Source organism: Anthonomus grandis, chromosome 23 (genome assembly GCF_022605725.1).
Source record: "Anthonomus grandis grandis chromosome 23, icAntGran1.3, whole genome shotgun sequence".
Lineage (NCBI taxonomy): Eukaryota > Metazoa > Arthropoda > Insecta > Coleoptera > Curculionidae > Anthonomus > Anthonomus grandis.
Window position 1 is genome coordinate 82,303 of NC_065568.1, and position 72,089 is coordinate 154,391.

Consider the following 72,089-nt stretch of genomic DNA (forward strand, 5'->3'; position numbering starts at 1 on the left):
CTACGTAGAGCAGTTTTTGCTCTACACCTTTTTTTAACTTTGACGCTTTATACCGGCATACCTATGACACCTACGGAAACCATTTTTTTTCTGAAATCACCGGACACTATCTGGCTATAATCCACTAAAAACCGTTTTTCCTCAAATGTTACCGTTGTTCCGCAATGCGCTGTTATTTAAGAAAAACCCCCAAAAATAAGCCGTTCCAATCAACCAGTCATACCGTCGACACCACGGGAGCCAACGCATGGTACAAAATAGTTGGCGGTCCAGCACCAAATTGACCCAATGTAAAGGCATACGGACGACGTCACTATCGAGTTGCACATGGTCAGATGACGTAAGCGCGGGGTTTTCGGGGTATTGTGGCGGCAAATTCGGCCCGTTTGCGCTACGAGTTAGAGTAGGAAAAGCGGTTTGAGAGAAGGATGGAGGATGTCTCGCAACAATTATAAACGCGTCGTGTTCATCTCGTGACGTCATGAGTTATTTTATTAATGAATATTATTAGTATTATGGGGACAATTTTACGCGGTTTCTTGATAAATTACTAGGATAAATAAAATGAATATAAATATTAAGAAATATATATTTGAAATATACAGAGGGTATTGATATTACGGAACATTTATGAGAATAATAATAGTATGGAAATAGAATTATACGGGGGGTTTTAAGGTTTTAAGGCATTTATAAGGAAAATATTACTTATAATTATATTAATCATATTATAAAGGGTGTTTTAAGGTTTAAGGACATTGACAAGAAAGATAATATTTATAATAATAGTAATAGCAGCATAAAGGTTAGGACAAGGTATAAATATCTGGAAAAAAAATAATAGTAATAATAGTTTTATTTTAGTTAGGGTTCTTTTAGTGGGGGTTGCTAAATTGGTAATAAATTTATATTAATAGTTTATCAATTTAGAAAAAAAAGACATTAATGCGGTGTCAAAAAAAGGTGTATTTTTATATTTTTTTTACTATATTATTGAGATCACGGCTTTCATAGCTTCAATTCAATAAGTTAATAAATTTTTTTATTCGTTTTTTTTTTCTTTAAATTTTTTTTATTTTATTATAATTGCCTTTTAAAATAAAAATTAAAAAAAAAAAACAAGAAACAAACCACTTTTTCCTATCCTAATACATTGCTTCTTATGGGACCTGATCTTCCTCTTTAGATTGTGACACTCGTATGAATCGTGGAAAAATTTGTCATAAAGCTTTTTTACTAGTTTTTGAATGGTCTTTAACCAGAAAAAAGAAATTTTGAATTCGGAGCATATTTTGAAAAAATGGTCATTTTGACCCGGATTTTGTTCGAAAATCGAAAAATGCAAAGAAATAGGTTTTCCGTTCATTTTAGAGTCAAATCGGTAATAATCTTTTTTAAAGGTACTCTAAAGTAGTACAGGATAGGAAAATAAAAAATTAAAATTTTGCCATAGGGCTCTTGATAATTCGATATTTATGTTTTACAGTTTTTTTCAATTTTCTCCGATTCTATATTAGCTAGAACCAATTCGTTTTGACAGGCGAATACCTCTTAATATACCCAAGAACTTTTATTTAATACAAAAAGTTATCAGAGTTATAGTTTATTTATAAAAAAATAAAAACCATTTTTTCGAAATTTTTCGTGGGTATACCCCTTTCGATTTTCGACCAAAAAAAAAATTATTTTTTTATTGGGCTTTTTTACTGGAAATTGTTAGTTTAGGGCTTACTTTAAAATTTGCCAATAATCGTTTTAGGAAAAAAAATTGTACGGTGGGAAAAAACCAGTTTTCTTTTGTTTTTCCCACATTTTTACTATAGTATCGCGGGTTCTGTAGCTTTGATTCAATTCGTTTATGGTTTCTTTTATTCCTTATTCTTCTCCTGTCAATTCTTTTTATATCCAGTTACTATTGGTTCTCAAAAATAAAACTGAAAAATCAAAAAAATCCACGAAAAAACCCGGTTTTCTTATCCCCAAACATGAATTCTTATGGGACCTAATCTTTCTATTTATATTGTGGCACTCGTATGGATCGTGGAAAAATTTGTCATTAAGCTTTTTTACTAGTTTTTGAATGGTCTTTAACCAGAAAAAAGAAATTTTGAATTCGGAGCATATTTTGAAAAAATGGTCATTTTGACCCGGATTTTGTTCGAAAATCGAAAAATGCAAAGAAATAGGTTTTCCGTTCATTTTAGAGTCAAATCGGTAATAATCTTTTTTAAAGGTACTCTAAAGTAGTACAGGATAGGAAAATAAAAAGTTAAAATTTTGCCATAGGGCTCTTGATAATTCGATATTTATGTTTTACAGTTTTTTTCAATTTTCTCCGATTCTATGATAGCTAGAACCGATTCGTTTTGACATACGGATATCTCGTAATATTCCCGAGAACTTTTGTTTGAAACAAAAAGTTCTCAGACTCACAGTTAATTCAGAAAAAAATAAAAATCATTTTTTCGAAATTTTTCGTGGGTATACCCCTTTCGATTTTCGACCAAAAAAAAAATTTTTTTTTATTGAGTTTTTTTACTGGAAATTGTTAGTTTACGGTTTACTTTAAAATTTGCCATTAATCATTTTAGGAAAAAAAAATTGTACGGTGGGAAAAAGGAAGTTTTCTTTTGTTTTTCCCACATTTTTACTTATATCTCGGCTTCTATAGCTTCGATTCAATTCGTTTATGGTTTCTTTTATTTCTTATTCTTCTCCTGTCAATTCTTTTAATACTTTATTACTATTGGCTCTCAAAAATAAAACTGAAAAATCAAAAAAATCCACGAAAAAACCCGGTTTTCTTATCCCCAAACATGAATTCTTATGGGACCTAATCTTTCTATTTATATTGTGGCACTCGTATGGATCGTGGAAAAATTTGTCATAAAGCTTTTTTACTAGTTTTTGAATGGTCTTTAACCAGAAAAACGAAATTTTAAATTCAGAGCATATTTTGAAAAAATGGTCATTTTGACCCCGGATTTTGTTCGAAAATCGAAAATTGCAAAGAAATAGGGTTTCTGTTCATTTTAGAGTCAAATTGGTAATAACCTTTTTTAAAGGTACTCTGAAGTAGTGCAGGATAGAAAAATAAAAAATTGATATTTTTCCATAGGGCTCTTGATAATTCGATATTTATGTTTTACAGTTTTTTGCAATTTTCTCCGATTCTATAATAGCTAGAACCGATTCGTTTTGACATACGGATACCTCGTAATATTCCCGAGAACTTTTGTTTGAAACAAAAAGTTCTCAGACTTACAGTTAATTCAGAAAAAAATAAAAATCATTTTTTCGAAATTTTTCGTGGGTATACCCCTTTCGATTTTCGACCAAAAAAAAAATTTTTTTTTTATTGAGTTTTTTTACTGGAAATTGTTAGTTTAGGGCTTACTTTAAAATTTGTCAATAATCATTTAAAAAAAAAAAAATTGTACCGTGGGAAAAAACCAGTTTTCTTTTGTTTTTCCCACATTTTTACTAATATCTCGGCTTCTATAGCTTCGATTCAATTCGTTAATAGTTTCTTTTATTACCGATTCTTTTCCTGTCAATTCCTTTTATATTTTATTACAATTGCTTTTCAAAATAAAAATGGAAAATAAAAAAAATCGACATAAAAACCTAGTTGTCTTATCCCAATACCCTAATAAATGGGACCCTCTTTTCCCTTTATCTTGTGGCACGTATAAATCGTGGAAAATTTACTTAATAAACTTTTCTACTAAGTTTTGCATGGCCTTTAAGGTAAAAAAAGAAGTTTTGAATTTTAAGCATAATTTAATAACGCAAATAAAATTATTTTGAATTCAGCGATTATCTGCATACTTTGGTGAATACGCCATAACTTTCATCAGTACGACAGTGAATTAATTGATGAGTTGATTCAGCATATCCACCCTAGATGTCGCTAAAGAATTAACATTAATATTTTTAGTATATTTTTTTTTATCTTGGATGGCCTTTTTAATAGAAAGGTTTACTTTACTTACACTCATGAGACCTAAACTTTTTTGCTCTTGGTTTAACCTGGCTTTTTAGGGCAGAGCCTATTCCCTTCACCAAAAATGTAGGAAATAGAGAAAATAATATTGTCATTTGCCAATAACGACCTTTATTCTCCTTAATGTTTTTAGGCTCTAATGCTACATAACATACAATCATAATTTTTAATGAAGATATTACGTGTGTGTCTATATTATGTGTTATGCTTTAATACATGTTGTCCTTATCTTAATAAAAAAAATTATATATGTACATATAATTTCTGCATATTCTATGTGAAGTATACAATTATTATTTAAATAATGTATAAAACTAATTAACTTAATAAGATTACAAAAATATTTATTACATGTCAAACCTGTATACAACTGAACTTTGTCATGATTATTTTTTATGTGCTCATATGAAAAACTTAATTTTAACTTCTACACTTTTTTCTTTCACATCCTCCAGTTTTTTGCGGCAAAATGAATTTTAGCTCTGCTGTTGGTGCAAAATTGAATTGAAATCATGACCCTTACTGGAATTTGACACCGGCTCACCTTCTACAAAATTGTTGACAGTGTTTCTGTTTGAAGTACCATGCTTCAAAGAAGTGGACGAACTTGTACTGGGTATAGATATGTTTGTACTAAGCAATTCTGTATTTACCTTGAAAAAAATCAAGCTTTGAAATAAATAAAAATAAGTTGGAAGTATATACTTACCTAGGTTTTTGACAATTTCTTTAATTTCTCCTTGGTTAACCTCTTTGCATGTGGAAAAGTAGTGAGGCCATTCATTGTATTTTTGTCAACAATTACATACCAATGCATGGACTGAAGGTTTTTTATCCATTTGCCTACAAGGAACAAAATTTATAAATTACCTCATTTAGGTATTAAAAAAAATGAAAGATTTAGTAAAAATACCTTAGTACCTATTCCTTGGCAAAGATATTCATTTTTCTTTTTCCAGGGGCTCTTTTGAAAATTTAAAGATATGACAGGTCCGTTTTTCGCTATGATGCTTTCAATCTGGTGCAAAACACATAACCTTTGTTGGTGTAGTCCACTAAAATAACAAAAACAAAATCAAATATAACAATCAAAACATTATGACATAACCTTAAAATGTATGTATTTTCATAAATTTCAGGATTATTCACTAAAAATTGGTAATTATGAAACTGAATTAAAAAAAAAAACTTGTATGTGTGTAATTGTGATACTTACATTTTATTTTCATATAGGAAAGTAAGAAAGATGCGGAGACTTAAAAATATCTTCCAACATTTGTTTGGATTTTGGGAACTTCCGTTGCCGGTGGCGTTTATGCTTGTGGGCCGGAAAGTGACATTGAAATGACAAGTGAAAGTCTCTTCGTCTTCTTCTTTTTTTCTTCGATTTTTATGGCTTAAGCCCGATAGCAACCAACGTGAGTCAGAATTATGCAAAAACATGTTAAGGTGGCTTTACATAAAGGAATTAAGCTGTTTACCTTCCAAACAATACCAAAGTTGTTAATTCGTTTTTTTAGGCATAATTAACAATTAAATTGTAAATAATGGCTAAGAGTTAAACGATACACTTTATAATATTAAAATTAATAATAGACAGAATTTTATAACTTTTATTGCTACAGAATAGATGTAACTATTTGGTAGTATAGTACTTTTTTCAATCGGACCAAAGCAAATTTTTTAAATTATTTCCAATGTTGATCTGGTTTACGATTTTATTACCGATTCATTTTAGAACCCTGACATAATTTTGATATATGCAGGTTTTGAGAATATTTTCTACTAAACTAAAATTAAAGAGCGGAGCGTATTGTAACACATCATGGTTCTCTGAAGCATGATACCCAGAAATAAGTTAGTAATATTTCAATGAAATTTATTTTTGATTATAATATATAATAAGACCTTTCCTTTTCTCTCTGTATTTACTATAGATTGACGAAAAACAAAGAAAAACACAAAGTCACGGTCTCACAACATGTAATTAAACGGGCTACACGTGTTTCGCTCTAGTTAGAGCATCATCAGTTACAGCATAAGTGTGTGGATGGCTTCTAAAGGCCTGATGATGCTCTAACTAGAGCGAAACACGTGTAGCCCGTTTAATTACATGTTGTGAGACCGTGACTTTGTGTTTCGTCAATTTTGTATGTTGGTCTCTTAGAGAATAATGGATGAGATTTTTGGATTTATTATAGATGTTAATGTTTTCCAAGTACTAAAAAAAGATAAAGTTGGGTAGAGCACCATGCCGAGGCTAAGGTTTGAACTCAGAGCCTTATGAGGATACGGCAGGTCTCTTCCCCACTGCGTGTTTAGGGCACTCCTTGGATAATTTTGGAGATTTTTTTTTTGTAGTACTGACAAAAATTTTTAAAATTTCTACTGGTCCCCACGGACTAAAGTAGACGCGAAGCGTCTACTTGTTACAATACGCTTCGCGTATTGTAAGAACGCACCGACAAAAATTGGCGGAGGTTCCGACTTTCGACACAAAAACGCTAATAACTTTTTTTCTATGGCGAATTTTTCTTTCGGGTTTTTACCGTTATATGTAGGAAGGATGAGAGTATATAACGGTGAAAAAAATTTTTCGCCACGCCCACCCCGAAGGGGTGGGCGTGGCAAAAAACGGTTTTTTGACGAAAAAAATTTGATTAAGTCGTTGTGGAAAACTGACCGGGCCGATTTTTCTGAAACTCATTGACGTTAAAGGCCTTTATATAAAGCAGCTCCTAAAGGGCGCTTTTTAAGATAAACCCTTTAGAAGTCGGATTTTTCTGTGAATGAATTTTGAACTTTTTGCGCGGTACCTCGCGGACTTAAACGGCCGTGGGGCCTAAACGGTAATGTTCCCGATAATGCGAATAAAACAGCCCTTTTCTACGTAAATGTAGCTTTCTTTTTGATCTTAACTATTTTTTTCCAAAAGAAACTCCTTCCGAGATAAACGAGCTCAAACTTAAAATTTTTTTTTTCGAAAAAAAAAAAAGTGAATTTTTCGAGAAATAAATTTTTTTCTACTTCTAAAAAATTTTTTTAATTTTTTTTGTTTACACCGTTTGAAAGCTTAATCCTTTAGGATTAAATAGAGGTATTATTCATGGTGCTACGTATTATACGGGGTGAGCTGTGTTAACAAATATAAACCCCTTTTTGAGCCTTTTTTTGACCGTTTTTTTCTACTTTTCTTAATAACTCTTTATTGGCGGCACCTAGAAATTTCAAACTTTCAGCATTTTAAGAACTTTTTAAATCCTATTTTTCGACATAGTCTACAGTCTTCTACGTAGAGCAGTTTTTGCTCTACACCTTTTTTTAACTTTGACGCTTTATACCGGCATACCTATGACACCTACGGAAACCATTTTTTTTCTGAAATCACCGGACACTATCTGGCTATAATCCACTAAAAACCGTTTTTCTTCAAATGTTACCGTTGTTCCGCAATGCGCTGTTATTTAAGAAAAACCCCCAAAAATAAGCCGTTCCAATCAACCAGTCATACCGTCGACACCACGGGAGCCAACGCATGGTACAAAATAGTTGGCGGTCCAGCACCAAATTGACCCAATGTAAAGGCATACGGACGACGTCACTATCGAGTTGCACATGGTCAGATGACGTAAGCGCGGGGTTTTCGGGGTATTGTGGCGGCAAATTCGGCCCGTTTGCGCTACGAGTTAGAGTAGGAAAAGCGGTTTGAGAGAAGGATGGAGGATGTCTCGCAACAATTATAAACGCGTCGTGTTCATCTCGTGACGTCATGAGTTATTTTATTAATGAATATTATTAGTATTATGGGGACAATTTTACGCGGTTTCTTGATAAATTACTAGGATAAATAAAATGAATATAAATATTAAGAAATATATATTTGAAATATACAGAGGGTATTGATATTACGGAACATTTATGAGAATAATAATAGTATGGAAATAGAATTATACGGGGGGTTTTAAGGTTTTAAGGCATTTATAAGGAAAATATTACTTATAATTATATTAATCATATTATAAAGGGTGTTTTAAGGTTTAAGGACATTGACAAGAAAGATAATATTTATAATAATAGTAATAGCAGCATAAAGGTTAGGACAAGGTATAAATATCTGGAAAAAAAATAATAGTAATAATAGTTTTATTTTAGTTAGGGTTCTTTTAGTGGGGGTTGCTAAATTGGTAATAAATTTATATTAATAGTTTATCAATTTAGAAAAAAAAGACATTAATGCGGTGTCAAAAAAAGGTGTATTTTTATATTTTTTTTACTATATTATTGAGATCACGGCTTTCATAGCTTCAATTCAATAAGTTAATAAATTTTTTTATTCGTTTTTTTTTTCTTTAAATTTTTTTTATTTTATTATAATTGCCTTTTAAAATAAAAATTAAAAAAAAAAACAAGAAACAAACCACTTTTTCCTATCCTAATACATTGCTTCTTATGGGACCTGATCTTCCTCTTTAGATTGTGACACTCGTATGAATCGTGGAAAAATTTGTCATAAAGCTTTTTTACTAGTTTTTGAATGGTCTTTAACCAGAAAAAAGAAATTTTGAATTCGGAGCATATTTTGAAAAAATGGTCATTTTGACCCGGATTTTGTTCGAAAATCGAAAAATGCAAAGAAATAGGTTTTCCGTTCATTTTAGAGTCAAATCGGTAATAATCTTTTTTAAAGGTACTCTAAAGTAGTACAGGATAGGAAAATAAAAAATTAAAATTTTGCCATAGGGCTCTTGATAATTCGATATTTATGTTTTACAGTTTTTTTCAATTTTCTCCGATTCTATATTAGCTAGAACCAATTCGTTTTGACAGGCGAATACCTCTTAATATACCCAAGAACTTTTATTTAATACAAAAAGTTATCAGAGTTATAGTTTATTTATAAAAAAATAAAAACCATTTTTTCGAAATTTTTCGTAGGTATACCCCTTTCGATTTTCGACCAAAAAAAAAAATATTTTTTTATTGGGCTTTTTTACTGGAAATTGTTAGTTTAGGGCTTACTTTAAAATTTGCCAATAATCGTTTTAGGAAAAAAAATTGTACGGTGGGAAAAAACCAGTTTTCTTTTGTTTTTCCCACATTTTTACTATAGTATCGCGGGTTCTGTAGCTTTGATTCAATTCGTTTATGGTTTCTTTTATTCCTTATTCTTCTCCTGTCAATTCTTTTTATATCCAGTTACTATTGGTTCTCAAAAATAAAACTGAAAAATCAAAAAAATCCACGAAAAAACCCGGTTTTCTTATCCCCAAACATGAATTCTTATGGGACCTAATCTTTCTATTTATATTGTGGCACTCGTATGGATCGTGGAAAAATTTGTCATTAAGCTTTTTTACTAGTTTTTGAATGGTCTTTAACCAGAAAAAAGAAATTTTGAATTCGGAGCATATTTTGAAAAAATGGTCATTTTGACCCGGATTTTGTTCGAAAATCGAAAAATGCAAAGAAATAGGTTTTCCGTTCATTTTAGAGTCAAATCGGTAATAATCTTTTTTAAAGGTACTCTAAAGTAGTACAGGATAGGAAAATAAAAAGTTAAAATTTTGCCATAGGGCTCTTGATAATTCGATATTTATGTTTTACAGTTTTTTTCAATTTTCTCCGATTCTATGATAGCTAGAACCGATTCGTTTTGACATACGGATATCTCGTAATATTCCCGAGAACTTTTGTTTGAAACAAAAAGTTCTCAGACTCACAGTTAATTCAGAAAAAAATAAAAATCATTTTTTCGAAATTTTTCGTGGGTATACCCCTTTCGATTTTCGACCAAAAAAAAAATTTTTTTTTATTGAGTTTTTTTACTGGAAATTGTTAGTTTACGGTTTACTTTAAAATTTGCCATTAATCATTTTAGGAAAAAAAAATTGTACGGTGGGAAAAAGGAAGTTTTCTTTTGTTTTTCCCACATTTTTACTTATATCTCGGCTTCTATAGCTTCGATTCAATTCGTTTATGGTTTCTTTTATTTCTTATTCTTCTCCTGTCAATTCTTTTAATACTTTATTACTATTGGCTCTCAAAAATAAAACTGAAAAATCAAAAAAATCCACGAAAAAACCCGGTTTTCTTATCCCCAAACATGAATTCTTATGGGACCTAATCTTTCTATTTATATTGTGGCACTCGTATGGATCGTGGAAAAATTTGTCATAAAGCTTTTTTACTAGTTTTTGAATGGTCTTTAACCAGAAAAAAGAAATTTTAAATTCAGAGCATATTTTGAAAAAACGGTCATTTTGACCCCGGATTTTGTTCGAAAATCGAAAATTGCAAAGAAATAGGGTTTCTGTTCATTTTAGAGTCAAATTGATAATAACCTTTTTTAAAGGTACTCTGAAGTAGTGCAGGATAAAAAAATAAAAAATTGATATTTTTCCATAGGGCTCTTGATAATTCGATATTTATGTTTTACAGTTTTTTGCAATTTTCTCCGATTCTATAATAGCTAGAACCGATTCGTTTTGACATACGGATACCTCGTAATATTCCCGAGAACTTTTGTTTGAAACAAAAAGTTCTCAGACTGACAGTTAATTCAGAAAAAAATAAAAATCATTTTTTCGAAATTTTTCGTGGGTCCTTTCGATTTTCGACCAAAAAAAAAATTTTTTTTTATTGAGTTTTTTTACTGGAAATTGTTAGTTTAGGGCTTACTTTAAAATTTGTCAATAATCATTTAAAAAAAAAAAAATTGTACCGTGGGAAAAAACCAGTTTTCTTTTGTTTTTCCCACATTTTTACTAATATCTCGGCTTCTATAGCTTCGATTCAATTCGTTAATAGTTTCTTTTATTACCGATTCTTTTCCTGTTAATTCTTTTTATATTTTATTACAATTGCTTTTCAAAATAAAAATGGAAAATAAAAAAAATCGACATAAAAACCTAGTTGTCTTATCCCAATACCCTAATAAATGGGACCCTCTTTTCCCTTTATCTTGTGGCACGTATAAATCGTGGAAAATTTACTTAATAAACTTTTCTACTAAGTTTTGCATGGCCTTTAAGGTAAAAAAAGAAGTTTTGAATTTTAAGCATAATTTGAAAACGCAAATAAAATTATTTTGAAATCAGCGATTATCTGCATACTTTGGTGAATACGCCATAACTTTCATCAGTACGACAGTGAATTAATTGATGAGTTGATTCAGCATATCCACCCTAGATGTCGCGAAAGAATTAACATTAATATTTTTAGTATATTTTTTTTTATCTTGGATGGCCTTTTTAATAGAAAGGTTTACTTTACTTACACTCATGAGACCTAAACTTTTTTGCTCTTGGTTTAACCTGGCTTTTTAGGGCAGAGCCTATTCCCTTCACCAAAAATGTAGGAAATAGAGAAAATAATATTGTCATTTGCCAATAACGACCTTTATTCTCCTTAATGTTTTTAGGCTCTAATGCTACATAACATACAATCATAATTTTTAATGAAGATATTACGTGTGTGTTTATATTATGTGTTATGCTTTAATACATGTTGTCCTTATCTTAATAAAAAAATTTATATATGTACATATAATTTCTGCATATTCTATGTGAAGTATACAATTATTATTTAAATAATATATAAAACTAATTAACTTAATAAGATTACAAAAATATTTATTACATGTCAAACCTGTATACAACTGAACTTTGTCATGATTATTTTTTATGTGCTCATATGAAAAACTTAATTTTAACTTCTGCACTTTTTTCTTTCACATCCTCCAGTTTTTTGCGGCAAAATGAATTTTAGCTCTGCTGTTGGTGCAAAATTGAAATCATGTCCCTTACTGGAATTTGACACCGGCTCACCTTCTACAAAATTGTTGACAGTGTTTCTGTTTGAAGTACCATGCTTCAAAGAAGTGGACGAACTTGTACTGGGTATAGATATGTTTGTACTAAGCAATTCTGTATTTACCTTGAAAAAAATCAAGCTTTGAAATAAATAAAAATAAGTTGGAAGTATATACTTACCTAGGTTTTTGACAATTTCTTTAATTTCTCCTTGGTTAACCTCTTTGCATGTGGAAAAGTAGTGAGGCCATTCATTGTATTTTTGTCAACAATTACATACCAATGCATGGACTGAAGGTTTTTTATCCATTTGCCTACAAGGAACAAAATTTATAAATTACCTCATTTAGGTATTAAAAAAAATGAAAGATTTAGTAAAAATACCTTAGTACCTATTCCTTGGCAAAGATATTCATTTTTCTTTTTCCAGGGGCTCTTTTGAAAATTTAAAGATATGACAGGTCCGTTTTTCGCTATGATGCTTTCAATCTGGTGCAAAACACATAACCTTTGTTGGTGTAGTCCACTAAAATAACAAAAACAAAATCAAATATAACAATCAAAACATTATGACATAACCTTAAAATGTATGTATTTTCATAAATTTCAGGATTATTCACTAAAAATTGGTAATTATGAAACTGAATTAAAAAAAAAAACTTGTATGTGTGTAATTGTGATACTTACATTTTATTTTCATATAGGAAAGTAAGAAAGATGCGGAGACTTAAAAATATCTTCCAACATTTGTTTGGATTTTGGGAACTTCCGTTGCCGGTGGCGTTTATGCTTGTGGGCCGGAAAGTGACATTGAAATGACAAGTGAAAGTCTCTTCGTCTTCTTCTTTTTTTCTTCGATTTTTATGGCTTAAGCCCGATAGCAACCAACGTGAGTCAGAATTATGCAAAAACATGTTAAGGTGGCTTTACATAAAGGAATTAAGCTGTTTACCTTCCAAACAATACCAAAGTTGTTAATTCGTTTTTTTAGGCATAATTAACAATTAAATTATAAATAATGGCTAAGAGTTAAACGATACACTTTATAATATTAAAATTAATAATAGACAGAATTTTATAACTTTTATTGCTACAGAATAGATGTAACTATTTGGTAGTATAGTACTTTTTTCAATCGGACCAAAGCAAATTTTTTAAATTATTTCCAATGTTGATCTGGTTTACGATTTTATTACCGATTCATTTTAGAACCCTGACATAATTTTGATATATGTAGGTTTTGAGAATATTTTCTACTAAACTAAAATTAAAGAGCGGAGCGTATTGTAACACATCATGGTTCTCTGAAGCATGATACCCAGAAATAAGTTAGTAATATTTCAATGAAATTTATTTTTGATTATAATATATAATAAGACCTTTCCTTTTCTCTCTGTATTTACTATAGATTGACGAAAAACAAAGAAAAACACAAAGTCACGGTCTCACAACATGTAATTAAACGGGCTACACGTGTTTCGCTCTAGTTAGAGCATCATCAGTTACAGCATAAGTGTGTGGATGGCTTCTAAAGGCCTGATGATGCTCTAACTAGAGCGAAACACGTGTAGCCCGTTTAATTACATGTTGTGAGACCGTGACTTTGTGTTTCGTCAATTTTGTATGTTGGTCTCTTACAGAATAATGGATGAGATTTTTGGATTTATTATAGATGTTAATGTTTTCCAAGTACTAAAAAAAGAAAAAGTTGGGTAGAGCACCATGCCGAGGCTAAGGTTTGAACTCAGAGCCTTATGAGGATACGGCAGGTCTCTTCCCCACTGCGTGTTTAGGGCACTCCTTGGATAATTTTGGAGATTTTTTTTTTGTAGTACTGACAAAAATTTTTAAAATTTCTACTGGTCCCCACGGACTAAAGTAGACGCGAAGCGTCTACTTGTTACAATACGCTTCGCGTATTGTAAGAACGCACCGACAAAAATTGGCGGAGGTTCCGACTTTCGACACAAAAACGCTAATAACTTTTTTTCTATGGCGAATTTTTCTTTCGGGTTTTTACCGTTATATGTAGGAAGGATGAGAGTATATAACGGTGAAAAAAATTTTTCGCCACGCCCACCCCGAAGGGGTGGGCGTGGCAAAAAACGGTTTTTTGACGAAAAAAATTTGATTAAGTCGTTGTGGAAAACTGACCGGGCCGATTTTTCTGAAACTCATTGACGTTAAAGGCCTTTATATAAAGCAGCTCCTAAAGGGCGCTTTTTAAGATAAACCCTTTAGAAGTCGGATTTTTCTGTGAATGAATTTTGAACTTTTTGCGCGGTACCTCGCGGACTTAAACGGCCGTGGGGCCTAAACGGTAATGTTCCCGATAATGCGAATAAAACAGCCCTTTTCTACGTAAATGTAGCTTTCTTTTTGATCTTAACTATTTTTTTCCAAAAGAAACTCCTTCCGAGATAAACGAGCTCAAACTTAAAATTTTTTTTTTCGAAAAAAAAAAAAGTGAATTTTTCGAGAAATAAATTTTTTTCTACTTCTAAAAAATTTTTTTAATTTTTTTTGTTTACACCGTTTGAAAGCTTAATCCTTTAGGATTAAATAGAGGTATTATTCATGGTGCTACGTATTATACGGGGTGAGCTGTGTTAACAAATATAAACCCCTTTTTGAGCCTTTTTTTGACCGTTTTTTTCTACTTTTCTTAATAACTCTTTATTGGCGGCACCTAGAAATTTCAAACTTTCAGCATTTTAAGAACTTTTTAAATCCTATTTTTCGACATAGTCTACAGTCTTCTACGTAGAGCAGTTTTTGCTCTACACCTTTTTTTAACTTTGACGCTTTATACCGGCATACCTATGACACCTACGGAAACCATTTTTTTTCTGAAATCACCGGACACTATCTGGCTATAATCCACTAAAAACCGTTTTTCTTCAAATGTTACCGTTGTTCCGCAATGCGCTGTTATTTAAGAAAAACCCCCAAAAATAAGCCGTTCCAATCAACCAGTCATACCGTCGACACCACGGGAGCCAACGCATGGTACAAAATAGTTGGCGGTCCAGCACCAAATTGACCCAATGTAAAGGCATACGGACGACGTCACTATCGAGTTGCACATGGTCAGATGACGTAAGCGCGGGGTTTTCGGGGTATTGTGGCGGCAAATTCGGCCCGTTTGCGCTACGAGTTAGAGTAGGAAAAGCGGTTTGAGAGAAGGATGGAGGATGTCTCGCAACAATTATAAACGCGTCGTGTTCATCTCGTGACGTCATGAGTTATTTTATTAATGAATATTATTAGTATTATGGGGACAATTTTACGCGGTTTCTTGATAAATTACTAGGATAAATAAAATGAATATAAATATTAAGAAATATATATTTGAAATATACAGAGGGTATTGATATTACGGAACATTTATGAGAATAATAATAGTATGGAAATAGAATTATACGGGGGGTTTTAAGGTTTTAAGGCATTTATAAGGAAAATATTACTTATAATTATATTAATCATATTATAAAGGGTGTTTTAAGGTTTAAGGACATTGACAAGAAAGATAATATTTATAATAATAGTAATAGCAGCATAAAGGTTAGGACAAGGTATAAATATCTGGAAAAAAAATAATAGTAATAATAGTTTTATTTTAGTTAGGGTTCTTTTAGTGGGGGTTGCTAAATTGGTAATAAATTTATATTAATAGTTTATCAATTTAGAAAAAAAAGACATTAATGCGGTGTCAAAAAAAGGTGTATTTTTATATTTTTTTTACTATATTATTGAGATCACGGCTTTCATAGCTTCAATTCAATAAGTTAATAAATTTTTTTATTCGTTTTTTTTTTCTTTAAATTTTTTTTATTTTATTATAATTGCCTTTTAAAATAAAAATTAAAAAAAAAAACAAGAAACAAACCACTTTTTCCTATCCTAATACATTGCTTCTTATGGGACCTGATCTTCCTCTTTAGATTGTGACACTCGTATGAATCGTGGAAAAATTTGTCATAAAGCTTTTTTACTAGTTTTTGAATGGTCTTTAACCAGAAAAAAGAAATTTTGAATTCGGAGCATATTTTGAAAAAATGGTCATTTTGACCCGGATTTTGTTCGAAAATCGAAAAATGCAAAGAAATAGGTTTTCCGTTCATTTTAGAGTCAAATCGGTAATAATCTTTTTTAAAGGTACTCTAAAGTAGTACAGGATAGGAAAATAAAAAATTAAAATTTTGCCATAGGGCTCTTGATAATTCGATATTTATGTTTTACAGTTTTTTTCAATTTTCTCCGATTCTATATTAGCTAGAACCAATTCGTTTTGACAGGCGAATACCTCTTAATATACCCAAGAACTTTTATTTAATACAAAAAGTTATCAGAGTTATAGTTTATTTATAAAAAAATAAAAACCATTTTTTCGAAATTTTTCGTAGGTATACCCCTTTCGATTTTCGACCAAAAAAAAAAATATTTTTTTATTGGGCTTTTTTACTGGAAATTGTTAGTTTAGGGCTTACTTTAAAATTTGCCAATAATCGTTTTAGGAAAAAAAATTGTACGGTGGGAAAAAACCAGTTTTCTTTTGTTTTTCCCACATTTTTACTATAGTATCGCGGGTTCTGTAGCTTTGATTCAATTCGTTTATGGTTTCTTTTATTCCTTATTCTTCTCCTGTCAATTCTTTTTATATCCAGTTACTATTGGTTCTCAAAAATAAAACTGAAAAATCAAAAAAATCCACGAAAAAACCCGGTTTTCTTATCCCCAAACATGAATTCTTATGGGACCTAATCTTTCTATTTATATTGTGGCACTCGTATGGATCGTGGAAAAATTTGTCATTAAGCTTTTTTACTAGTTTTTGAATGGTCTTTAACCAGAAAAAAGAAATTTTGAATTCGGAGCATATTTTGAAAAAATGGTCATTTTGACCCGGATTTTGTTCGAAAATCGAAAAATGCAAAGAAATAGGTTTTCCGTTCATTTTAGAGTCAAATCGGTAATAATCTTTTTTAAAGGTACTCTAAAGTAGTACAGGATAGGAAAATAAAAAGTTAAAATTTTGCCATAGGGCTCTTGATAATTCGATATTTATGTTTTACAGTTTTTTTCAATTTTCTCCGATTCTATGATAGCTAGAACCGATTCGTTTTGACATACGGATATCTCGTAATATTCCCGAGAACTTTTGTTTGAAACAAAAAGTTCTCAGACTCACAGTTAATTCAGAAAAAAATAAAAATCATTTTTTCGAAATTTTTCGTGGGTATACCCCTTTCGATTTTCGACCAAAAAAAAAATTTTTTTTTATTGAGTTTTTTTACTGGAAATTGTTAGTTTACGGTTTACTTTAAAATTTGCCATTAATCATTTTAGGAAAAAAAAATTGTACGGTGGGAAAAAGGAAGTTTTCTTTTGTTTTTCCCACATTTTTACTTATATCTCGGCTTCTATAGCTTCGATTCAATTCGTTTATGGTTTCTTTTATTTCTTATTCTTCTCCTGTCAATTCTTTTAATACTTTATTACTATTGGCTCTCAAAAATAAAACTGAAAAATCAAAAAAATCCACGAAAAAACCCGGTTTTCTTATCCCCAAACATGAATTCTTATGGGACCTAATCTTTCTATTTATATTGTGGCACTCGTATGGATCGTGGAAAAATTTGTCATAAAGCTTTTTTACTAGTTTTTGAATGGTCTTTAACCAGAAAAAAGAAATTTTAAATTCAGAGCATATTTTGAAAAAACGGTCATTTTGACCCCGGATTTTGTTCGAAAATCGAAAATTGCAAAGAAATAGGGTTTCTGTTCATTTTAGAGTCAAATTGATAATAACCTTTTTTAAAGGTACTCTGAAGTAGTGCAGGATAAAAAAATAAAAAATTGATATTTTTCCATAGGGCTCTTGATAATTCGATATTTATGTTTTACAGTTTTTTGCAATTTTCTCCGATTCTATAATAGCTAGAACCGATTCGTTTTGACATACGGATACCTCGTAATATTCCCGAGAACTTTTGTTTGAAACAAAAAGTTCTCAGACTGACAGTTAATTCAGAAAAAAATAAAAATCATTTTTTCGAAATTTTTCGTGGGTCCTTTCGATTTTCGACCAAAAAAAAAATTTTTTTTTATTGAGTTTTTTTACTGGAAATTGTTAGTTTAGGGCTTACTTTAAAATTTGTCAATAATCATTTAAAAAAAAAAAAATTGTACCGTGGGAAAAAACCAGTTTTCTTTTGTTTTTCCCACATTTTTACTAATATCTCGGCTTCTATAGCTTCGATTCAATTCGTTAATAGTTTCTTTTATTACCGATTCTTTTCCTGTTAATTCTTTTTATATTTTATTACAATTGCTTTTCAAAATAAAAATGGAAAATAAAAAAAATCGACATAAAAACCTAGTTGTCTTATCCCAATACCCTAATAAATGGGACCCTCTTTTCCCTTTATCTTGTGGCACGTATAAATCGTGGAAAATTTACTTAATAAACTTTTCTACTAAGTTTTGCATGGCCTTTAAGGTAAAAAAAGAAGTTTTGAATTTTAAGCATAATTTGAAAACGCAAATAAAATTATTTTGAAATCAGCGATTATCTGCATACTTTGGTGAATACGCCATAACTTTCATCAGTACGACAGTGAATTAATTGATGAGTTGATTCAGCATATCCACCCTAGATGTCGCGAAAGAATTAACATTAATATTTTTAGTATATTTTTTTTTATCTTGGATGGCCTTTTTAATAGAAAGGTTTACTTTACTTACACTCATGAGACCTAAACTTTTTTGCTCTTGGTTTAACCTGGCTTTTTAGGGCAGAGCCTATTCCCTTCACCAAAAATGTAGGAAATAGAGAAAATAATATTGTCATTTGCCAATAACGACCTTTATTCTCCTTAATGTTTTTAGGCTCTAATGCTACATAACATACAATCATAATTTTTAATGAAGATATTACGTGTGTGTTTATATTATGTGTTATGCTTTAATACATGTTGTCCTTATCTTAATAAAAAAATTTATATATGTACATATAATTTCTGCATATTCTATGTGAAGTATACAATTATTATTTAAATAATATATAAAACTAATTAACTTAATAAGATTACAAAAATATTTATTACATGTCAAACCTGTATACAACTGAACTTTGTCATGATTATTTTTTATGTGCTCATATGAAAAACTTAATTTTAACTTCTGCACTTTTTTCTTTCACATCCTCCAGTTTTTTGCGGCAAAATGAATTTTAGCTCTGCTGTTGGTGCAAAATTGAAATCATGTCCCTTACTGGAATTTGACACCGGCTCACCTTCTACAAAATTGTTGACAGTGTTTCTGTTTGAAGTACCATGCTTCAAAGAAGTGGACGAACTTGTACTGGGTATAGATATGTTTGTACTAAGCAATTCTGTATTTACCTTGAAAAAAATCAAGCTTTGAAATAAATAAAAATAAGTTGGAAGTATATACTTACCTAGGTTTTTGACAATTTCTTTAATTTCTCCTTGGTTAACCTCTTTGCATGTGGAAAAGTAGTGAGGCCATTCATTGTATTTTTGTCAACAATTACATACCAATGCATGGACTGAAGGTTTTTTATCCATTTGCCTACAAGGAACAAAATTTATAAATTACCTCATTTAGGTATTAAAAAAAATGAAAGATTTAGTAAAAATACCTTAGTACCTATTCCTTGGCAAAGATATTCATTTTTCTTTTTCCAGGGGCTCTTTTGAAAATTTAAAGATATGACAGGTCCGTTTTTCGCTATGATGCTTTCAATCTGGTGCAAAACACATAACCTTTGTTGGTGTAGTCCACTAAAATAACAAAAACAAAATCAAATATAACAATCAAAACATTATGACATAACCTTAAAATGTATGTATTTTCATAAATTTCAGGATTATTCACTAAAAATTGGTAATTATGAAACTGAATTAAAAAAAAAAACTTGTATGTGTGTAATTGTGATACTTACATTTTATTTTCATATAGGAAAGTAAGAAAGATGCGGAGACTTAAAAATATCTTCCAACATTTGTTTGGATTTTGGGAACTTCCGTTGCCGGTGGCGTTTATGCTTGTGGGCCGGAAAGTGACATTGAAATGACAAGTGAAAGTCTCTTCGTCTTCTTCTTTTTTTCTTCGATTTTTATGGCTTAAGCCCGATAGCAACCAACGTGAGTCAGAATTATGCAAAAACATGTTAAGGTGGCTTTACATAAAGGAATTAAGCTGTTTACCTTCCAAACAATACCAAAGTTGTTAATTCGTTTTTTTAGGCATAATTAACAATTAAATTATAAATAATGGCTAAGAGTTAAACGATACACTTTATAATATTAAAATTAATAATAGACAGAATTTTATAACTTTTATTGCTACAGAATAGATGTAACTATTTGGTAGTATAGTACTTTTTTCAATCGGACCAAAGCAAATTTTTTAAATTATTTCCAATGTTGATCTGGTTTACGATTTTATTACCGATTCATTTTAGAACCCTGACATAATTTTGATATATGTAGGTTTTGAGAATATTTTCTACTAAACTAAAATTAAAGAGCGGAGCGTATTGTAACACATCATGGTTCTCTGAAGCATGATACCCAGAAATAAGTTAGTAATATTTCAATGAAATTTATTTTTGATTATAATATATAATAAGACCTTTCCTTTTCTCTCTGTATTTACTATAGATTGACGAAAAACAAAGAAAAACACAAAGTCACGGTCTCACAACATGTAATTAAACGGGCTACACGTGTTTCGCTCTAGTTAGAGCATCATCAGTTACAGCATAAGTGTGTGGATGGCTTCTAAAGGCCTGATGATGCTCTAACTAGAGCGAAACACGTGTAGCCCGTTTAATTACATGTTGTGAGACCGTGACTTTGTGTTTCGTCAATTTTGTATGTTGGTCTCTTACAGAATAATGGATGAGATTTTTGGATTTATTATAGATGTTAATGTTTTCCAAGTACTAAAAAAAGAAAAAGTTGGGTAGAGCACCATGCCGAGGCTAAGGTTTGAACTCAGAGCCTTATGAGGATACGGCAGGTCTCTTCCCCACTGCGTGTTTAGGGCACTCCTTGGATAATTTTGGAGATTTTTTTTTTGTAGTACTGACAAAAATTTTTAAAATTTCTACTGGTCCCCACGGACTAAAGTAGACGCGAAGCGTCTACTTGTTACAATACGCTTCGCGTATTGTAAGAACGCATCCAGCTAAATTGAAGGATTTTCGGACCCTGCGTCACATAAACGCTAATAACTTTGGTTCTATCCCGAATTTTTTTTTCCGATTTTTACCGTTATATGTAGGAAGGATGAGAGTATATAACGGTGGAAAAATTTTTTCGCCACGCCCACCCCGAAGGGGTGGGCGTGGCAAAAAACGGTTTTTTGACGAAAAAAATTTGATTAAGTCGTTGTGGAAAACTGACCGGGCCGATTTTTCTGAAACTCATTGACGTTAAAGGCCTTTATATAAAGCAGCTCCTAAAGGGCGCTTTTTAAGATAAACCCTTTAGAAGTCGGATTTTTCTGTGAATGAATTTTGAACTTTTTGCGCGGTACCTCGCGGACTTAAACGGCCGTGGGGCCTAAACGGTAATGTTCCCGGTAATGCGGAATAAAACAGCCCTTTTCTACGTAAATGTAGCTTTCTTTTTTATCTTAACTATTTTTTTCCAAAAGAAACTTCTTCCGAGATAAACGAGCTCAAACTTAAAATTTTTTTTTTCGAAAAAAAAAAAAGTGAATTTTTCGAGAAATAAATTTTTTTCTACTTCTAAAAAATTTTTTTAATTTTTTTTGTTTACACCGTTTGAAAGCCTAATCCTTTAGGATTAAATAGAGGTATTATTCATGGTGCTACGTATTATACGGGGTGAGCTGTGTTAACAAATATAAACCCCTTTTTGAGCCTTTTTTTGACCGTTTTTTTCTACTTTTCTTAATAACTCTTTATTGGCGGCACCTAGAAATTTCAAACTTTCAGCATTTTAAGAACTTTTTAAATCCTATTTTTCGACATAGTCTACAGTCTTCTACGTAGAGCAGTTTTTGCTCTACACCTTTTTTTAACTTTGACGCTTTATACCGGCATACCTATGACACCTACGGAAACCATTTTTTTTCTGAAACCACCGGACACTATCTGGCTATAATCCACAAAAAACCGTTTTTCTTCAAATATTACCATTTTCCGGAGGCCCGCTGTTATTTAAGAAAAACCCCCAAAAATAAGCCGTTCCAATCAACCAGTCATACCCTCGAGACACAGGGAGCCAGCTCATGGTACAATAACGTTGGCGGTCCAGCACCAAATTGACCCAATGTAAAGGCATACGGACGACGTCACTATCGAGTCGCACATGGTCAGATGACGTAAGCGCGGGGTTTTCGGGGTATTGTGGCGGCAAATTCGGCCCGTTTGCGCTACGAGTTAGAGTAGGAAAAGCGGTTTGAGAGAAGGATGGAGGATGTCTCGCAACAATTATAAACGCGTCGTGTTCATCTCGTGACGTCATGAGTTATTTTATTAATGAATATTATTAGTATTATGGGGACAATTTTACGCGGTTTCTTGATAAATTACTAGGATAAATAAAATGAATATAAATATTAAGAAATATATATTTGAAATATACAGAGGGTATTGATATTACGGAACATTTATGAGGATAATAATAGTATGGAAATAGAATTATACGGGGGGTTTTAAGGTTTTAAGGCATTTATAAGGAAAATATTACTTATAATTATATTAATCATATTATAAAGGGTGTTTTAAGGTTTAAGGACATTGACAAGAAAGATAATATTTATAATAATAGTAATAGCAGCATAAAGGTTAGGACAAGGTATAAATATCTGGAAAAAAAATAATAGTAATAATAGTTTTATTTTAGTTAGGGTTCTTTTAGTGGGGGTTGCTAAATTGGTAATAAATTTATATTAATAGTTTATCAATTTCGAAAAAAAAGACATTGATGCGGTGTCAAAAAAAGGTGTATTTTTATATTTTTTTTACTATATTATTGAGATCACGGCTTTCATAGCTTCAATTCAATAAGTTGATAAATTTTTTTATTCGTTTTTTTTTCTTTAAATTTTTTTTATTTTATTATAATTGCCTTTTAAAATAAAAATTAAAAAAAAAAAAAACAAGAAACAAACCACTTTTTCCTATCCTAAAACATTGCTTCTTATGGGACCTGATCTTCCTCTTTAGATTGTGACACTCGTATGAATCGTGGAAAAATTTGTCATAAAGCTTTTTTACTAGTTTTTGAATGGTCTTTAACCAGAAAAAAGAAATTTTGAATTCGGAGCATATTTTGAAAAAATGGTCATTTTGACCCGGATTTTGTTCGAAAATCGAAAAATGCAAAGAAATAGGTTTTCCGTTCATTTTAGAGTCAAATCGGTAATAATCTTTTTTAAAGGTACTCTAAAGTAGTACAGGATAGGAAAATAAAAAATTAAAATTTTGCCATAGGGCTCTTGATAATTCGATATTTATGTTTTACAGTTTTTTTCAATTTTCTCCGATTCTATAATAGCTAGAACCAATTCGTTTTGACAGGCGAATACCTCTTAATATACCCAAGAACTTTTATTTAATACAAAAAGTTATCAGAGTTATAGTTTATTTATAAAAAAATAAAAACCATTTTTTCGAAATTTTTCGTGGGTATACCCCTTTCGATTTTCGACCAAAAAAAAAATTATTTTTTTATTGGGCTTTTTTACTGGAAATTGTTAGTTTAGGGCTTACTTTAAAATTTGCCAATAATCGTTTTAGGAAAAAAAATTGTACGGTGGGAAAAAACCAGTTTTCTTTTGTTTTTCCCACATTTTTACTATAGTATCGCGGGTTCTGTAGCTTTGATTCAATTCGTTTATGGTTTCTTTTATTCCTTATTCTTCTCCTGTCAATTCTTTTTATATCCAGTTACTATTGGTTCTCAAAAATAAAACTGAAAAATCAAAAAAATCCACGAAAAAACCCGGTTTTCTTATCCCCAAACATGAATTCTTATGGGACCTAATCTTTCTATTTATATTGTGGCACTCGTATGGATCGTGGAAAAATTTGTCATGAAGCTTTTTTACTAGTTTTTGAATGGTCTTTAACCAGAAAAAAGAAATTTTGAATTCGGAGCATGTTTTGAAAAAATGGTCATTTTGACCCGGATTTTGTTCGAAAATCGAAAAATGCAAAGAAATAGGTTTTCCGTTCATTTTAGAGTCAAATCGGTAATAATCTTTTTTAAAGGTACTCTAAAGTAGTACAGGATAGGAAAATAAAAAATTAAAATTTTGCCATAGGGCTCTTGATAATTCGATATTTATGTTTTACAGTTTTTTTCAATTTTCTCCGATTCTATGATAGCTAGAACCGATTCGTTTTGACATACGGATATCTCGTAATATTCCCAAGAACTTTTGTTTGAAACAAAAAGTTCTCAGACTCACAGTTAATTCAGAAAAAAATAAAAATCATTTTTTCGAAATTTTTCGTGGGTATACCCCTTTCGATTTTCGACCAAAAAAAAAATTTTTTTTTTATTAAGTTTTTTTACTGGAAATTGTTAGTTTACGGTTTACTTTAAAATTTGCCATTAATCATTTTAGGAAAAAAAAATTGTACGGTGGGAAAAAGGAAGTTTTCTTTTGTTTTTCCCACATTTTTACTTATATCTCGGCTTCTATAGCTTCGATTCAATTCGTTTATGGTTTCTTTTATTTCTTATTCTTCTCCTGTCAATTCTTTTAATACTTTATTACTATTGGCTCTCAAAAATAAAACTGAAAAATCAAAAAAATCCACGAAAAAACCCGGTTTTCTTATCCCCAAACATGAATTCTTATGGGACCTAATCTTTCTATTTATATTGTGGCACTCGTATGGATCGTGGAAAAATTTGTCATAAAGCTTTTTTACTAGTTTTTGAATGGTCTTTAACCAGAAAAAAGAAATTTTAAATTCAGAGCATATTTTGAAAAAATGGTCATTTTGACCCCGGATTTTGTTCGAAAATCGAAAATTGCAAAGAAATAGGGTTTCTGTTCATTTTAGAGTCAAATTGGTAATAACCTTTTTTAAAGGTACTCTGAAGTAGTGCAGGATAGAAAAATAAAAAATTGATATTTTTCCATAGGGCTCTTGATAATTCGATATTTATGTTTTACAGTTTTTTGCAATTTTCTCCGATTCTATAATAGCTAGAACCGATTCGTTTTGACATACGGATACCTCGTAATATTCCCGAGAACTTTTGTTTGAAACAAAAAGTTCTCAGACTCACAGTTAATTCAGAAAAAAATAAAAATCATTTTTTCGAAATTTTTCGTGGGTATACCCCTTTCGATTTTCGACCAAAAAAAAAATTTTTTTTTTATTGAGTTTTTTTACTGGAAATTGTTAGTTTAGGGCTTACTTTAAAATTTGTCAATAATCATTTAAAAAAAAAAAAATTGTACCGTGGGAAAAAACCAGTTTTCTTTTGTTTTTCCCACATTTTTACTAATATCTCGGCTTCTATAGCTTCGATTCAATTCGTTAATAGTTTCTTTTATTACCGATTCTTTTCCTGTTAATTCTTTTTATATTTTATTACAATTGCTTTTCAAAATAAAAATGGAAAATAAAAAAAATCGACATAAAACCTAGTTGTCTTATCCCAATACCCTAATAAATGGGACCCTCTTTTCCCTTTATCTTGTGGCACGTATAAATCGTGGAAAATTTACTTAATAAACTTTTCTACTAAGTTTTGCATGGCCTTTAAGGTAAAAAAAGAAGTTTTGAATTTTAAGCATAATTTGAAAACGCAAATAAAATTATTTTTCAGCGATTATCTGCATACTTTGGTGAATACGCCATAACTTTCATCAGTACGACAGTGAATTAATTGATGAGTTGATTCAGCATATCCACCCTAGATGTCGCTAAAGAATTAACATTAATATTTTTAGTATATTTTTTTTTATCTTGGATGGCCTTTTTAATAGAAAGGTTTACTTTACTTACACTCATGAGACCTAAACTTTTTTGCTCTTGGTTTAACCTGGCTTTTTAGGGCAGAGCCTATTCCCTTCACCAAAAATGTAGGAAATTGAGAAAATAATATTGTCATTTGCCAATAACGACCTTTATTCTCCTTAATGTTTTTAGGCTCTAATGCTACATAACATACAATCATAATTTTTAATGAAGATATTACGTGTGTGTTTATATTATGTGTTATGCTTTAATACATGTTGTCCTTATCTTAATAAAAAAATTTATATATGTACATATAATTTCTGCATATTCTATGTGAAGTATACAATTATTATTTAAATAATATATAAAACTAATTAACTTAATAAGATTACAAAAATATTTATTACATGTCAAACCTGTATACAACTGAACTTTGTCATGATTATTTTTTATGTGCTCATATGAAAAACTTAATTTAACTTCTGCACTTTTTTCTTTCACATCCTCCAGTTTTTTGCGGCAAAATGAATTTTAGCTCTGTTGTTGGTGCAAAATTGAAATCATGTCCCTTACTGGAATTCGACACCGGCTCACCTTCTACAAAATTGTTGACAGTGTTTCTGTTTGAAGTACCATGCTTCAAAGAAGTGGACGAACTTGTACTGGGTATAGATATGTTTGTACTAAGCAATTCTGTATTTACCTTGAAAAAAATCAAGCTTTGAAATAAATAAAAATAAGTTGGAAGTATATACTTACCTAGGTTTTTGACAATTTCTTTAATTTCTCCTTGGTTAACCTCTTTGCATGTGGAAAAGTAGTGAGGCCATTCATTGTATTTTTGTCAACAATTACATACCAATGCATGGACTGAAGGTTTTTTATCCATTTGCCTACAAGGAACAAAATTTATAAATTACCTCATTTAGGTATTAAAAAAAATGAAAGATTTAGTAAAAATACCTTAGTACCTATTCATTGGCAAAGATATTCATTTTTCTTTTTCCAGGGGCTTTTTTGAAAATTTAAAGATATGACAGGTCCGTTTTTCGCTATGATGCTTTCAATCTGGTGCAAAACACATAACCTTTGTTGGTGTAGTCCACTAAAATAACAAAAACAAAATCAAATATAACAATCAAAACATTATGACATAACCTTAAAATGTATGTATTTTCATAAATTTCAGGATTATTCACTAAAAATTGGTAATTATGAAACTGAATTAAAAAAAAAACTTGTATGTGTGTAATTGTGATACTTACATTTTATTTTCATATAGGAAAGTAAGAAAGATGCGGAGACTTAAAAATATCTTCCAACATTTGTTTGGATTTTGGGAACTTCCGTTGCCGGTGGCGTTTATGCTTGTGGGCCGGAAAGTGACATTGAAATGACAAGTGAAAGTCTCTTCGTCTTCTTCTTTTTTTCTTCGATTTTTATGGCTTAAGCCCGATAGCAACCAACGTGAGTCAGAATTATGCAAAAACATGTTAAGGTGGCTTTACATAAAGGAATTAAGCTGTTTACCTTCCAAACAATACCAAAGTTGTTAATTCGTTTTTTTAGGCATAATTAACAATTAAATTATAAATAATGGCTAAGAGTTAAACGATACACTTTATAATATTAAAATTAATAATAGACAGAATTTTATAACTTTTATTGCTACAGAATAGATGTAACTATTTGGTAGTATAGTACTTTTTTCAATCGGACCAAAGCAAATTTTTTAAATTATTTCCAATGTTGATCTGGTTTACGATTTTATTACCGATTCATTTTAGAACCCTGACATAATTTTGATATATGCAAGTTTTGAGAATATAAATAAACTAAAATTAAAGAGCGGAGCGTATTGTAATACATCATGGTTCTCTGAAGCATGATACCCAGAAATAAGTAAGTAATATGTCCATGAAATTTATTTCTGATTATAATATATAATAAGACCTTCCCTTTTCTCTCTGTATTTACTATAGATTGACGAGAAACAAAGAAAAACACATAGTTACGGTCTCACAACATGTAATTAAACGGGCTACACGTGTTTCGCTCTAGTTAGAGCATCATCAGTTACAGCATAAGTGTGTGGATGGCTTCTAAAGGCCTGATGATGCTCTAACTAGAGCGAAACACGTGTAGCCCGTTTAATTACATGTTGTGAGACCGTGACTTTGTGTTTTTCTTTGTTTTTCGTCAATTTTGTATGTTGGTCTCTTAGAGAATAATGGATGAGATTTTTGGATTTACTATAGATGTTAATTTTTTCGAAGTACTAAAAAAAGAAAAAGTTGGGTAGAGCACCATGCCGAGGCTAAGATTTGAACTCAGAGCCTTATGAGGATACGGCAGGTCTCTTCCCCACTGCGTGTTTAGGGCACTCCTTGGATAATTGTGGAGATTTTTTTTTGTAGTACTGACAAAAATTTTAAAAATTTCTACTGGTCCCCACGGACCAAAGTAGACGCGAAGCGTCTACTTGTTACAATACGCTTCGCGTATTGTAAGAACGCACCGTACATAGTTGGGTGATTTTCGGGACCCTGCGTCACATAAACGTTAATAACTTTGCTTCTATGGCGAATTTTTTTTTCTGGTTTTCACCGTTATATGTGGGAAGGTTGAGGCTACGTGACGGTGTAGATTTTTTTTGGCCACGCCGCCCCGAAGGGGCGGGCGTGGCAAAAAACCGCATTTTTCGCGAAAACAGCCGCTGCAGAGGTTTGTGAAAAACTGACTGAGCCGAATTTTCTGAAACTCACTGACGTCAAAGCCCTTCATGGGAAGCAGTGCAGAAGGGGAGCTTAAAAAAAAAAACCCATTGGAAGTCGGATTTTTCTGTGAATGAAATTTGAACTTTTTGCGCGGTACCTCGCGGACTTAAACGGCCGTGGGGCCTAAACGGTAATGTTCCCGATAATGCGAATAAAACAGCCCTTTTCTACGTAAATGTAGCTTTCTTTTTTATCTTAACTATTTTTTTCCAAAAGAAACTTCTTCCGAGATAAACGAGTTCAAACTTAAAATTTTTTTTTTCGAAAAAAAAAAAAGTGAATTTTTCGAGAAATAAATTTTTTTCTACTTCTAAAAAATTTTTTTAATTTTTTTTGTTTACACCGTTTGAAAGCCTAATCCTTTAGGATTAAATAGAGGTATTATTCATGGTGCTACGTATTATACGGGGTGAGCTGTGTTAACAAATATAAACCCCTTTTTGAGCCTTTTTTTGACCGTTTTTTTCTACTTTTCTTAATAACTCTTTATTGGCGGCACCTAGAAATTTCAAACTTTCAGCATTTTAAGAACTTTTTAAATCCTATTTTTCGACATAGTCTACAGTCTTCTACGTAGAGCAGTTTTTGCTCTACACCTTTTTTTAACTTTGACGCTTTATACCGGCATACCTATGACACCTACGGAAACCATTTTTTTTCTGAAATCACCGGACACTATCTGGCTATAATCCACTAAAAACCGTTTTTCTTCAAATATTACCATTTTCCGGAGGCCCGCTGTTATTTAAGAAAAACCCCCAAAAATAAGCCGTTCCAATCAACCAGTCATACCGTCGACACCACGGGAGCCAACGCATGGTACAAAATAGTTGGCGGTCCAGCACCAAATTGACCCAATGTAAAGGCATACGGACGACGTCACTATCGAGTTGCACATGGTCAGATGACGTAAGCGCGGGGTTTTCGGGGTATTGTGGCGGCAAATTCGGCCCGTTTACGCTACGAGTTAGAGTAGGAAAAGCGGTTTGAGAGAAGGATGGAGGATGTCTCGCAACAATTATAAACGCGTCGTGTTCATCTCGTGACGTCATGAGTTATTTTATTAATGAATATTATTAGTATTATGGGGACAATTTTACGCGGTTTCTTGATAAATTACTAGGATAAATAAAATGAATATAAATATTAAGAAATATATATTTGAAATATACAGAGGGTATTGATATTACGGAACATTTATGAGGATAATAATAGTATGGAAATAGAATTATACGGGGGGTTTTAAGGTTTTAAGGCATTTATAAGGAAAATATTACTTATAATTATATTAATCATATTATAAAGGGTGTTTTAAGGTTTAAGGACATTGACAAGAAAGATAATATTTATAATAATAGTAATAGCAGCATAAAGGTTAGGACAAGGTATAAATATCTGGAAAAAAAATAATAGTAATAATAGTTTTATTTTAGTTAGGGTTCTTTTAGTGGGGGTTGCTAAATTGGTAATAAATTTATATTAATAGTTTATCAATTTAGAAAAAAAAGACATTGATGCGGTGTCAAAAAAAGGTGTATTTTTATATTTTTTTTACTATATTATTGAGATCACGGCTTTCATAGCTTCAATTCAATAAGTTGATAAATTTTTTTATTCGTTTTTTTTTTCTTTAAATTTTTTTTATTTTATTATAATTGCCTTTTAAAATAAAAATTAAAAAAAAAAAAACAAGAAACAAACCACTTTTTCCTATCCTAATACATTGCTTCTTATGGGACCTGATCTTCCTCTTTAGATTGTGACACTCGTATGAATCGTGGAAAAATTTGTCATAAAGCTTTTTTACTAGTTTTTGAATGGTCTTTAACCAGAAAAAAGAAATTTTGAATTCGGAGCATATTTTGAAAAAATGGTCATTTTGACCCGGATTTTGTTCGAAAATCGAAAAATGCAAAGAAATAGGTTTTCCGTTCATTTTAGAGTCAAATCGGTAATAATCTTTTTTAAAGGTACATTAAAGTAGTACAGGATAGGAAAATAAAAAATTAAAATTTTGCCATAGGGCTCTTGATAATTCGATATTTATGTTTTACAGTTTTTTTCAATTTTCTCCGATTCTATAATAGCTAGAACCAATTCGTTTTGACAGGCGAATACCTCTTAATATACCCAAGAACTTTTATTTAATACAAAAAGTTATCAGAGTTATAGTTTATTTATAAAAAAATAAAAACCATTTTTTCGAAATTTTTCGTGGGTATACCCCTTTCGATTTTCGACCAAAAAAAAAATTATTTTTTTATTGGGCTTTTTTACTGGAAATTGTTAGTTTAGGGCTTACTTTAAAATTTGCCAATAATCGTTTTAGGAAAAAAAATTGTACGGTGGGAAAAAACCAGTTTTCTTTTGTTTTTCCCACATTTTTACTATAGTATCGCGGGTTCTGTAGCTTTGATTCAATTCGTTTATGGTTTCTTTAATTCCTTATTCTTCTCCTGTCAATTCTTTTTATATCCAGTTACTATTGGTTCTCAAAAATAAAACTGAAAAATCAAAAAAATCCACGAAAAAACCCGGTTTTCTTATCCCCAAACATGAATTCTTATGGGACCTAATCTTTCTATTTATATTGTGGCACTCGTATGGATCGTGGAAAAATTTGTCATAAAGCTTTTTTACTAGTTTTTGAATGGTCTTTAACCAGAAAAAAGAAATTTTGAATTCGGAGCATGTTTTGAAAAAATGGTCATTTTGACCCGGATTTTGTTCGAAAATCGAAAAATGCAAAGAAATAGGTTTTCCGTTCATTTTAGAGTCAAATCGGTAATAATCTTTTTTAAAGGTACTCTAAAGTAGTACAGGATAGGAAAATAAAAAATTAAAATTTTGCCATAGGGCTCTTGATAATTCGATATTTATGTTTTACAGTTTTTTTCAATTTTCTCCGATTCTATGATAGCTAGAACCGATTCGTTTTGACATACGGATATCTCGTAATATTCCCGAGAACTTTTGTTTGAAACAAAAAGTTCTCAGACTCACAGTTAATTCAGAAAAAAATAAAAATCATTTTTTCGAAATTTTTCGTGGGTATACCCCTTTCGATTTTCGACCAAAAAAAAAATTTTTTTTTTATTGAGTTTTTTTACTGGAAATTGTTAGTTTACGGTTTACTTTAAAATTTGCCATTAATCATTTTAGGAAAAAAAAATTGTACGGTGGGAAAAAGGAAGTTTTCTTTTGTTTTTCCCACATTTTTACTTATATCTCGGCTTCTATAGCTTCGATTCAATTCGTTTATGGTTTCTTTTATTTCTTATTCTTCTCCTGTCAATTCTTTTAATACTTTATTACTATTGGCTCTCAAAAATAAAACTGAAAAATCAAAAAAATCCACGAAAAAACCCGGTTTTCTTATCCCCAAACATGAATTCTTATGGGACCTAATCTTTCTCTTTATATTGTGGCACTCCTTTAAATCGTGGAAAATTTTGCTATTAAGCTTTTTTACTAGTTTTTGAATGGTCTTTAACCAGAAAAAAGAAATTTTAAATTCAGAGCATATTTTGAAAAAATGGTCATTTTGACCCCGGATTTTGTTCGAAAATCGAAAATTGCAAAGAAATAGGGTTTCTGTTCATTTTAGAGTCAAATTGGTAATAACCTTTTTTAAAGGTACTCTGAAGTAGTGCAGGATAGAAAAATAAAAAATTGATATTTTTCCATAGGGCTCTTGATAATTCGATATTTATGTTTTACAGTTTTTTGCAATTTTCTCCGATTCTATAATAGCTAGAACCGATTCGTTTTGACATACGGATACCTCGTAATATTCCCGAGAACTTTTGTTTGAAACAAAAAGTTCTCAGACTCACAGTTAATTCAGAAAAAAATAAAAATCATTTTTTCGAAATTTTTCGTGGGTATACCCCTTTCAATTTTCGACCAAAAAAAAATTTTTTTTTTATTGAGTTTTTTTACTGGAAATTGTTAGTTTAGGGCTTACTTTAAAATTTGTCAATAATCATTTAAAAAAAAAAAATTGTACCGTGGGAAAAAACCAGTTTTCTTTTGTTTTTCCCACATTTTTACTAATATCTCGGCTTCTATAGCTTCGATTCAATTCGTTAATAGTTTCTTTTATTACCGATTCTTTTCCTGTTAATTATTTTTATATTTTATTACAATTGCTTTTCAAAATAAAAATGGAAAATAAAAAAAATCGACATAAAAACCTAGTTGTCTTATCCCAATACCCTAATAAATGGGACCCTCTTTTCCCTTTATCTTGTGGCACGTATAAATCGTGGAAAATTTACTTAATAAACTTGTCTACTAAGTTTTGCATGGCCTTTAAGGTAAAAAAAGAAGTTTTGAATTTTAAGCATAATTTGAAAACGCAAATAAAATTATTTTGAAATCAGCGATTATCTGCATACTTTGGTGAATACGCCATAACTTTCATCAGTACGACAGTGAATTAATTGATGAGTTGATTCAGCATATCCACCCTAGATGTCGCTAAAGAATTAACATTAATATTTTTAGTATATTTTTTTTATCTTGGATGGCCTTTTTAATAGAAAGGTTTACTTTACTTACACTCATGAGACCTAAACTTTTTTGCTCTTGGTTTAACCTAGCTTTTTAGGGCAGAGCCTATTCCCTTCACCAAAAATGTAGGAAATAGAGAAAATAATATTGTCATTTGCCAATAACGACCTTTATTCTCCTTAATGTTTTTAGGCTCTAATGCTACATAACATACAATCAGAATTTTTAATGAAGATATTACGTGTGTGTTTATATTATGTGTTATGCTTTAATACATGTTGTCCTTATCTTAATAAAAAAATTTATATATGTACATATAATTTCTGCATATTCTATGTGAAGTATACAATTATTATTTAAATAATATATAAAACTAATTAACTTAATAAGATTACAAAAATATTTATTACATGTCAAACCTGTATACAACTGAACTTTGTCATGATTATTTTTTATGTGCTCATATGAAAAACTTAATTTTAACTTCTGCACTTTTTTCTTTCACATCCTCCAGTTTTTTGCGACAAAATGAATTTTAGCTCTGCTGTTGGTGCAAAATTGAAATCATGTCCCTTACTGGAATTTGACACCGGCTCACCTTCTACAAAATTGTTGACAGTGTCTCTGTTTGAAGTACCATGCTTCAAAGAAGTGGACGAACTTGTACTGGGTATAGATATGTTTGTACTAAGCAATTCTGTATTTACCTTGAAAAAAATCAAGCTTTGAAATAAATAAAAATAAGTTGGAAGTATATACTTACCTAGGTTTTTGACAATTTCTTTAATTTCTCCTTGGTTAACCTCTTTGCATGTGGAAAAGTAGTGAGGCCATTCATTGTATTTTTGTCAACAATTACATACCAATGCATGGACTGAAGGTTTTTTATCCATTTGCCTACAAGGAACAAAATTTATAAATTACCTCATTTAGGTATTAAAAAAAATGAAAGATTTAGTAAAAATACCTTAGTACCTATTCCTTGGCAAAGATATTCATTTTTCTTTTTCCAGGGGCTCTTTTGAAAATTTAAAGATATGACAGGTCCGTTTTTCGCTATGATGCTTTCAATCTGGTGCAAAACACATAACCTTTGTTGGTGTAGTCCACTAAAATAACAAAAACAAAATCAAATATAACAATCAAAACATTATGACATAACCTTAAAATGTATGTATTTTCATAAATTTCAGGATTATTCACTAAAAATTGGTAATTATGAAACTGAATTAAAAAAAAAAACTTGTATGTGTGTAATTGTGATACTTACATTTTATTTTCATATAGGAAAGTAAGAAAGATGTGGAAACTTAAAAATATCTTCCAACATTTGTTTGGATTTTGGGAACTTCCGTTGCCGGTGGCGTTTATGCTTGTGGGCCGGAAAGTGACATTGAAATGACAGGTGAAAGTCTCTTCGTCTTCTTCTTTTTTTCTTCGATTTTTATGGCTTAAGCCCGATAGCAACCAACGTGAGTCAGAATTATGCAAAAACATGTTAAGGTGGCTTTACATAAAGGAATTAGGCTGTTTACCTTCCAAACAATACCAAAGTTGTTAATTCGTTTTTTTAGGCATAATTAACAATTAAATTATAAATAATGGCTAAGAGTTAAACGATACACTTTATAATATTAAAATTAATAATAGACAGAATTTTATAACTTTTATTGCTACAGAATAGATGTAACTATTTGGTAGTATAGTACTTTTTTCAATCGGACCAAAGCAAATTTTTTAAATTATTTCCAATGTTGATCTGGTTTACGATTTTATTACCGATTCATTTTAGAACCCTGACATAATTTTGATATATGCAAGTTTTGAGAATATTTTCTACTAAACTAAAATTAAAGAGCGGAGCGTATTGTAACACATAATGGTTCTCTGAAGCATGATACCCAGAAATAAGTTAGTAATATTTCAATGAAATTTATTTTTGATTATAATATATAATAAGACCTTTCCTTTTCTCTCTGTATTTACTATAGATTGACGAAAAACAAAGAAAAACACAAAGTCACGGTCTCACAACATGTAATTAAACGGGCTACACGTGTTTCGCTCTAGTTAGAGCATCATCAGTTACAGCATAAGTGTGTGGATGGCTTCTAAAGGCCTGATGATGCTCTAACTAGAGCGAAACACGTGTAGCCCGTTTAATTACATGTTGTGCGACCGTGACTTTGTGTTTCGTCAATTTTGTATGTTGGTCTCTTACAGAATAATGGATGAGATTTTTGGATTTATTATAGATGTTAATGTTTTCCAAGTACTAAAAAAAGAAAAAGTTGGGTAGAGCACCATGCCGAGGCTAAGGTTTGAACTCAGAGCCTTATGAGGATACGGCAGGTCTCTTCCCCACTGCGTGTTTAGGGCACTCCTTGGATTATTGTAGAGATTTTTTTTGTAGTACTGACAAAAATTTTTAAAATTTCTACTGGTCCCCACGGACCAAAGTAGACGCGAAGCGTCTACTTGTTACAATACGCTTCGCGTATTGTAAGAACGCACCGTACATAGTTGGGTGATTTTCGGGACCCTGCGTCACATAAACGTTAATAACTTTGCTTCTATGGCGAATTTTTTTTTCTGGTTTTCACCGTTATATGTGGGAAGGTTGAGGCTACGTGACGGTGTAGATTTTTTTTGGCCACGCCGCCCCGAAGGGGCGGGCGTGGCAAAAAACCGCATTTTTCGCGAAAACAGCCGCTGCAGAGGTTTGTGAAAAACTGACTGAGCCGAATTTTCTGAAACTCACTGACGTCAAAGCCCTTCATGGGAAGCAGTGCAGAAGGGGAGCTTAAAAAAAAAAACCCATTGGAAGTCGGATTTTTCTGTGAATGAAATTTGAACTTTTTGCGCGGTACCTCGCGGACTTAAACGGCCGTGGGGCCTAAACGGTAATGTTCCCGATAATGCGAATAAAACAGCCCTTTTCTACGTAAATGTAGCTTTCTTTTTTATCTTAACTATTTTTTTCCAAAAGAAACTTCTTCCGAGATAAACGAGTTCAAACTTAAAATTTTTTTTTTCGAAAAAAAAAAAAGTGAATTTTTCGAGAAATAAATTTTTTTCTACTTCTAAAAAATTTTTTTAATTTTTTTTGTTTACACCGTTTGAAAGCCTAATCCTTTAGGATTAAATAGAGGTATTATTCATGGTGCTACGTATTATACGGGGTGAGCTGTGTTAACAAATATAAACCCCTTTTTGAGCCTTTTTTTGACCGTTTTTTTCTACTTTTCTTAATAACTCTTTATTGGCGGCACCTAGAAATTTCAAACTTTCAGCATTTTAAGAACTTTTTAAATCCTATTTTTCGACATAGTCTACAGTCTTCTACGTAGAGCAGTTTTTGCTCTACACCTTTTTTTAACTTTGACGCTTTATACCGGCATACCTATGACACCTACGGAAACCATTTTTTTTCTGAAATCACCGGACACTATCTGGCTATAATCCACTAAAAACCGTTTTTCTTCAAATATTACCATTTTCCGGAGGCCCGCTGTTATTTAAGAAAAACCCCCAAAAATAAGCCGTTCCAATCAACCAGTCATACCGTCGACACCACGGGAGCCAACGCATGGTACAAAATAGTTGGCGGTCCAGCACCAAATTGACCCAATGTAAAGGCATACGGACGACGTCACTATCGAGTTGCACATGGTCAGATGACGTAAGCGCGGGGTTTTCGGGGTATTGTGGCGGCAAATTCGGCCCGTTTACGCTACGAGTTAGAGTAGGAAAAGCGGTTTGAGAGAAGGATGGAGGATGTCTCGCAACAATTATAAACGCGTCGTGTTCATCTCGTGACGTCATGAGTTATTTTATTAATGAATATTATTAGTATTATGGGGACAATTTTACGCGGTTTCTTGATAAATTACTAGGATAAATAAAATGAATATAAATATTAAGAAATATATATTTGAAATATACAGAGGGTATTGATATTACGGAACATTTATGAGGATAATAATAGTATGGAAATAGAATTATACGGGGGGTTTTAAGGTTTTAAGGCATTTATAAGGAAAATATTACTTATAATTATATTAATCATATTATAAAGGGTGTTTTAAGGTTTAAGGACATTGACAAGAAAGATAATATTTATAATAATAGTAATAGCAGCATAAAGGTTAGGACAAGGTATAAATATCTGGAAAAAAAATAATAGTAATAATAGTTTTATTTTAGTTAGGGTTCTTTTAGTGGGGGTTGCTAAATTGGTAATAAATTTATATTAATAGTTTATCAATTTAGAAAAAAAAGACATTGATGCGGTGTCAAAAAAAGGTGTATTTTTATATTTTTTTTACTATATTATTGAGATCACGGCTTTCATAGCTTCAATTCAATAAGTTGATAAATTTTTTTATTCGTTTTTTTTTTCTTTAAATTTTTTTTATTTTATTATAATTGCCTTTTAAAATAAAAATTAAAAAAAAAAAAACAAGAAACAAACCACTTTTTCCTATCCTAATACATTGCTTCTTATGGGACCTGATCTTCCTCTTTAGATTGTGACACTCGTATGAATCGTGGAAAAATTTGTCATAAAGCTTTTTTACTAGTTTTTGAATGGTCTTTAACCAGAAAAAAGAAATTTTGAATTCGGAGCATATTTTGAAAAAATGGTCATTTTGACCCGGATTTTGTTCGAAAATCGAAAAATGCAAAGAAATAGGTTTTCCGTTCATTTTAGAGTCAAATCGGTAATAATCTTTTTTAAAGGTACATTAAAGTAGTACAGGATAGGAAAATAAAAAATTAAAATTTTGCCATAGGGCTCTTGATAATTCGATATTTATGTTTTACAGTTTTTTTCAATTTTCTCCGATTCTATAATAGCTAGAACCAATTCGTTTTGACAGGCGAATACCTCTTAATATACCCAAGAACTTTTATTTAATACAAAAAGTTATCAGAGTTATAGTTTATTTATAAAAAAATAAAAACCATTTTTTCGAAATTTTTCGTGGGTATACCCCTTTCGATTTTCGACCAAAAAAAAAATTATTTTTTTATTGGGCTTTTTTACTGGAAATTGTTAGTTTAGGGCTTACTTTAAAATTTGCCAATAATCGTTTTAGGAAAAAAAATTGTACGGTGGGAAAAAACCAGTTTTCTTTTGTTTTTCCCACATTTTTACTATAGTATCGCGGGTTCTGTAGCTTTGATTCAATTCGTTTATGGTTTCTTTAATTCCTTATTCTTCTCCTGTCAATTCTTTTTATATCCAGTTACTATTGGTTCTCAAAAATAAAACTGAAAAATCAAAAAAATCCACGAAAAAACCCGGTTTTCTTATCCCCAAACATGAATTCTTATGGGACCTAATCTTTCTATTTATATTGTGGCACTCGTATGGATCGTGGAAAAATTTGTCATAAAGCTTTTTTACTAGTTTTTGAATGGTCTTTAACCAGAAAAAAGAAATTTTGAATTCGGAGCATGTTTTGAAAAAATGGTCATTTTGACCCGGATTTTGTTCGAAAATCGAAAAATGCAAAGAAATAGGTTTTCCGTTCATTTTAGAGTCAAATCGGTAATAATCTTTTTTAAAGGTACTCTAAAGTAGTACAGGATAGGAAAATAAAAAATTAAAATTTTGCCATAGGGCTCTTGATAATTCGATATTTATGTTTTACAGTTTTTTTCAATTTTCTCCGATTCTATGATAGCTAGAACCGATTCGTTTTGACATACGGATATCTCGTAATATTCCCGAGAACTTTTGTTTGAAACAAAAAGTTCTCAGACTCACAGTTAATTCAGAAAAAAATAAAAATCATTTTTTCGAAATTTTTCGTGGGTATACCCCTTTCGATTTTCGACCAAAAAAAAAATTTTTTTTTTATTGAGTTTTTTTACTGGAAATTGTTAGTTTACGGTTTACTTTAAAATTTGCCATTAATCATTTTAGGAAAAAAAAATTGTACGGTGGGAAAAAGGAAGTTTTCTTTTGTTTTTCCCACATTTTTACTTATATCTCGGCTTCTATAGCTTCGATTCAATTCGTTTATGGTTTCTTTTATTTCTTATTCTTCTCCTGTCAATTCTTTTAATACTTTATTACTATTGGCTCTCAAAAATAAAACTGAAAAATCAAAAAAATCCACGAAAAAACCCGGTTTTCTTATCCCCAAACATGAATTCTTATGGGACCTAATCTTTCTCTTTATATTGTGGCACTCCTTTAAATCGTGGAAAATTTTGCTATTAAGCTTTTTTACTAGTTTTTGAATGGTCTTTAACCAGAAAAAAGAAATTTTAAATTCAGAGCATATTTTGAAAAAATGGTCATTTTGACCCCGGATTTTGTTCGAAAATCGAAAATTGCAAAGAAATAGGGTTTCTGTTCATTTTAGAGTCAAATTGGTAATAACCTTTTTTAAAGGTACTCTGAAGTAGTGCAGGATAGAAAAATAAAAAATTGATATTTTTCCATAGGGCTCTTGATAATTCGATATTTATGTTTTACAGTTTTTTGCAATTTTCTCCGATTCTATAATAGCTAGAACCGATTCGTTTTGACATACGGATACCTCGTAATATTCCCGAGAACTTTTGTTTGAAACAAAAAGTTCTCAGACTCACAGTTAATTCAGAAAAAAATAAAAATCATTTTTTCGAAATTTTTCGTGGGTATACCCCTTTCAATTTTCGACCAAAAAAAAATTTTTTTTTTATTGAGTTTTTTTACTGGAAATTGTTAGTTTAGGGCTTACTTTAAAATTTGTCAATAATCATTTAAAAAAAAAAAATTGTACCGTGGGAAAAAACCAGTTTTCTTTTGTTTTTCCCACATTTTTACTAATATCTCGGCTTCTATAGCTTCGATTCAATTCGTTAATAGTTTCTTTTATTACCGATTCTTTTCCTGTTAATTATTTTTATATTTTATTACAATTGCTTTTCAAAATAAAAATGGAAAATAAAAAAAATCGACATAAAAACCTAGTTGTCTTATCCCAATACCCTAATAAATGGGACCCTCTTTTCCCTTTATCTTGTGGCACGTATAAATCGTGGAAAATTTACTTAATAAACTTGTCTACTAAGTTTTGCATGGCCTTTAAGGTAAAAAAAGAAGTTTTGAATTTTAAGCATAATTTGAAAACGCAAATAAAATTATTTTGAAATCAGCGATTATCTGCATACTTTGGTGAATACGCCATAACTTTCATCAGTACGACAGTGAATTAATTGATGAGTTGATTCAGCATATCCACCCTAGATGTCGCTAAAGAATTAACATTAATATTTTTAGTATATTTTTTTTATCTTGGATGGCCTTTTTAATAGAAAGGTTTACTTTACTTACACTCATGAGACCTAAACTTTTTTGCTCTTGGTTTAACCTAGCTTTTTAGGGCAGAGCCTATTCCCTTCACCAAAAATGTAGGAAATAGAGAAAATAATATTGTCATTTGCCAATAACGACCTTTATTCTCCTTAATGTTTTTAGGCTCTAATGCTACATAACATACAATCAGAATTTTTAATGAAGATATTACGTGTGTGTTTATATTATGTGTTATGCTTTAATACATGTTGTCCTTATCTTAATAAAAAAATTTATATATGTACATATAATTTCTGCATATTCTATGTGAAGTATACAATTATTATTTAAATAATATATAAAACTAATTAACTTAATAAGATTACAAAAATATTTATTACATGTCAAACCTGTATACAACTGAACTTTGTCATGATTATTTTTTATGTGCTCATATGAAAAACTTAATTTTAACTTCTGCACTTTTTTCTTTCACATCCTCCAGTTTTTTGCGACAAAATGAATTTTAGCTCTGCTGTTGGTGCAAAATTGAAATCATGTCCCTTACTGGAATTTGACACCGGCTCACCTTCTACAAAATTGTTGACAGTGTCTCTGTTTGAAGTACCATGCTTCAAAGAAGTGGACGAACTTGTACTGGGTATAGATATGTTTGTACTAAGCAATTCTGTATTTACCTTGAAAAAAATCAAGCTTTGAAATAAATAAAAATAAGTTGGAAGTATATACTTACCTAGGTTTTTGACAATTTCTTTAATTTCTCCTTGGTTAACCTCTTTGCATGTGGAAAAGTAGTGAGGCCATTCATTGTATTTTTGTCAACAATTACATACCAATGCATGGACTGAAGGTTTTTTATCCATTTGCCTACAAGGAACAAAATTTATAAATTACCTCATTTAGGTATTAAAAAAAATGAAAGATTTAGTAAAAATACCTTAGTACCTATTCCTTGGCAAAGATATTCATTTTTCTTTTTCCAGGGGCTCTTTTGAAAATTTAAAGATATGACAGGTCCGTTTTTCGCTATGATGCTTTCAATCTGGTGCAAAACACATAACCTTTGTTGGTGTAGTCCACTAAAATAACAAAAACAAAATCAAATATAACAATCAAAACATTATGACATAACCTTAAAATGTATGTATTTTCATAAATTTCAGGATTATTCACTAAAAATTGGTAATTATGAAACTGAATTAAAAAAAAAAACTTGTATGTGTGTAATTGTGATACTTACATTTTATTTTCATATAGGAAAGTAAGAAAGATGTGGAAACTTAAAAATATCTTCCAACATTTGTTTGGATTTTGGGAACTTCCGTTGCCGGTGGCGTTTATGCTTGTGGGCCGGAAAGTGACATTGAAATGACAGGTGAAAGTCTCTTCGTCTTCTTCTTTTTTTCTTCGATTTTTATGGCTTAAGCCCGATAGCAACCAACGTGAGTCAGAATTATGCAAAAACATGTTAAGGTGGCTTTACATAAAGGAATTAGGCTGTTTACCTTCCAAACAATACCAAAGTTGTTAATTCGTTTTTTTAGGCATAATTAACAATTAAATTATAAATAATGGCTAAGAGTTAAACGATACACTTTATAATATTAAAATTAATAATAGACAGAATTTTATAACTTTTATTGCTACAGAATAGATGTAACTATTTGGTAGTATAGTACTTTTTTCAATCGGACCAAAGCAAATTTTTTAAATTATTTCCAATGTTGATCTGGTTTACGATTTTATTACCGATTCATTTTAGAACCCTGACATAATTTTGATATATGCAAGTTTTGAGAATATTTTCTACTAAACTAAAATTAAAGAGCGGAGCGTATTGTAACACATAATGGTTCTCTGAAGCATGATACCCAGAAATAAGTTAGTAATATTTCAATGAAATTTATTTTTGATTATAATATATAATAAGACCTTTCCTTTTCTCTCTGTATTTACTATAGATTGACGAAAAACAAAGAAAAACACAAAGTCACGGTCTCACAACATGTAATTAAACGGGCTACACGTGTTTCGCTCTAGTTAGAGCATCATCAGTTACAGCATAAGTGTGTGGATGGCTTCTAAAGGCCTGATGATGCTCTAACTAGAGCGAAACACGTGTAGCCCGTTTAATTACATGTTGTGCGACCGTGACTTTGTGTTTCGTCAATTTTGTATGTTGGTCTCTTACAGAATAATGGATGAGATTTTTGGATTTATTATAGATGTTAATGTTTTCCAAGTACTAAAAAAAGAAAAAGTTGGGTAGAGCACCATGCCGAGGCTAAGGTTTGAACTCAGAGCCTTATGAGGATACGGCAGGTCTCTTCCCCACTGCGTGTTTAGGGCACTCCTTGGATTATTGTAGAGATTTTTTTTGTAGTACTGACAAAAATTTTTAAAATTTCTACTGGTCCCCACGGACCAAAGTAGACGCGAAGCGTCTACTTGTTATAAGAGCGTAGCTCTTATAGAGGGCCGCTTCTTTTTGGGAGTTTTCGCACGACCTCGGGACTCGTCGGATAAAAGTGCTTATAACTTTTTTTCTAATTAAGGTGGAGAAGTGATTTTTACCTTTTTATAATCTAAAAATATGAGGCTTTAATCTGATTATTTACAAATTTTCATTTGTTTTTTTGTTTAGCACTAGGACGCCTTCAAAGTCAAAAATTTTTTTTTGTCCAATTTTTTCAATGGGAATTCGCTACAGGTCGCAACGCTTCTTTGAATGTTATGAAACTTTCCGGATCGATTGGAGTTTACGTGAGACAGTGCGGTATAGTTTTTGGTTATTCTGAGCATACGGGAAGTATTTTTTTTTAACGCTCAAAGTTTCAGACATGTGTGATATTGCAGCCCTTCTGACGGTTTAACGGTATCTTTCCGGAAATAGTGACTCACAGAAAATGTGTGCGCCTCAACGAGAACTACAACTTTTATTAAGGACTTTTTTTGAAAAAATCTTTTCTTTTGGGAAAAAAATTAAAAAAACCCAAAAAAATTGATTTTTTTTAGTTTTTTCTCTGTGAAATTTTTAGAATGCAAAATTTAAAAAAATGTCATTTGGATTAATTAAATCTGCGTCCTTTCCGAATAAAATGGTGTATTAGGTTTAACGCTATCATTTATACAGGGTGAGCAGCGCTCAGTTGAAAATACCCTTTTTCACACTTTTTTTTTTCCAGCCTTAATAACTTTTTAGTGGCGCCAGTTAGAGCCAAATGGCTTATGGGCGGTTTGTAGCGTGTGATTAGCAGAATCTTTTGCAGTTTCAACCGTACTCCTAAGTAAAACCGTTTTTGAGTTATGAATTTTTTAACATTTTTTGACTTTGGAAATTAATTGTGCGCACCTGGTATGTGATAGAAGAACCAAAACTAATCGAGCAGATGCGCCATTCATTTTACTATAACATACTAAAATTTCATTTTTTCGCTATTTTTACAAGTACCCTAAAAGTAATTTTTTTTCAAAAAAGTCCCAAGTACGAAAAATCGTTAAAAATCTACCCACACAAGAGGTACATTCGAGTCACCTATGACCGGCGTTTTCGCCGGCGTGCGCATGGCAACGAACACGGCGATTTTCGCCGAAAAAAGACCCTTTTTATAATCGAAATTTAACTACTAAAACCGACTGGAATCGGTCCAGAATTGATGTTAAACTGTTCCTAAGGCTTTATACTATTTTTCCATGTACAAATCATAAGGTAAAAACCTTTTTTTATACCCGAAATCATCGTCTGAAAATGGTCGATTTTGACGTCTACGCGCGATTTTAATGCCAACTTTTACGGCTGACTTTTACGTTTTGACAGCATGACGTCAACGTGGATGAATTGGCTCGGACTTGCTTCCTAATTTCATTGATAAAATGCTTAAAATAGCTCAGAACTTCCTGAAATTGGTACGAAATTATTCCAGAGACTCTGGAGAATCCGAATATGTGCATATCTTTTACCAAATCGGGTTCTTTTAGCCGTGATAATTCGGCAACGTTTGACGTTTTAGCATTTTCCGTGTAATATAATATAATATTCATGCGACACAGTGGCTATACAAGGCATTTTGCTAGACAAAAATTACAACACAGTGGGTCCTAATGATAAAAAAAAAATCTAATCGGGATTTAATGGGTATTATTATTTTATATGGTAATTTTTTTTTTTTTAACTTTTTTTGTATTTGCCCGATTTGAATGAAATTTGGTATTTGGGTTTGGTTTAGGGTATAATTATTAATTTTTTACAAATTTTTGAAATATTGAGTTTTAGGGTCACGTGACTACCAAAACTTTTTTCCTATGGGTCCGATTTGATTCAAATTTGGTATTTGGGGTTTATTTAGGAAATAATTATTGATTATTAACAAATTTTTAAAATATTGAGTTTTAGGGTCACGTGACAATCAAAAGGTTTTTGCTATGGGTCCGATTGGTTTGAAATTTGGTATTTGGGGTTTATTTATGAAACAATTATTGGTTTGTATCTAATTTTTAAAATATTGAGTTTGAGGGTCACGTGACTATCAAAAGGTTTTTCCTATGGGTCCGATTTGATTGATGTTTGGTATCTGGGGTTTATTTAGGAAATAATTATTAATTTTTAACAAATTTTTGATATATTAAGTTTAAAGGTCACGCGACTATTAAAACTTTTTTCTATTTGTCCGCTTTGGTTGAAATTTGGTATTTAAGTTTTATTAAGGTTATAAATATTGATAATTAATAAATTTTTAAAATATTAAGTTTCATGGCCACGTGACAATCAAAACTTTTTTCCTATGGGTCTGATTTGTTTGACATTTGGTATTTGGGGTTTATATAGGATACAATTAACAATTTTTAGCAAATTTTTGCAATATTAAATTTTAAGGTCACGTGACTAACTTTTCATATAATTCAATAAAATAATTAAGCATATAAGACACGCAATAAAATAATTAATAGATACATATATCTATAATATATGTATAGGTTAGAGTGTTAGATATAAGTTTTTAGATTATTAAGTGACACAATGAGTTTTTCAAATTTGTTTGAGATATAGGTAGATGTGATATGAGCCATTATTCATCATAATTACTGTTGTTCTGCTTGAAACTTGTGGGTAAATGTGCTCGGCACAGGGCCAATAGAAAAAAAGAGTCACTTGACTATAAGTTTTCTTTCTTATTTTATTCATTTGATTGAGAGTTGGCATTCGATTTATTTAGGCTTATATATAAGGAAAATAGTGATTGTTGTATATTTTTTTATTTATGACAGTCGTAGTTGTAATCGTAAGAAACAGGGTTATTAAGGCTTAAGGTTATTAATAGCTTAAAATTATTTGTAAAGAAATTAAGAGTAATAATTAGTAGTAATAATATTAGTTTATGGGATTTTTTTAAAGTAGGGGTTAAGTAGAATATAAATGTGAAACCAGTTGCAGTGTAAAAAACCTGCTTCAATTTCTTTTTTTTAACTTTTTCTGATATGTCAGATTTTATAGCTTCTATTCAGTTCCTTGATGGTTTCCTATTTTTTTTTCTTTTAATATAATTGCCTTTTAAAATAAAAATGGAAAATAGAAACAGTCGACGTGAAAATTCTTTTATCCAATCCCAATACACAGACTATTATACGGTTTAATCTTTTCCTTTTCTATTGTGGCACTCTCATAATATGTAGAAAATTTTGTCATTAAGCTTTTTTACTATTTTTTGAATGATCTTGAACCAATATGTTCATCTTGAATACGGATTTTCTTCGAGAATTGAAAAATGGAAATAAATAGGTTTTCAGTTCATTTTAGAGTCAAATCGGTTATAACCTTTTTAAATCATTCCCTGTCGATTTTCGAACAAAAAAAAATGTTTTTCTTTGGTTTTTTTACTAGAAATTATCTGTTTAGGGCTTATATTAAAATTATTCAATAGCTATTTTAAGACAAAAAGTGATATAGTGGGAAAAAACGAGTTTTATTTTGGTTTTCATACATTTTTACTAATATCTCGGGTTCTATTGCTTCGATTCAATTCGTTGATGGTTTCTTTTATTCCTGTTTTTCCTCCTGTTAATTCTTTCATATTTTACTACATGTGTCTCTCAAAATAAAAGTAAGAAATTTAAAAAAATCGGTGTAAAAACTCGGTTGCATAATCCGAATACATAGACTCTTATGGGACCTAATCATTTCCATTTATATTGTGGCACTCGTATAAATCGTGGAAAATTTTGTCATAAAGCTTTTTCACATCTTTTTGAATGGTCTTTACCTGGAAAAAAGAAATTTTGAATTCAGAGCATATTTTGAAAAAATGCTCATTTTGGGCCGGATTTTGTTTGAAAATCGAAAAATGCAAATAAATAAGTTTGTGTTCATTTTATAGTCAAATCGGTAATAACCTTTTTTAAAGGTACTCTAAAATATTACATGATAGAGTAATAAAAAATTTAAATTTGTCCATAGCGCTCTTGATAATTTGATATTTTGATTTAATAGTTTTTTCCTATTTTCTCCGTTTCTGTGATGGCTAGAATCAATTCGTTTTAACACTCGAATACCTCGTAATATTCCCGAGAACTTTTATTTAAAGCAAAAAGTTGTCAGAGTTATAGCTTATTTAAAAAAAAATAAAAACCATTTTTTTGCAATTTTTCGTGGGTATACCCCTTTCGATTTTCGACCAAAAAAAAAATATTTTTTTTATTGAGTTTTTTTACTATATATTGTTAGTTTAGGGCTTACTTTAAAATTTGCTAATAATCATTTTAGGAAAAAAAAATGTTACTGTGGGAAAAAACTAGTTTTCTTTTGTTTTTCCCACATTTTTACTTATATCTCGGCTTCTATAGCTTCGATTTAATTCGTTTATGATTTCTTTTATTCGTTATTCTCCTCCTGTCAATTCTTTTGATATTTTATTACTATTGGCTCTTAAAAATAAAACTAAAAAATCAAAAAAATCCACGAAAAAACCCGTTTGTCTTATCCCCATACATGAATTCTTATGCGACCTGATCTTTTCCTTTATATTGTGGCACTCGTATAAATCGTGGAAAATTTTATCATAAAGCTTTTTTACTAGTTTTTGCATGGTCTTTCACCAGAAGAAAAAAATTTTAAATTCGGAGCATATTTTGAAAAAATGTTCATTTTGACCCCGGGTTTTGTTCGAAAATCGAAAAATGCCAAGAAGTAGGTTTTCTGTTAATTTTAGAGTCAAATTGGTAATAACTTTTTTTAAAGATATTTTGAAGTAGTACAAGATAGAAAAATTAAAAATTGAAGTTTTTCCATAGGGCTCTTGATATTTCGATATTTATGATTAACAGTTTTTTCCAATTTTCTCCGATTCTATAATAGCTAAAACCGATTCGTTTTGACAGACGGATACCTCTTAATATTCCCAAGAACATTTATTCAATACAAAAAGTTGTCAGAGTTATAGTTTATTTATAAAAAAATAAAAACCATTTTTTTGAAATTTTTCGTGGGCTTACCCCTTTCGATTTTCGACCAAAAAAAAAAATTTTTTTTCTTCGGTTTTTTTACTGGAAATTGTTTAGGACTAACTTTAAAATTTGCCAATAATCATTTTAGGAAAAAAAATTGTACGGTGGGAAAAAATCAGTTTTCTTTTGTTTTTTCCACTGTTTCATTATTATCTCGGCTTCTATAGCTCCGATTCAATCCGTTAATGGTTTATTGCATTCCTTATTCAGTTTCTGACAATCATTTGCATATTTCATTATATTGGCCTTAATATAAGGGCCAATATAAAATAAAGGATATTAGAAAAGATATATGGCAAAACCAGTTTGGCATATTCGAATGCAGGTTTTTATGAAACATGATTTGCTAAAAATTTATGTTTTATTTAGGTAAAATTATTGAATTTTTACAAAGGGTTGATATGTTATGCATAAGTGTGTGCTAGAGTCATATTATTTTTTTCAGCATACTTAATCTCATCACCATAAATATCAGGCGTGGCCTAGACCTAAGTCTTCACCAACCTTCATCCTCCTGTATAGCTGCATTTGACTCAATTCTTCGCTGGAAAAATGCATTAAAGCTTTCGAAATATATAAGAGAACACTACGCATATCCTGAATCATAAAATTAAGAAACACCAAAGCTTTCAATAGAATCCAGAAAAACTAATAATAAAGCTAATGATAATAATCAAATAGTGCAAATTAAGGTGTATTGGACATAGAATTAGAGGAGATTAATATGAAATACATCGGTTGGTTTTCAAGGGAAGAATTTAGGGGAAAGGTGAATGAATAGTGAGAATACAAAAATCATTGCTCGAGGATCTACACAGATGGCTCATCCAAAATCTTCAGAGCAGCTGTTTAACGAGTTGCTTGTCACTTGGATCGCCAATCTTTGAAGAGAGAGGGCCGAAATAAAAGAGTAGAGCGGAGCTCTTATCACATCATGATTCTTAGAAGCATGATACCCCAAAAACCGTAAAAACAAGACCTTGTATGACTCACAGCGTTGCTGGGGCAGCACCTGTTAAACAATCTTTTTAATTAGTTTCCTCTGACCAAAAGCTTTTCTACTGGTCCCAACTGATCAAAGTACGAGCGAAGCTCGTACTTGTTATTAGAGCGAAGCTCTAATGGAGGGCCGCTACTTTTGGGGAGTTTTCGCACGACCTCGGGACTCGGCGGACAAAAGTGCTTATAACTTTTTTTCTAATTAGGGTAGAGGAATGATTTTTATATTTTTATAATCTAGATATATGAGGCTACAACTCTATTATCTTCAATTTTTCATTTGTTTTTTTGTTTAGGAGGGGGAAGCCTTAGAACTCAAAAAAAATTTTTTGTTCGATTTTTTCCACGTGTTTCGATACAGGTCGCAACGGTTCTTTGAATTTTATGAAATTTAACGGGTCGATTAGACCTCACCTCTAGATGGACTGTATACTTTTTGGTTATTCTCAGCAAACGGGAAGTATTTTTTTTTAACGGTCAAAGTTTTAGACGTTTGTGATATTCTAGCCCTTCTGACGGTTTAACGGTATCTTTCCGGAAATAGTGACTCACAGAAGATGTGTGCGCCTCATCGAGGGCTACAATTTTTATTTAGGAATTTTTTTGAAAAAATGTTTTTTTTAGAAGAAAAATCAAAAAAACCCAAAAAAAATGCTTTTTTTTAATTTTTTCTGTGTAAAATTTTTATGGTTCAAAATTTAAAAAAATGTCATTTGGATTAATTAAACCTGCATCCTTTCTGAATAAAACGGTATATTCAAATTAACGCTATCGTTTATACAGGGTGAGCAGCCCTCAGTTGAAAATACCCTTTTTCACACTTTTTTTTTTCAAATATTAATAACTTTTTAGTGGAGGCACTTAGAGGTTTCATTCAATTGGAGCATTTAAAGAACCTTTTAAAAGCAATTTTTTGACACACTCTACAATCATCTACGTAGAGTAGTTTTTGCTCTACACTATTTTTTGACTTTGACGCCTTATACCGCAATGGCTATGCTACCTACGAAGACCATTTTTGCCCTCAAACACGCGGAATTTATCTGGCTATAATCCACTAAATCCGTTTTGTTTCAAATATCACCATTTTCCAAGAAAATGCAATTTTCCATGAAAGGTCCCAAAATATCGGTCAGCTGAATATTGGTACCCCTACGGGCCCGATGATCAGGGTATAAAAACTAATGTGGTCTAGCACCCAACAAGTGCGCGTCTCCATGGCAGCGAAACCGGCGATTTTCGCCCGTTTTCACTTAAAATAAGACCCTTTTTATAATCGAAATTTAACTACTAAAACCGATTGGAATCGGTCCAGAATTGATGTTAAACTGTTCCTAAGGCTTTATACTATTTTTCCATGTACAAATCATAAGGTAAAAAAACCTTTTTTTATACCCGAAATCATCGTCTGAAAATGGTCGATTTTGACGTCTACCCGCGATTTTAATGCCGAGTTTTACGGCGGTTTTGACAACATGACATGACGTCAACGTGAGCAGTCAACGTCAACGTGGATGTATCGGCTCGGACTTGCTTCTTATTTTTATTGATAAAATGCTTAAATTAGCTCAGAATTTCCTGAAATTGGTGTGAAATTATTCAAGAGACTCTGTAGAATCCGATTATGTGCATATCTTCTATCAAATCAAGTTCTTTTAGCCGTGATAATTCTTGTGACAGTGTTTTCATGTGACAAAAGGACTCATACATGGCATTTTGGGTGCGGGAGTGGAGGTTTAATGTGGACTATTTATTTATTTTACCACAAAATCTAACTGTGGATCATTGTTATTATTTGAATAAGTTGTAAAGAAAACGCAAGCGTTAAAGGTAAGCCTTAATGTAATGTGATCTTTAATGCAATGACAACCTAACCTCTGTCATGAGTGTCATGTACTATGTAAATAAATAATAATACCAAAAAGGAAAAAATATTGAACTTATAAGTTGGAATAAGGTCCAAAATGTTAAAGATTGGCAAATTTGCGCTTAACTAAACGTTGTAAATGTTATATTACACCTTGCATATAAGTATATAATCAGTTTTCTGCGTTTCAAAAAAGTAAGAAAATTCAACTACAGTTATGTGTCCCTAGTAAAATATGAATAACAAATAGATATCTGTATGATCTAACAATGAGCGCCCATACAAGGGTATCTTAATGTTTTTGCTTCTGACTGTCACACATTAGTCTGAATGCTCTGGTCAGCAAGATGGCAGGCTTTAAAAATCTAAGAGGATAATCGAAGCAGTAGATAGCATCCAGTTGTGGCACTATCAGTGGGGAGGAATGCAGATTCTAGCAGCAAGATGTTTCAAGTATTGAATTCATGATAAGGTGGAAGATGGTGAAAAGAAGCAGAAAAAACCAATCTAAAACTAGAGAGACTTTTTTTTATCTGTTCTTTATTGTTGTTTAATATTCTTTATTACTTCAGTACCAAAGATAGTTTCCTTACAGAGAAGTATTTATATATTACACAGTTTGGTACATATTAAATAACATATTAGCGATTACTCCACAAACAAAAATGTACATGATCATTTTACGAGAAATAGAGAACATATATATATACAGATCTTTATAGGATACACAAGGGTATGTGTGGGGTTTCTTTCTATGGTCCCAAACTCTATAATGCTCTCCCTGCTACCATTAAACTGTTACCTACCAAGTTTTTTACTGCAATTTAAATTTACTATAAAACAATATTTATTGAAAAAATGTTTTTTCTCAATACAAGAATTTCTAAATGATGATTTCTCATATATGTAATTATAATATAAAACTTTTAGGCTTTAAATCCTTTGATTATTAATAATATTAAGTAGTGTAAAGATTTTCTCTGTGACATATGTGAGCTCCTTTGTGTATATGGCACGAATAAATTGTGTTTATGTTTAAATTAGGTGAAAGAACAGCTATTTTTGTTAAATCTCTCTTTTCTATCAGATAAAGTGATGTGTAAGTGTAACATAAGTTTTTCTGAAATAAAGATGATTTTACTTAATTATTTAACTGTGGCCACCATTTATTTTACCTACCTAAAATATAGCGGGTTGGGAAGGGCAGAAAAACTTCCTGGTTTTTCATGTAAACATTACAGCTATGTAGTGTTAGAGTCTGATGATGATGCAACAAACATCAACTCATCAAAATGCATACCTCTTGACAAAAGATTGGCATTTTCATTTGTCGAGAAAAGTCTTCCCAACCCACTATATTATAGCCACTCCACTTCAACAATGGACTTACAAAAAAAAAAGATTTAAATATTATTGAATGTTTTTTCCTTTAACTTGGAATATTTAAGAGAATTGTGTGAGTATTCATGTTCTTCTTCTACTGGAAAATAAAACTGTAAAATAGCTAATCTAGTGAAAATATTATAAATGATTTAACATATTTTTTTGTAAAGTGGGCTAATATGAATGATCTCGCTTTAAATGTAAATAAGTGCTACTCAATTGGATTCTCTAGACTTAAAAATAAAATGAATAATATATACACTATTGATGACATAGTACTTAGTTCTGTTGACTCAATAAAGGATTTAGGAGTAGTCTTTGATACTCAGCTCAACTTTGGGGAACACTGTGATCTTGTGGAGGGGAAGGCCTCTCAGATGTTAGGTTTTGTTTTGGGAACTTGTCGTGACATGTCTATATCTACTTTGAAGATACTTTATTGTTCATTGGTTAGAAGTCATTTAGAGTATGCCTCGATCATTTGGTCTCCTTTTTATAATTGTCACAAAATGCAACTTGAAAGAGTCCAAAAGAGGTTTACCCAGTACTGTTCCTACGAGTTGAATATGCAGGAGAACCTACTTGACATGGAGGCAATATTGGGACTTCAATCGTTGGAATCTAGAAGGATTCAAAGTGACCTCAGCTTTATATATAAGGTTATTCATGGGCTTATTGATTGCCCTGCTCTCATCAACAGCTTTAATTTAAAGGTCCCTGCACGCACCCTAAGGAGACATGAACTGTTTGCTTTACCAATCTGTCACTCCAACTATTCTTTACATTCTCCAATCTGTCGTAGTCTTGCCTATTTAAACTCTCACCCTGAACTTGATCCATTTGCAAGCTCACTGGATTTATTGGTCAACTGGGTCAAATATTTTAATTTATTGTTTTCTTATTGTGTTTATTTCTTGTGTATATGTTTTGAAGACTGTCTAATTATGTTCGTGAGAGTACTTTTATTATGTTAATTATACATCTTTTACTTTATTTAATATTGTAACCAAATCTTTTATACAATGGGGTTTCCCGTATATTGATTGAATAAATGAATAAATAAATATTTAATTGACCGAGAGCATTATGAGAAACTAAAAGATACTTGTAAGTGTGCTGAAAGGGTTAGTTTTTGGAGTTCTGTTGTCCTCCCTTTCAGCCAGTGTACCAATTTAGAAACCAGATAAGTTTGCTTTTCTGCATGACATTGTAACTTATTAATGACCTAAATACATATCTTAAATGACTTTCTAAATAAATTAAAAACATTGATTAAACAAGATATATTATGATTAAGGAAAAGAATAAAGCACTCCTTTAGTTAAGTATGTAAGAACATTCAGGTATAAATACTGTCTATGAAATATTTCGGATTAAGTGTATGTACAAATTTAAACTGATCGCCACATATAAACAGTAGCTCTTAGAAAACTGTTCCAATAATATCTGCTTTATATGAGGGTAGATTGTCAAAACTATTTATTATATGAAATTTTGATTAAAATTAAACATGTGTATGAAATGGATAACAATCATATGATAATAACTGCAGAGAAGAGCATAATGTGGTTTATGCCTTAAGGAATGGAATCTTCAAAAAAAAAAACAACAACAACTACTATAGATCAATTTTCTCTTTAATTATTAAAAGTAAATAACTGTATGACAAAATTTAATAAAACAATAAACAGGTCATGGAACATAAACATTAAATAAGTTTTATTTTCTAACCAAAAATAGAGACTTTGGGTCCAGTTGGAAGATTCTCGTGCCATTTTGCCTATTCAAGATCTGAAACAAATAAAGTATATATAATTAGATATGCATATTTCATTGAGACAACACAAAGTATATAAATTATCTTCCAGTGAATCCAGTAATAAGTAAAACTTTATTAAAATATTGCTCCGTTTTACTCACAACAAAAAAGCTGATTCATATCCCTTCAAACATATTCCATGATCTCTGGGGAATCCTAACATACTTCCTGTAGCTTATTTATTTCTGGCTGTGTACTCTAACCAACAGTAAAGACAGGCAGTTCTTCCTGGTTTCCCAATTTCATCAATATGGTAGAATCTCAATGATTTCTTGACGGATGTCCTTAAGTGCATGGTCTGAGTCCTATCAAACACATTTCATGATCTCTGTGGAATCCTAACATACTTCATTTAGCTTATTTATTTCTGGTTGTGTAGTCTAATCAGCAGTTAAAACATGCAATTCTTCTCCTACAACAAATGGGTCCCATAGCTGTTAAATTGTTGACCAGGATGAAAACAAATCATACCTTGTAATAATTCTAGGTACACAAAACAAAGGCCACACAGGCAAAATATATGCGAACTTGAATGAAGTTATGAGATTTTCATCAGTTTTATTTAGCAAATAATTTGTGTTGAAGTTTTCCAATAAATATTAGTTAAAAAATAATAATAATTTCTCAAGGTGAATTATATTATTGTTTTATTGGGTTGACATTGACATCTGAATTTAACTGACTTGTCAAATTCAGATGTCATTGAGCATTGCTGTTTGAGCTTGGCATGTCATGGGCGCACTAAAATTTATTTTTTCACGGTCGGTTTGATAATTTAATATTTTGGCGGCAAAATTCATATACCTAGTTCTAATTGTTTTTTTCAATTTAGGGTTTGGGCGACATAGGGTAAGTTTAGTAGATAAATTTCATTGCAGGGGTTGTTAAAGCAAGTGACGGTTATTTTATTTCAATGGTTTATTTTACTAGCTTAATTTTAGCTTCTATTGATCTTTCCATTTACCTAATTGACTTTCAAAATGAAAATGGAAAATAGAACAGTCGACGTAAGAATTCTTTTATCCAATCCTAATACACAGATTATTATACGGTCTAATCTTTTCCTTTTCTATTGTGGCACTCCCATAAATTGTAAAAAAATTTGTCAATAAGCTTTTTTACTATTTTTTGAATGATCTTGAACCAATAAAAAAATTGAATTGGGAGCATATTTTGAAAAAATGTTCATCTTAAACACGGACTTTCTTCGAGAATTGAAAAATGCAAATAAATAGGTTTTCTGTTCATTTTAGAGTCAAATCGGTTATAACCTTTTTTAATCCTTCTCTGTCGATTTTCGAACAAAATGTGTTTCTTTGGTTTTTTTTACTAGAAATTATCTGTTTAGGGCTTACATTGAAATTAGTCAATAGCCATTTTAAGAAAAAGAAAGTGATATAGTGGGAAAAAACAAGTTTTCTTTTGTTTTTTCCAATGTTTCATTAATATCTCGGCTTCTGTAGCTCCGATTCAATCCGTTAATGGTTTATTGAATTCCTTATTCCGTTTCTGATTATCATTTGCATATTTCATTGTATTAACCTTAATATAAAGGCCAATGTAAAATAAAGGATATTAGAAAAGATATATGGCAAAACCAGTTTGAAATATTTCAATGCAGGATTTTATGAAACATGATTTGCCAAAAATTTATGTTTTATTTAGGTAAAATTATTGAATTTTTACAAAGGGTTGATATATTATGCAAAAGTGTGTGCTAGAGTCTTATTATTTATTTCAGCGTACTTACTCTCATCGCCATAAAAAACATCTTTATCAGGTGTGGCCTAGACCTAGAAGTTTTCACCAACCTTCATCCTCCTGTATGACTGCATTTGACTGTCAATTTTTTGCTTGAAAAATGCATTAAAGCTTTCGAAATGTATAAGAGAACACTACACATATCCTGAATCGAAAAAATAAGAAACACCAAAGCTCTCAATAGAATGCAGGAAAACTAATGATAAAGCTAATGATAACAATAAAATAGTGCAAATTATGGTGTATTGGACCTAGAATAAGAAGAGATCAATATGAAATACATCTGTTGGTTTTCAAGGGAAGAATTTAGAGAAAAGGTGAATAGTGAGAATACACAACTCATTGCTCGAGGATCTACACAGATGGCTCATTCAAAATCTTCAGAGCAGCTGTTTAACGAGTTGCTTGTCACTTGGATCGGCAATCTTTGAAGGAAGACGGCCGAATGAAAAGAGTAGAGCGGAGCTCTTATCACATCATGATTCTTAGAAGCATGATACCCCAAAAACCGTAAAAACAAATGGTCGTTAAGCTCACAGCGTTGCCGGGGCAGCACCTGTTAAACAATCTCTAATAAATTTAATTCTTTTTTGAATTAGTTTCCTCTGACCAAAAGCTTTTCTACTGGTCCCAACTGATCAAAGTACGAGCGAAGCTCGTACTTGTTATAAGAGCGTAGCTCTTATGGTGGGACGCTTTTTTTTTGGAGTTTTCGCACAACCTCGGGACTCGGCGGACAAAAGTGCCTATAACTTTTTTTCTAATTAGGGTAGAGAAGTGATTTTTACCTTTTCGTAATCTAGATATATGAGGCTACAACTCTATCAACTACAATTTTTGATTTGTTTTTTTAGTTGGGAGGGGGAAGCCTTAGAACTCAAAAAATTTTTTTTGTTCGATTTTTTCCGCGTGCTTCGATACAGGTCGCAACGGTTGTTTGAATTTTATGAAATTTAACGGGTCGATTAGACCTCATCTCTAGATGGACTGTATACTTTTTGGTAATTCTCAGCACACGGGAAGTATTTTTTTTTAACGCTCAAAGTTTCAAACATTTGTGATATTCTAGCCCCTCTGACGGTTTAACGGTATCTTTCCGGAAACAGTGACTCACAGAAGATGTGTGCGCCTTATCGAGAGCTACAATTTTTATTTAGGACTTTTTTTAAAAAAATTTTTTGTTTAGGAGAAAAACCAAAAAAACCTTAAAAAATTGACTTTTTTTAGTTTTTTTTCTGTGAAATTTTTATGGTGCAAAATTTAAAAAAAATTTATTTGGATTAATTGAACCTGCGTTCTTTCCGAATAAAACGGTGTATTAAGTTTAAGGCTATCGTTTATACAGGGTGAGAAGCCCTCAGTTGAAAATACCCTTTTTCACACTTTTTTTTTTCAAATATTAATAACTTTTTAGTGGAGGCACTTAGAGGTTTCATTCAATTGGAGCATTTAAAGAACCTTTTAAAAGCAATTTTTTGACACACTCTACAATCATCTACGTAGAGTAGTTTTTGCTCTACACTATTTTTTGACTTTGACGCCTTATACCGCAATGGCTATGCTACCTACGAAGACCATTTTTGTCCTCAGACACGCGGAATTTATCTGGTTATAATCCACTAAATACCATTTTGTTTCAAATGTCACCATTTTCCAAGAAAATGGAATTTTCCATGAAAAGTCCCAAAAAATCGGTCAGCTGAATATTGGTACCCCCCCGGGCGGAGCTCACAGGGTATAATAACTAATATGGTCTAGCACCCAACAAGTGCGCGTCTCCATGGCAGCGAAACCGGCGATTTTCGCCCGTTTGCACTTAAAATAAGACCCTTTTTATAATCGAAATTTAACTACTAAAACCGATTGGAATCAGTCCAGAATTGATGTTAAACTGTTCCTAAGGCTTTATACTATTTTTCCATGTACAAATCATAAGGTAAAAACCTTTTTTTATACCCGAAATCATCGTCTGAAAATGGTCGATTTTGACGTCTACCCGCGATTTTAATGCCGAGTTTTACGGCGGTTTTGACAACATGACATGACGTCAACGTGAGCAGTCAACGTCAACGTGGATGTATCGGCTCGGACTTGCTTCTTATTTTTATTGATAAAATGCTTAAATTATCTCAGAATTTCCTGAAATTGGTGTGAAATTATTCAAGAGACTCTGTAGAATCCGATTATGTGCATATCTTCTATCAAATCAAGTTCTTTTAGCCGTGATAATTCTTGTGACAGTGTTTTCATGTGACAAAAGGACTCATACATGGCATTTTGGGTGCGGGAGTGGAGGTTTAATGTGGACTATTTATTTATTTTACCACAAAATCTAACTGTGGATCATTGTTATTATTTGAATAAGTTGTAAAGAAAACGCAAGCGTTAAAGGTAAGCCTTAATGTAATGTGAGCTTTAATGCAATGACAACCTAACCTCTGTCATGAGTGTCATGTACTTTGTAAATAAATAATAATACCAAAAAGGAAAAAATATTGAACTTATAAGTTGGAATAAGGTCCAAAATGTTGAAGATTGGCAAATTTGCGCTTAACTAAACGTTGTAAATGTTATATTACACCTTGCATATAAGTATATAATCAGTTTTCTGCGTTTCAAGCAAGAGGCGTGTAACCTTAAAAAAGTAAGAAAATTCAACTACAGTTATGTGTCCCTAGTAAAATATGAATAACAAATAGATATCTGTATGATCTAACAATGAGCGCCCATACAAGGGTATCTTAATGTTTTTGCTTCTGACTGTCACACATTAGTCTGAATGCTCTGGTCAGCAAGATGGCAGGCTTTAAAAATCTAAGAGGATAATCGAAGCAGTAGATAGCATCCAGTTGTGGCACTATCAATGGGGAGGAATACAGATTCTAGCAGCAAGATGTTTCAAGTATTGAATTCATGATAAGGTGGAAGATGGTAAAAAGAAGCAGAAAAAACCAATCTAAAACTAGAGAGACTTTTTTTTATCTGTTCTTTATTGTTGTTTAATATTCTTTATTACTTCAGTACCAAAGATAGTTTCCTTACAGAGAAGTATTTATATATTACACAGTTTGGTACATATTAAATAACATATTAGCAATTACTCCACAAACAAAAATGTACATGATCATTTTACGAGAAATAGAGAACATATATATATACAGATCTTTATAGGATACACAAGGGTATGTGTGGGGTTTCTTTCTATGGTCCCAAACTCTATAATGCTCTCCCTGCTACCATTAAACTGCCAAGTTTTTTACTGCAATTTAAATTTACTATAAAACAATATTTATTGAAAAAATGTTTTTTCTCAATACAAGAATTTCTAAACGATGATTTCTCATATATGTAATTATAATATAAAACTTTTAGGCTTTAAATCCTTTGATTATTAATAATATTAAGAAGTGTAAAGATTTTCTCTGTGACATATGTGAGCTCCTTTGTGTATATGGCATGAATAAATTGTGTTTATGTTTAAATTAGGTGAAAGAACAGCTATTTTTGTTAAATCTCTCTTTTCTATCAGATAAAGTGATGTGTAAGTGTAACATAGGTGTTTCTGAAATAAAGATGATTTTACTTAATTATTTAACTGTGGCCACCATTTATTTTACCTACCTAAAATATAGCGGGTTGGGAAGGGCAGAAAAACTTCCTGGTTTTTCATGTAAACATTACAGCTATGTAGTGTTAGAGTCTGATGATGATGCAACAAACATCAACTCATCAAAATGCATACCTCTTGACAAAAGATTGGCATTTTCATTTGTCGAGAAAAGTCTTCCCAACCCACTATATTATAGCCACTCCACTTCAACAATGGACTTCTACTTACAAAAAAAACTGTAAAATAGCACATATTTTTTTATAAAGTGGGCTAATATGAATGATCTCTCTTTAAATGTAAATAAGTGCTACTCAATTGGATTCTTTAGACTTAAAAATAAAATGATTAATATATACACTATTGATGACATAGTACTTAGTTCTGTTGACTCAATAAAGGATTTAGGAGTAGTCTTTGATACTCAGCTCAAATTTGGGAAACACTGTGATCTTGTGGAGGGGAAGGCCTCTCAGATGTTAGGTTTTGTTTTAGGAACTTGTCGTGACATGTCTATATCTACTTTGAAGATACTTTATTGTTCATTGGTTAGAAGTCATTTAGAGTATGCCTCGATCATTTGGTCTCCTTTTTATAATTGTCACAAAATGCAACTTGAAAGAGTCCAAAAGAGGTTTACCCAGTACTGTTCCTACAAGTTGAATATGCAGGATAACCTACTTGACATGGAGGCAATATTGGGACTTCAATCGTTGGAATCTAGAAGGATTCAAAGTGACCTCAGCTTTATGTATAAGGTTATTCATGGGCTTATTGATTGCCCTGCTCTCATCAACAGCTTTAATTTAAAGGTCCCTGCACGCACCCTAAGGAGACATGAACTGTTTGCTTTACCAATCTGTCACTCCAACTATTCTTTACATTCTCCAATCTGTCCTAGTCTTGCCTATTTCAACTCTCACCCTGAACTTGATCCATTTGCAAGCTCACTCTCTGGATTTATTGGTCAACTGGGTCAAATATTTTAATTTATTGTTTTCTTATTGTGTTTATTTCTTGTGTATATGTTTTGAATACTGTCTTATTATGTTAGTGAAAGTACTTTTATTATGTTAATTATACATCTTTTACTTTATTTAATATTGTAACCAAATCTTTTGTACAATGGGGTTTCCCGTATATTGATTGAATAAATGAATAAATAAATATTTAATTGACCGAGAGCATTATGAGAAACTAAAAGATACTTGTAAGTGTGCTGAAAGGGTTAGTCTTTGGAGTTCTCTTGTCCTCCCTTTCAGCCAGTGTACCAATTTAGAAACCAGATATGTTTGCTTTTCTGCAAGGCATTGTAACTTATGAATGACCTAAGTACATATCTGAAATGACTTTCTAAATAAATTAAAAACATTGATTAAACAAGATATATTATGATTAAGCAAAAGAATAAAGCACTCCTTTAGTTAAGTATGTAAGAACATTCAGGTATAAATACTGTCTATGAAATATTTCTGATTAAGTGTATGTACAAATTTAAACTGATCGCCACATATAAACAGTAGCTCATAGAAAACTGTTCCAATAATATCTGCTTTATATGAGGGTAGATTGTCAAAACTATTTATTATATGAAATTTTAAAATTAAACATGTGTATGAAATGGATAACAATCATATGGTAATAACTGCAGAGAAGAGCATAATGTGGTTTATGCCTTAAGGAATGAAATCTTCAAAAAAAAAAACAACAACAACTTTCTCTTTAATTATTAAAACTAAATAACTGTATGACAAAATTTAATAAAACAATAAACAGGTCATGGAACATAAACATTAAATAAGTTTTATTTTCTAACCAAAAATAGAGACTTTGGGTCCAGTTGGAAGATTCTCGTGCCATTTTGCCTATTCAAGATCTGAAACAAATAAAGTATATATAATTAGATATGCATATTTCATTGAGACAACACAAAGTATATAAATTATCTTCCAGTGAATCCAGTAATAAGTAAAACTTTATTAAAATATTGCTCCGTTTTACTCACAACAAAAAAGCTGATTCATATTCCTTCAAACACATTCCATGATCTCTGGGGAATCCTAACATACTTCCTGTAGCTTATTTATTTCTGGCTGTGTACTCTAACCAACAGTAAAGACAGGCAGTTCTTCCTGGTTTCCCAATTTCATCAATATGGTAGAATCTCAATGATTTCTTGACGGATGTCCTTAAGTGCATGGTCTGAGCCCTATCAAACACATTTCATGATCTCTGGGGTATCCTAACATACTTCATTTAGCTTATTTATTTCTGGTTGTGTAGTCTAATCAGCAGTTAAAACATGCAATTCTTCTCCTACAACAAATGGGTCCCATAGCTGTTAAATTGTTGACCAGGATGAAAACAAATCATACCTTGTAATAATTCCAGGTACACAAAACAAAGCCCACACAGGCAAAATATATGCGAACTTGAATGAAGTTATGAGATTTTCATCAGTTTTATTTAGCAAATAATTTGTGTTGAAGTTTTCCAATAAATATTAGTTAAAAAATAATAATAATTTCTCAAGGTGAATTATGTTATTGTTTTGTTGGATTGACATTGACATCTGAATTTAACTGACTTGTCAAATTCAGATGTCATTGAGCATTGCTGTTTGAGCTTGGCATGTCATGGGCGCACTAAAATTTATTTTTTCACGGTCGGTTTGATAAATTATATAATTTAATATTTTGCCGCAAAATTCATATACCTAGTTCTAATTGTTTTTTTCAATTTAGGGTTTGGGCGACATAGGGTAAGTTTAGTAGATAAATTTCATTGCAGGGGTTGTTAAAGCAAGTGACGGTTATTTTATTTCAATGGTTTATTTTACTAGCTTAATTTTAGCTTCTATTGATCTTTCCATTTACCTAATTGACTTTCAAAATGAAAATGGAAAATACAGTCGACGTGAAAATTCTTTTATCCAATCCCAATACACAGATTATTATATGGTCTAATCTTTTCCTTTTCTATTGTGGCACTCCCATAAATTGGAAAAAAATTTGTCAATAAGCTTTTCTACTATTTTTTGAATGATCTTGTACCAATAAAAAAATTGAATTGGGAGCATATTTTGAAAAAATTTTCATCTTGAACACGGACTTTCTTCGAGAATTGAAAAAATGCAAATAAATAGGTTTTCTGTTCATTTTAGAGTCAAATCGGTTATAACCTTTTTTAATCCTTCCCTGTCGATTTTCGAACAAAATGTTTTTCTTTGGTTTTTTTTACTAGAAATTATCTGTTTAGGGCTTACATTAAAATTAGTCAATAGCCATTTTAAGAAAAAAGTGATATAGTGGGAAAAAACAAGTTTTCTTTTGTTTTTTCCAATGTTTCATTAATATCTCGGCTTCTGTAGCTCCGATTCAATCCGTTAATGGTTTATTGTATTCCTTATTCCGTTTCTGATTATCATTTGCATATTCCATTGTATTGACCTTAATATAAAGGCCAATATAAAATAAAGGATATTAGGAAAGATATATGGCAAAACCACTTTGAAATATTTCAATGCAGGATTTATGAAACATGATTTGCCAAAAATTTATGTTTTATTTAGGTAAAATTATTGAATTTTTACAAAGGGTTGCTATATTATGCAAAAGCGTGTGCTAGAGTCTTATTATTTATTTCAGCGTACTTACTCTCATCGCCATAAAAAACATCTTTATCAGGTGTGACCTAGACCTAGAAGTTTTCACCAACCTTCATCCTCCTGTATGACTGCATTTGACTCTCAATTTTTTGCTTGAAAAATGCATTAAAGCTTTCGAAATGTATAAGAGAACACTACACATATCCTGAATCGAAAAAATAAGAAACACCAAAACTCTCAATAGAATGCAGGAAAACTAATGATAAAGCTAATGATAAAATAGTGCAAATTATGGTGTATTGGACCTAGAATAAGAAGAGATCAATATGAAATACATAGGTTGGTTTTCAAGGGAAGAATTTAGAGAAAAGGTGAATAGTGAGAATACACAACTCATTGCTCGAGGATCTACACAGATCGCTCATTCAAAATCTTCAGAGCAGCTGTTTAACGAGTTGCTTGTCACTTGGATCACCAATCTGTGAAGGAAGACGGCTGAATGAAAAGAGCAGAGCGGAGCTCTTATCACATCATGATTCTTAGAAGCATGATACCTCAAAAACCGTAAAAACAAATGGTCGTTAAGCTCACAGCGTTGCCGGGGCAGCACCTGTTAAACAATCTCTAATAAATTTAATTCTTTTTTGAATTAGTTTCCTCTGAACAAAAGCTTTTCTACTGGTCCCAACTGATCAAAGTACGAGCGAAGCTCGTACTTGTTATATAGTCGCAGACTATATTATGCACGCGAGGTCGGGCCCGAAAAATCGTGTTTTTTTGGAAATAAAAATTCATATCTTTGGCTGTATGGCTAGCGAAACGATGAAATTTGGCATAGGGTCTCTCAATACATTGGGAATGATGGATCCGTAAACGAATTTTTTTTCCGGTACCACCAAACGGAGCGGTACTGTCTCAAAGTCAAAAATTCGTAAAAAAACCGGTCAAAATTCATTTTTGCACGAGATCTCAATTTTAACGCTGTCAAAAAAATTGAAATTTTTAGGCATAAAAGACTTTATAGTAATTCATGTCTGTATACTTTTTGGGCCCGATCGGTGTACAGGGTGAGTTGTTATAAGCGAACAAAAGTGACTAAAAAAAAAATTCAAACTTCTCCAGAGGCTAAAAAAAAATTTTTATAAAAAAAGTGTTTCGGCGAAAAGACTTCGTTTTATAAGAGATTTGACATACTTGGAGCTTTTTTTTGTAAAAAATTTATTTTACGAGTTCTGGCATTTTCAGTTTTTTGGGATTTTCCGCCAAACGATACTTATTTTGGGAAAATTTTTTTTTTCAAAAAATAACTTCATCCTTTACCTTTCATATGCCATATAACCGAAATTTTTGGGAACCATACAGGGCGAGCAATAATGAACTTTACCCATGAAGGTCCGACCCGAAAATCACATTTTATTTAATAACTTTTTCGTAGTGGCATCTGGACCATTTATATTCTCAGGCATTAAATACTTTAATAACCCCAGTATTTGTGTAAAATTACAATCTTCCAACTTTAATAGGTTCTGAGCAATTCGAATTTTTGCGTTTAATTCATTTGCCGCGTCCCTGTACATGGTGAAAGGATCAAACAACATCTAAAGGATCCGAAATTTTGTTTTACAACACATACTAAAATTTCAAGGTTCCAGCGATAGTACAAGTACCCGAAAAATGCGATTTTATGAAAAAAGTCCATTTTTTTGCGTTTTTGCAGGTAATTGGAGGTGTCAACCTAAACTCTGATGAAATGGCTAGTGGGAACAATACTTTGACGCATGGTGGATACAAATTTTTTGCTCGTGACAGGTGGCCGGGACTTGGTCGGGTTTTTTGTAAAATTATGAATGAAAATGAACCGGAAACGATCAGGGAAAGGAAGCACCGAATCAGAAAATGAATGGGCTTTCCGAATCTGTGCATATCAATTGGGGAAATTGTGTATTGCGGCCAGGAAAATTCGGCAAACATTTTGACGTCTTCGAAAAATGCCGTTTTTTTGAAAAGTCAGTGGTTTCATACCGGGGTGAGACGAAATGAAATTTGCCCGATTATTTTATTAAAATTATTCGAATATATACACGGGTCAGTCGTAATGATCTATTTAATTCAAAATAAAAATTTAGATATTAGGTGAGTTTTTACTACTTAGTTTATTATTAATATATGTTAATAATTCTTAAACATTGCTTTTGGGTTATAAATAAAAATTTTTTGAAATTATTGATTTTTAAGGTTAGTCGAGTATCATAACTTTTTTGGTATTGGTGCGATTTGGTTGAAATTTGGTACCTAGTACCTATTTCGGATAAGATTAATAAATTTTTACAGATATTTGACATGACTATGTTTTAAGGTCACGTGACTACCTTAACTTTATTCCTATTTGTCCGATTTGATTGAAATTTGGTATTTGGGGTTTATTTAGGATGCAATTATGAATTTTTCACAGATATTTGACATTTGACTTCCGGGTCACGTGACTATTGTAACTTTTTTGCTATGAGTCCGATTGGGTTCAAATTTGGTATTTGGGCTTTATTTAGAATGCAATTATTAATTTTTGACAGATATTTGACATTTCACTTCCGGGTCACGTGAATATTGTAACTTCTTTGCTATGAGTCCGATTGGGTTCAAATTTGATATTTATGCTTTATTTAGGATACAATTAATAAATTTTAACACATAATTGACAAATTATATTTTAAAGTCACGTGACTTTCATAATTCTTTTGCTATTGATCCGATTGGGTTGAAATTTTGTATTTGGGCTTTATTTAGGATGCAATTGTTGATTTTTTACAAAATTTTAAAATATTAAGTTTTAGGGTCACGTGACTATCAAAATTTCCTATTCGATTGAAATTTACTATTAGATGATATTTATATATTTATAGATAATATTTTGTATTACCCTATTCCTTTTATCTTAATTAGTTAAATTATTTCTTAAATTTGCCTTTTTAAAAAACATTAAAAAATCATCGGTTCGAATACATAGGCTTTAAAGGGAACTTATCTTCTTTCATAATATTGTAGCATTATTATAGATTTTGAAAAATTTTGTCATAAAGCTTTTTCATTACTTTTTGAATGGTCTTTAGCCAGAAAAAAGAAATTTTGAATTTGGAGCATGTTTTGAAAAATTTTCATTTTGGGCCGGATTTTGTTCGAAAATCGATAAATGCAAATAAATAGGTTTTCTGTTCATTTTAGAGTCAAATCGATAATAACCTTTTTAAAAGGTATCCTGGAGTAGTACAAGATAGAAAAATAAAAAATTGAAATTTTTCCATAGGGCTCTTGATATTTCGATATTTATGTTTAATAGTTTTTTACAATTTTCTCCGATTCTGTGATAGCTATAATCAATTCGTTTTAACATTCGGATACCTCGTAATATTCCCGAAAACTTTTGTTTAAGACAAAAAGTTGTCAGAATTATAGTTTATTTAGAAAAAAATAAAAACCATTTTTTCACAATTTTTCATGGCTATACCCCTTTCGATTTTGGAGCAAAAAAAAGTTTTTTTTTCTTGGGTTTTTTTTACTGGAAATTGCCAACTTAGGGCTTACATTATAATTTTAAGAAAAAAAATGGTACCGTGGGAAAAAATTAGTTTTCTTTTATTTTTTTTCACATTTTTACTAATATCTCGACTTGTATAGCTTCGATTCAATTCATTGATAGTTTCTATTATTCCTTATTCTCCTCCTGTTAATTCTTTTTATATTTTATTACAATTGCCTTTCGAAATAAAACTGAAAAATTTTAAAAATCGACGTAAATACATAGACTCTTATGGGACCTAATTTTATCTTTATATTGTGCTACTCGTATAAATCGTGGAAATTTTTGTTATTAGGCTTTTTTACTAGTTTTTGAATGGTCTTTAACCAGAAAAAAGAAATTTTGAATTCGGAGCATATTTTGAAAAAATTGTCATTTTGACCCCGGATTTTGTACGAAAATCGAAAAATGCAAAGAAATAGGTTTTCCGTTCATTTTAGAGTCAAATTGGTAATAATCTTTTTTAAAGATACTCTGAAGTAGTACAGGATAGAAAAATAAAAAATTAAAATTTTTCCATAGGGTTCTTGATAATTCGATATTTATGTTTAATAGTTTTTTCCAATTTTCTCCGATTGTATAATAGCTAGAACCGATTCGTTTTAACGCACGGATACCTCGTAATATTTCCGAAAACTTTTATTTAAGACAAAAAGTTGTCAGAGTTATATTTTATTTATAAAAAAATAAAAACCATTTTTTTAAAATTTTTCGTGGGTATACCCCTTTCGATTTTCGACCAAAAAAAAAAAAATTTTTTTCTTGGGTTTTTTTTGTGAAAATTACAAATTTAGGGCTAAAACTAAAATTTGTCATAAATTATTTTAAGAAAAAAAATTATACCGTGGGAAAAAAACCAGTTTTCTTTTGTTTTTCCCACATTTTTACTTATATCTCGGCTTCTATAGCTTCGATTCAATTTATTTATGGTTTTTTTTATTTCTTATTCTTCTCCTGTCAATTCTTTTGATATTTTATTACTATTAAATTTTAAAATAAAAAGAAAAATTAAAACAAATTGACGTAAAATCCCGTTTGTTCTATCTCAAGAAATAGACCCTTATGGGAACTTCTCTCTGAATTTGGTATTTATGGTTTATTTAGGATACAACTAATAAATTATGACAGATAACTGACATTTAAGTTTCAGCCTAGGTCACGTGACTAGCGTAACTTTTTTGCTATTGGTCCGATTTTGTTCGAATTTGGTATTCAGGCTTTATTTAGAATACAATTAATATACTTTCACAGATATTTGAAATATAAGACAGTATATTGACACACAACGCGACTATATAACAAATTATGGTTCTTTGAAGCATGATACCCCAACAACTGGTCCTCTCTTTCCTTGGCAGATAAACGTTATCCTCACCTAAGTACACCTGATAATTTGCGATTTTTTTTAAGAAATCCTCTAAGGCCCATCACTGACAAGACTTAAAGGTTCCAAACTGGTCCCCACGGACCAAAAGTATAGGAGCGAAGCGACTATACTTGTTATATAGTCGCAGACTATATTATGCACGCCACGTCGGGCCCGAGAAATCGTGTTTTTTTGGAAATAAAAATTCATATCTTTGGCTGTATGGCTAGTGAAACGATGAAATTTGGCATAGGGTCTCTCAATACATTGGGAATGATGGATCCATAAACAAATTTTTTTTCGGGTACCATCAAACGGAGCGGTACTGTCTCAAAGTCAAAAATTCGTAAAAAAACGGCTCAAAATTCATTTTTGCACGAGATCTCAATTTTAACGCTGTCAAAAAAATTGAAATTTTTAGGCATAAAAGACTTTATAGTAATTCATGTCTGTATACTTTTTGGGCCCGATCGGTATACAGGGTGAGTTGTTATAAGCTAACAAAAGTGACTAAAAAAAAAATTCAAACTTCTCCAGAGGCTAAAAAAAATTTTTTATAAAAAAAGTGTTTCGGCGAAAAGACTTCGTTTTATAAGAGATTTGACATACTTGGAGCTTTTTTTTGTAAAAAATTTGTTTTACGAGTTCTGGCATTTTCAGTTTTTTGGGATTTTCCGCCAAACGATACTTATTTTGGGAAAAATTTTTTTTTCAAAAAATAACTTCATCCTTTACCTTTCATATGCCATGTAACCGAAATTTTTGGGAACCATACAGGGCGAGCAATAATGAACTTTACCCATGAAGGTCCGACCCGAAAATCACATTTTATTTAATAACTTTTTCGTAGTGGCACCTGGACCATTTATATTCTCAGGCATTAAATACTTTAATAACCCGATTATTTGTGTAAAATTACAATCTTCCAACTTTAATAGGTTCTGAGCAATTCGAATTTTCCCGTTTAATTCATTTGCCACGTCCCTGTACATGGTGAAAAGATCAGACATCATCTAAAAGATCCGAAATTTTGTTTTACAACACATACTAAAATTTCAGGGTTCCAGCGATAGTACAAGTACCCGAAAAATGCGATTTTATGAAAAAAGTCCATTTTTTTGCGTTTTTGCAGGTAATTGGAGGTGTCAACCTAAACTCTGATGAAATGGCTAGTGGGAACAATACTTTGACGCATTGTGGTTACAAATTTTTTGCTCGTAACAGGTGGCCGGGACTTGGTAGGGTTTTTTGTAAAATTATGACTGAAAATGAACCGGAAACGATCAGGGAAAGGAAGCACCGAATCAGAAAATGAATGGGCTTTCCGAATCTGTGCATATCAATTGGGGAAATTGTGTATTGCGGCCAGGAAAATTCGGCAAACATTTTGACGTCTTCGAAAAATGCCGTTTTTTTGAAAAGTCAGTGGTTTTATACCGGGGTGAGACGAAATGAAATTTGCCCGATTATTTTATTAAAATTATTCGAATATATACACGGGTCAGTCGTAATGATCTATTTAATTTAAAATAAAAATTTAGATATTGGGTGAGTTTTTACTATTTAGTTTATTATTAATAAATGTTAACAATTCTTAAACATTGCTTTTGGGTTATAAATAAAAATTTTTTGAAATTATTGATTTTTAAGGTTAGTCGAGTATCATAACTTTTTTGGTATTGGTGCGATTTGGTTGAAATTTGGTACCTAGTACCTATTTCGGATAAGATTAATACATTTTTACAGATATTTGACATGACTATGTTTTAAGGTCACGTGACTACCTTAACTTTCTTCCTATTTGTCCGATTTGCTTGAAATTTGGTATTTGGGGTTTATTTAGGATGCAATTATTAATTTTTGACAGATATTTGACATTTGACTTCCGGGTCACGTGACTATTGTAACTTTTTTGCTATTGGTCTGATTGGGTTCAAATTTGGTATTTGGGCTTTATTTAGAATGCAATTATTAATTTTTGACTAATATTTGACATTTGACTTCCGGGTCACGTGACTATTGTAACTTTTTTGCTATGAGTCCGATTGGGTTCAAATTTGGTATTTATGCTTTATTTAGGACACAATTAATAAATTTTAACAGATAATTGACAAATTATATTTTAAAGTCACGTGACTTTTATAATTCTTTTGCTATTGATCCGATTGGGTTGAAATTTAGTATTTGGGCTTTATTTAGGATGCCAGTAATACATTTTGACAGAAATTTGACATATTGAATTTTAAAGTCACGTGACTTCCATAACTTTTTTGCTATTGATCCGATTGGGTTCAAATTTGGAATTTGGGGTTTATTTAAGATGCAATTGTTGATTTTTTACAAAATTTTAAAATATTGAGTTCTAGGGTCACGTGACTATCAAAATTTCCTATTTGATTGAAATTGGCTATTAGATGATATGTATATATTTGTAGATAATATTTTGTATTACCCTATTCCTTTTATCTTATTTTGTTAAATTATTGCTTAAATTTGCCTTTAAAAAAAAAATTAAGAAATCATCGGTTCGAATACATAGGCTTTAAAGGGAACTTATGTTCTCTCGTAATATTGTGGCATTATTATAGATTTTGAAAAATTTTGTCATAAAGCTTTTTTATTACTTTTTGAGTGGTCTTTAGCCAAAAAAAAGAAATTTTGAATTTGGAGCATGTTTTGAAAAAATTTTCATTTTGGGCCCGATTTTGTTCGAAAATCGATAAATGCAAATAAATAGGTTTTCTGTTCATTTTAGAGTCAAATCGATAATAACCTTTTTGAAAGGTATCCTGAAGTAGTACAAGATAGAAAAATAAAAAGTTGAAATTTTTCCATAGGGCTCTTGATAATTCGATATTTATGATTAATAGTTTTTTACAATTTTCTCCGAATCTGTGATAGCTATAATCAATTAGTTTTAACATTCAAATACCTCGTAACATTCCCTAGAACTTTTGTTTAAGAGAAAAAGTTGTCAGAGTTATAGTTTATTTAGAAAAAAATAAAAACCATTTTTTCGCAATTTTTCATGGCTATACCCCTTTCGATTTTGGAGCAAAAAAAATTTTTTTTTTTCTTGGGTTTTTTTTACTGGAAATTGCCAACTTGGGACTTACATTATAATTTGTCGGTCATCATTTTAAGAAAAAAAAATTATACCGTGTGAAAAAACCAGTTTCCTTTTGTTTTTCCCACATTTTTACTAATATCTCGACTTCTATAGCTTCGATTCAATTCGTTGATGGTTTCTTTTATTTCTCATTCTCCTCCTGTCAATTCTTTTGATATTTTATTACTATTACTTTTCAAAATAAAAAGAAAAATTAAAACAAATCGACGTAAAATCCCGTTTGTTCTATTTCAATAAATAGACCCTTATGGGAACTTCTCTCTAATTTTGGTATTTATGGTTTATTTAGGATACAACTAATAAATTATGACAGATAACTGACATTTGAGTTTCAGCTAAGGTCACGTGACTACCGTAACTTTTTTGCTATTGGTCCGATTCTGTTGGAATTTGGTACTCAGGCTTAATTTAGAATACAATTAATATATTTTGACAGATATTTGAAATATAAGACAGTATATCGACACACAACGCGACTATATAACAAATTATGGTTCTTTGAAGCATGATACCCCAACCACTGGTCATCTCTTTCCTTGGCATATAAACGTTGGTACACCTGATAATTTTTGTTTTGTTTTAAGAAATCCTCTAAGGCCCATCACTGACAGGACTTAGAGGTTCCAAACTGGTCCCCACGGACCAAAAGTATAGGAGCGAAGCGACTATACTTGTTTTTGGTAAGTCCCACAGTCTTCTGCATCCAAAGAAAGTAAAACAGTTTTAATATGTTTTTTCTCAGTATTTGCATTTGACTGCACACAACATTCAGCATTTGACTGTAACTCGACAGCTTCCTTTTTATCTTCTATAAGAGTTATTTTTCTCTGCTTGAATGGTAAAACTTTTTCGTTTTCATTTTTTACAATATTAAGTTTCCGTTTCTTTAACGGCAATTGATGTGAATGGAGGGACATTCTGGAAGTAAAATAGTTTATAATTTATTTACATTAAAAACATTTAGTCAAAATCGTCGAAAAATAAACAATTTGACAGGTAACTTTAATTTTAAAGTGCCTTTATTTTATATTTCCATAAATAAAAAGTGTGCATTCGACAGGT

General features: G+C 31.1%; 4 long non-coding RNA genes across 27 annotated transcripts; all 4 read right to left on the reverse strand.

Annotated features, from left to right (window-relative positions):
- Positions 1 to 3,857: 3,857 nt before the first annotated feature.
- LOC126749282 (uncharacterized) lies at positions 3,858 to 41,803 on the reverse strand. Of its 21 annotated transcripts, none has more exons than XR_007664960.1 (4): positions 19,484 to 21,002; positions 19,280 to 19,413; positions 18,936 to 19,223; positions 3,858 to 4,366 (listed from the first exon to the last, which is right to left on the reverse strand). It is a non-coding gene; the product is annotated as an uncharacterized LOC126749282 (long non-coding RNA). The 21 variants fall into 21 exon arrangements; XR_007664971.1 differs by lacking the exons at positions 3,858 to 4,366; positions 19,280 to 19,413; positions 19,484 to 21,002 and adding exons at positions 33,863 to 33,996; positions 41,363 to 41,496; positions 41,658 to 41,803 and having other exon boundaries at positions 18,670 to 19,223; XR_007664969.1 differs by lacking the exons at positions 3,858 to 4,366; positions 19,280 to 19,413; positions 19,484 to 21,002 and adding exons at positions 33,863 to 33,996; positions 41,355 to 41,496; positions 41,658 to 41,803 and having other exon boundaries at positions 18,670 to 19,223.
- LOC126749283 (uncharacterized) lies at positions 11,388 to 14,194 on the reverse strand. 3 transcript variants are annotated; one of them, XR_007664973.1, is made up of 4 exons: positions 12,505 to 14,194; positions 12,202 to 12,343; positions 11,998 to 12,131; positions 11,388 to 11,941 (listed from the first exon to the last, which is right to left on the reverse strand). It is a non-coding gene; the product is annotated as an uncharacterized LOC126749283 (long non-coding RNA). The 3 variants fall into 3 exon arrangements; XR_007664974.1 differs by having other exon boundaries at positions 12,210 to 14,191; XR_007664972.1 differs by having other exon boundaries at positions 12,202 to 14,184.
- Positions 41,804 to 53,779: 11,976 nt separating the features above from the next.
- On the reverse strand, positions 53,780 to 54,715 carry LOC126749287 (uncharacterized). Its single transcript, XR_007664986.1, has 3 exons — positions 54,454 to 54,715; positions 54,084 to 54,394; positions 53,780 to 53,954 (listed from the first exon to the last, which is right to left on the reverse strand). It is a non-coding gene; the product is annotated as an uncharacterized LOC126749287 (long non-coding RNA).
- Positions 54,716 to 61,060: 6,345 nt separating this feature from the next.
- LOC126749289 (uncharacterized) lies at positions 61,061 to 61,860 on the reverse strand. Of its 2 annotated transcripts, XR_007664989.1 has the most exons (3): positions 61,726 to 61,860; positions 61,356 to 61,666; positions 61,061 to 61,226 (listed from the first exon to the last, which is right to left on the reverse strand). It is a non-coding gene; the product is annotated as an uncharacterized LOC126749289 (long non-coding RNA). The 2 variants fall into 2 exon arrangements; XR_007664988.1 differs by lacking the exon at positions 61,726 to 61,860 and having other exon boundaries at positions 61,356 to 61,714.
- Positions 61,861 to 72,089: the final 10,229 nt, after the last annotated feature.